General features: G+C 32.3%; 2 protein-coding genes and 1 long non-coding RNA gene across 9 annotated transcripts; 2 read left to right on the top strand and 1 right to left on the bottom strand.

Moving 5' to 3' along the window:
• Window positions 1–6,522: 6,522 nt before the first annotated feature.
• LOC132718527 (uncharacterized) lies at window positions 6,523–10,243 on the top strand. The gene is made up of 3 exons (XR_009624097.1): window positions 6,523–8,903; window positions 9,302–9,482; window positions 9,784–10,243. It is a non-coding gene; the product is annotated as an uncharacterized LOC132718527 (long non-coding RNA).
• Window positions 10,244–23,734: 13,491 nt separating this feature from the next.
• LOC132718499 (uncharacterized) lies at window positions 23,735–40,206 on the bottom strand. The gene is made up of 13 exons (XM_060702197.1): window positions 40,104–40,206; window positions 37,284–37,375; window positions 33,089–33,153; window positions 32,884–32,975; window positions 32,021–32,114; window positions 31,570–31,720; window positions 30,642–30,903; window positions 29,916–30,066; window positions 28,197–28,427; window positions 27,659–27,764; window positions 27,181–27,279; window positions 24,838–25,017; window positions 23,735–24,141 (listed from the first exon to the last, which is right to left on the bottom strand). The coding sequence occupies exons 1-13, from the start codon at window positions 40,124–40,126 to the stop codon at window positions 24,041–24,043; spliced, it is 1,647 nt and encodes a 548-aa protein (XP_060558180.1). The 5' UTR covers window positions 40,127–40,206; the 3' UTR covers window positions 23,735–24,040.
• An 8-nt stretch (window positions 40,207–40,214) lies between these two features.
• Window positions 40,215–61,143, top strand: LOC132718525 (golgin subfamily A member 5-like). 7 transcript variants are annotated; one of them, XM_060702236.1, is made up of 16 exons: window positions 40,215–40,325; window positions 44,411–44,930; window positions 47,285–47,335; window positions 49,076–49,312; window positions 50,156–50,375; window positions 51,219–51,342; window positions 51,753–51,849; window positions 52,166–52,272; window positions 52,935–53,102; window positions 53,436–53,564; window positions 54,011–54,109; window positions 54,834–54,983; window positions 55,407–55,491; window positions 55,991–56,087; window positions 56,898–56,961; window positions 57,465–61,143. In XM_060702236.1, exons 2-16 carry the CDS (start codon window positions 44,429–44,431, stop codon window positions 57,567–57,569), a joined length of 2,235 nt encoding a protein of 744 aa, XP_060558219.1. In that variant the 5' UTR covers window positions 40,215–40,325; window positions 44,411–44,428; the 3' UTR covers window positions 57,570–61,143. The 7 variants fall into 7 exon arrangements, with proteins under 7 accessions (XP_060558219.1, XP_060558220.1, XP_060558217.1 ...); XM_060702237.1 differs by having other exon boundaries at window positions 40,300–40,449; window positions 55,407–55,482; XM_060702234.1 differs by having other exon boundaries at window positions 40,300–40,449.
• The last annotated feature ends 10,946 nt before the right edge of the window (window positions 61,144–72,089 follow it).

The following is a 72,089-nucleotide window of genomic DNA, read 5'->3' as shown; positions in this document are numbered from 1 at the left end:
AAAATAGCAAAGTTACAGTCAGTTACCGCCAAAACAATGAAAATTTCAATAATTTGACCTTCAAAGACAATGTCATTAATGAGTGAAGATCAAGGTCTTTCGGTATATTTTTAACAGTTATCTTTGAAGATTATTATGTTCAAGTTTGAAGACAATCCATTCAAAAATAACAAAGTTACAGCCAATAATAGCCAAAAAAATGAAAATTTCAATAATTTGACCTTCAAAGTCAAGGTCATTGATGAGTGAAGGTCAAGGTCTGACTGGTTATTTTTAAGGGATATCCTTGAAGATTATTATGTTCAAGTTTGAAGACAATTCATTCAAAAATAACAAAGTTACAGCCAATAACAGCATGAACAAGCAAAAATTGGACTTTTTACCTTGAAGGTCAAGGTCATTTATGGATGAAGGTCAAGGTTAGTGTGGTCTACTGAAAGGTCTTGTCCCAAGGGTTGTTGTGGCCAAGTATGAAGACAATACACCAAGAAATAAAAAAGTTATGATCCAGGTACAAGTTTTCGGACGGCAACGGCAACGCCGACCTGACTATAACAATACCTCTACTTTTTTTTTCAAAAAAAAAAAGTCGAGCTAAAAAAACCAAGGAAATAAAGAACCGTGGTGAGTCAATGGTGATACAGAAGGGAGACTCGAACCTGATCGCCACAGTGGGGAAAGACAAGCGCCTGGTACACCATCTTTCCACACTGAATCAGCCCCAGGACATTCAACCTGCACATAGAAGAGTTGGTTCAACTGTCCTCCAGCTGCGTCAGCCCACCTCAGTGAAAAGCTACAACAAGTTCATGGGTGGCGTATATCAACATGATCAACTTCGTATGAACTACACCGTCATCCTTCATGGACTTTGATTACATACCATATTTATCACTATGTTGTGACATGCATTATTAAATACTTTTCATTTTAGATAAATGTACCCATTCTTGTTGAAAGTAAACAACATAAAAATAGTTACTGACAGGGGCTTGCTCATATTCATATATTTTGTATCTGAAATAATTTGAATGAACATTAAGAAGTAGGAGGTTAGCTAATATGGGAAGGGAGAGGTCAAAATATTTTGATATTCAATTTATTTTGTAATATAATTTTTAATGTGAAAAAAAAATTAAGATATAGATTTAATGCATGCTGTTATGTTGTTATGACATACCGGTAGACAAATGTCAATGTTTCATTTTACAAATATGTGTGTGTATTATGGTATTCTTGAACAGATTTTCTAGAAGATCAAGAAAATTTGCAGCAACACATAAATGCCTGAAGGAAAGAAAGGCCTGATGACTGCTTCTACTTTAAACCTAGGTAATACATTATCATTTAATTTAATTCTTACATAACAATTCCTTGGCTGAACTATTAATTACCATTACATGCATTCTTGTGAAAAATACACTTGTCTTGTTTCATTTACTGTCCTACCTTTATTAAGTATGTTTCTTGCACAGAGATTAATGACTTTAATTCATTTTGTGGCATTATGATATAAGTCATAAATATTTTTATTTGGATGTTAGTTTCCTACAGCCCTTAAGCAGAAAGCATGGACAGTGCTGTGGAAGATTTCATTTTTGGTTCACCAAACTGCATGGCAAAGGAGACTTTTATCTATTTATGGAAATGAAATTTGCCTGCTTGATGCCACATATTGCGTTTGTAAATGTGATGTGACTTTATTCTTCATCTGTGTTAGTAATGATGCAGGATATATCACTGTTGGATGCTTTCTGCTGCCTTATGAAACAGTGAAGAACAGAAGTCAAGGGTTGCATATACTGAGACACTGGAACAAGGATTGGTCTCCAACAGTTTTTATGACTGATTATGATCAGAAGGAGATATCTGCTATAGAGAACACTTTTCCTGGTAATATTTTCAGAATCTCGTTACTTGGTTGAATCCTAATAATTATAATATTTTAATTTGCTTAAATGTTTTGTTTTTTTTTCTTACATTTAACATACATGCCATAACGTCCTGGATGTCCGCAGGCAGTTATTAGTGGTCAAACATCGTGAAAATTACCACTAAATATGAGGTGATGAAATCTACAGGATTCAGCGAATGTTTCAGGTAAACAACATGGCTAATTGTCCTTAGGCCTAAAAAAAAAATTGTTTTGTTCGGGTCACCCGACCCTACCTAATAATATGCGCCGACCCTACTGTTTTTTTCGTGTCCAAAAAAAAAAAAAAAAAAAAATCGATGAAAATACCGTATTATTGAGGTACTCAATGAGCAGGGTGAAGGGCAATTCAGGCGAAAATTTCGCTGTGTATATTTCCATTTCGCTCTCCCCCAATTGATCAAAGAGAAGTCAACATCTTTGCGAGTTTAATACGGGATTTGGCGATAATTATAGATTAATTTTTTCCAGATCATCTAAACACGTGCAAATCTTCCCTAATTGATATACACGCGGTGTTTAACCGAAGTAAAGGCGATGTGCAATGGGTTTTTCACGGCTATCACAAAACTGTTAGTCAATTTCATTTGGATGATTTCAGTCCGTTAACATCAATTAAAAATTGTTATGTCGCTCACGTCATGGCTTGGGGTGAAATGCCCAAACCTAGCAGTAAGAAAAAGTTACTGATTCTGATACACCTAATACACGCGAAAATTTAAGAAAGCCAATTCGCAAAAAGATTTGGTGATATGTGCAAGAGATAGTTAAACATTTCTGGCACAGATGGTTGAGCGAATTCATCATAGAAAGACATGGCACCAGGAAACACGTGACTTGAAAGTGAACAATGTAGTTCTGGTGATTGATGCTGATAAATCCCATGGAGAATGGTCACTTGGAAAAATTGTTGCTTTACATCCAGGTGCTGATAAACATGCACATGTATTAGATGTCCGAATGCATGCATGACAATAGTCATGTGTGAATATGTTGTAAATATAAGAACTATTGCAAGTTCAATCTGTCACTATTTTAGAGATTTTGATTGATAATGATTTGTAAGTAGTTGTATTTTGTAAAAGTAAAAAAAGATGATAGAATGCTTGTTTTGTTACAGATGATGTCTTTGTCCAAGCTGATTGCTGCCAAAATAGCAAAGCCCAACAGTCAACCAGTAAAGGTGACTGTAGTTGAGGTGGGAAGATGCAACAAGTATAAGACGGAAAAGGGGAAAGACAAAGAAATAACAGTGGTGGAGGCATGTGACAGAGAGCATGCCATAAAGTTAAATGTGTACAATCCTGTCAAAGTTGCCCTGTTGAAGGAGGGAGGATGTGTGATGTTGCTAAATTACATCTTCAAACAGGAACCAGACAGTCAACCAGTGAAGGTGACTGTAGTTGAGGTGGGAAGATGCAACAAGTATAAGACGGAAAAGGGGGAAGACAAAGAATTACAGTGGTGGGGGCATGTGACAGAGAGCATGCCATAAAGTTAAATGTGTATGATCCTGTCAAAGTTGCCCTGTTGAAGGAGGGAGGATGTGTGATGTTGCTAAATTACATCTTCAAACAAGAACCAGACAGAGCCATCACGCTGTAAATTTGGCAAACAGCGCCCCTGCAAGTATAAGGCTGCAAATCAGCAAAAACAGTCACAAATTAAATCACTTGTATCCGTTCAAGGAAAAGTCATATACGTAAGTTTTTTGTTTTTTTTAATAGAATCTGTTCAGAAATTTGTTTTATTCTTACTTGAAGTAATAGCACAAGCATTCCTTTTATTTGAACTTACAATATGAATGACTTTATTGAATTTCACAAACATACTTTCCTAATTACATGAAAAGTACATTTGATTTGCTCGACAGCAGACATGCTAAATCGAGAAGCATCTTCTAGTTCCGTTCAATTTGAGCCATTTCTGTTTTTGGAATGCCCTCTATAATGGGCAGACGCTTGAAGACAACATGGCGGAAAAAAAAAAAAACATTATGGCTGATGAAGAGAAGTGATTAATTTTGCGAATTATATTTTTGTACATTATGTTTTTTTATATTTGTTGGTATTGATTAAATGATATTGATATAAGAACAGTCTTACTACTTTGAACAACAATGAACTGGAGAATTACATTCTTAATGTTCACAAACTAATACTAACACATAGCTGTAATTCTGATGTCATCCTACACCAAGATATGAGTGACCAACAGAGTGTGCAGAGGAAGGAAGGTCTTCAATTATCAAATCAACAAATGGGTAAAAAAAAAAAACAACAGAAATTCATAGAATGAAGTAAGGTGGCAATCATGCTCCTATTTTTGTATGTAAAAAATATAATGATATATTTGATGTTAAAGATGTTTTTTTATAAATCTTAAAACACATTTTTGTAAATTTGAAAGTTAACAAGTTTTATGTTTACATTCATTAAATTTTCAAGGGCTTAATTCTTTTTTGTTTGTTTTAATTTGACATTAAGCTGTCAAAAATAAACATGTTTGAAATGTCTGTCAATGTTGGTTCGTTGGTAGACCACATGGTTTCTGCTGATTATCTAAAAAAAATATTTATCACAAAATCTTCATGACTTTCTATTACTATTTTGTAATAATCATCAATAAATATTTGTTTTATATTTTTGTAGATACCAAAAAGTGAGACAACATTTCCATGTATCTGATAGAGAGGAGCCAGCAACAGGGCACAGAGATTATGACCACCTCTACAAAGTTAAACCCATCCTTGACCATGTAACAGTGTCATTGCTATTAAATTACAATGTTGGACGAGAGGTAGCAGTGGACGAGGCCATGATTAGATACACTGGCAAACTTTCATTCCATTAATACATGCCAGCTGAGCCCATAAAAAGGAAGAATCAAGGTATGGATGGCCAGTGACTCCAACTCTTCCAGATTTCAGGTGTATCTTGGGCAGAGTGCAGTTGGTGTTGAACACGGACTTGGATTCAACGTTGTCTCTGGTCTCACTGATAATATTCACGGAACTTACCGCCATGTTTACTTTGACAATTGTTTTACTAGCATTCCCTTATTAGAACATTTGTATGAAAACGGATTGTATGGTTGTGGTACAGTTAGGGTCAATAGGAGAGGCTTCCCTGCTGAACTGAACAAGAGCCACCGCCGGGCGGGGGCAACGCTCGACTTTTTACTTTTTCTAAAACGCAAACATAGAAAGGTTTTGAACATATATTAACGTTTCCTTTTTATAAATTTAGTTGGTCTGTCTTGTCAACATTAGTTTTGTTTATATATTTGGTATATATATGAATAGAAACATTAAGCATATTTCTAAAAATAGCAACAATACGCAATTTCTTAAAATAGCAACATGACGCAATTTCTAAAAATAGAAAAAATGACGCAATTTCTAAAAATAGAAAAAAATGACGCAATTTCTAAAAATAAAAAAATGACGCAATTTCTAAAAATAGCAACAATGATGCAATTTCTAAAAATAGAAAAAATGACGCAATTTCTAAAAATAGAAATAATGACGCAATTTTAGTGACGCAATTTCTAAAAATAGAAATAATGACGCAATTTCTAAAAATAGAAAAAAGGACGCAATTTCTAAAAATAGAAAAAAATGATGCAATTTCTAAAAATAGAAAAAATGACGCAATTTTTAAAAATAGAAAATATATATATATATATATATACATACATATATATATATATATACATGCATATATATATATATATTTATGTATATATATTTATATATATATATGTATATATATATATAATATATATATATATATATATATATATGTACATGCATATTATATATATATATAATATATATACACACACAGACACACACATTTATATATATATATATATATAATACATATACTATACATACACACACACCAATAAATGCACAAATCTGAGAAAATTCAGTAATATAACCTTCAAGGTCAAGGTCTTTAAAGAGCCCAAGCAAATTTGGGTTTGATAAACAACAAGGTCTGGTCCTTATAGTCCAGTCATTCTAGCTCAAAATAGAGCCAAACCTCAAACAAATTGCAACAGAAAATATTTTGAGTGTTTTGAAACCCCAGACCTATATTGTATAACATATCAAAAGTCTAGAAAAATCTAAATTTGGAGAATGTTTTCAAAAATTTGAGATCAAATATATGGGTATCATTGTATTTATTTTTTTAATTTGAACTCAATGTAATACACACATACAATTTTCCAATCAGTTTTATATATAATATGCATAAAAATATAGCTTAATCTATCCATATAGACAATCAAAAAGTTGTTTTTGTTTAAAGAAACACTTTTACCTTTCTAAAAAAATAACTTAAGTGGGTGGGGGTAATATTATATTTTTACATTGTTTGACAGCCAATAATAGAAAATACATATTGGTTTTACAAAAAAATGTCAAATTTCAACGTTTCAATAATTTGACCATTCAAAGTCAAGGTCATTATGAAAATATCTATATTAACATTGTAAGCTAGTCTGACTGGTTATTTTTAAGGGATATCCTTAGAAGATTATTATGTTCAAGTTTGAAGACAATTCATTCAAAAATAACAAAGTTACAGCCAATAACAGCATGAACAAGCAAAAATTGGACTTTTTACCTTGAAGGTCAAGGTCATTTATGGATGAAGGTCAAGGTTAGTGTGGTCTACTAAAAGGTCTTGTCCCAAGGGTTGTTGTGGCCAAGTATGAAGACAATACACCAAGAAATAAAAAAGTTATGATCCAGGTACAAGTTTTCGGACGGCAACGGCAACGCCGACCTGACTATAACAATACCTCTACTTTTTTTTCAAAAAAAAAAAAGTCGAGCTAAAAAAACCAAGGAAATAAAGAACCGTGGTGAGTCAATGGTGATACAGAAGGGAGACTCGAACCTGATCGCCACAGTGGGGAAAGACAAGCGCCTGGTACACCATCTTTCCACACTGAATCAGCCCCAGGACATTCAACCTGCACATAGAAGAGTTGGTTCAACTGTCCTCCAGCTGCGTCAGCCCACCTCAGTGAAAAGCTACAACAAGTTCATGGGTGGTGTATATCAACATGATCAACTTCGTATGAACTACACCGTCATCCTTCATGGACTTTGATTACATACCATATTTATCACTATGTTGTGACATGCATTATTAAATACTTTTCATTTTAGATAAATGTACCCATTCTTGTTGAAAGTAAACAACATAAAAATAGTTACTGACAGGGGCTTGCTCATATTCATATATTTTGTATCTGAAATAATTTGAATGAACATTAAGAAGTAGGAGGTTAGCTAATATGGGAAGGGAGAGGTCAAAATATTTTGATATTCAATTTATTTTGTAATATAATTTTTAATGTGAAAAAAAAATTAAGATATAGATTTAATACATGCTGTTATGTTGTTATGACATACCGGTAGACAAATGTCAATGTTTCATTTTACAAATATGTGTGTGTATTATGGTATTCTTGAACAGATTTTCTAGAAGATCAAGAAAATTTGCAGCAACACATAAATGCCTGAAGGAAAGAAAGGCCTGATGACTGCTTCTACTTTAAACCTAGGTAATACATTATCATTTAATTTAATTCTTACATAACAATTCCTTGGCTGAACTATTAATTACCATTACATGCATTCTTGTGAAAAATACACTTGTCTTGTTTCATTTACTGTCCTACCTTTATTAAGTATGTTTCTTGCACAGAGATTAATGACTTTAATTCATTTTGTGGCATTATGATATAAGTCATAAATATTTTTATTTGGATGTTAGTTTCCTACAGCCCTTAAGCAGAAAGCATGGACAGTGCTGTGGAAGATTTCATTTTTGGTTCACCAAACTGCATGGCAAAGGAGACTTTTATCTATTTATGGAAATGAAATTTGCCTGCTTGATGCCACATATTGCGTTTGTAAATGTGATGTGACTTTATTCTTCATCTGTGTTAGTAACAATGAAGGATATATCACTGTTGGATGCTTTCTGTTGCCTTATGAAACAGTGAAGAACATAAGTCAAGGGTTGCACATACTGAGACACTGGAACCAGGATTGGTCTCCAACAGTTTTTATGACTGATTATGATCAGAAGGAGATATCTGCTATAGAGAACACTTTTCCTGGTAATATTTTCAGAATCTCATTACTTGTTTGAATTCTAATAATTACAATATTTCAATTTGCTTTAATGAACATATAAAATATGGAAACCTTTTATGGTTAACCATTGAAGTAGTGTCAACAGTATATTTTCATGCCAGCGCAGCATCTGTGATGCAGTGTCATGTAGCAATTCACCTGTGTGCATGCCAATGTGTGTTTGTGTTACATAGATTAAACAGTGAACTTAAAAAATCACTTTTGTTTGTAAAAATCCCGGTTTGGTTTCAAACCGGTTTGTTAAACAGTTTGTTTGTTTGGAAGTTCATAAACTTCATGAATACATTTTGCAGGGACAAAGTACGAGTTTGGGAAAGAGGTTGTCGAGGATCTGCATCCTTGGATTTTGTAGACTCTTGTAGATTGGAACAACGTTGATTCTGTCATTTGCAAATAAAGGCAAGTATTAAACATTAAGTAAATTTCTCAGTATTACCATTCCAAATTCCGAACTTTTTGGATAGTCCCACAGGTGTTCCGTTTTCAGAAGTTATTACATACATTTCCTAACGGAATGTTCAATTTTGTATAATAACAAAATATTTTTAATTTTTGATATTTTTAATTTCAAATTAGGTATCTCCCACAAAGTTCAGATGTGAAGGAACTCTAGCTGTCAGATACCTAGCGCTTAAAGATGAGACCGGGTTTGCTAAGGTTGAAGTCTTTGACAAGGCTGCATAGGCTGCCTACAAACTCAATGCCGCAATAGAAGTTACGGCAGTGTACACCAAAACCTGGAAGAATCAACCAAAGTTGAATTTCTCCAAGAGTTCTGATTTTCAGGTAATGTTTATTCATTTCTATTTTGAGAGAATATATATATTTACAAGTTCTTTATATTTTACAAGTTCTTTATATGTCACATTTCTACAATAATTGAGCAAGCTCTCTTTTACTGATTGAACATATAGGATTTCATCATTGATAAAAAAAAAATTTGTCTAACAACAGTCGTTGTGCCTCTATGTCACAGTTTGAAAGGCGAGTCATAGGTATGTTTACAAAATAGGTGTTTAACATTGAGTCTAAGAACAAAACTTAGGACTTCATAATTGAAAGTCATTAAATGTATGTATTTTTCAAATTGTTTTTCTTCATCACATATCCTACATACTGTAATGAAGTACCACTAAAGCATAAAATGAATGGTCAACTGATAATGTTCTCTTCTTGTACAACAGTTTTATACGTTCATCTGATGTACCAGTTGAAGTAACTGATGCTGACAAAGAGCACTTTGCTAAAGATGGAGACTTTTGCATGGAAACAAAAGAGGACATCAAGACATTAGTCTTAAATAGCATATATGAAGTGACATCATATGATGCATGTTCAAATGAAGGTCATGATATTTCTTTTCAGGTAAGATTATGTATGATTAAGATAATGTCCTTTTAAACACTACTTATACAAAATCATCTTCTATCAAAGCTTTTACTTCTCAATGTTTCATGGTAGATGTGTGATGTCACATAATTAAGTGTGTCCTTATGTCTATTATAGTGATAGCTGTTTAATATTCAGATATTAGAAGTACTTATAAAAGAAATGTTTGATAGTCTTATTACAGTAATGTTTATGAGAAGTATTTTAAGTTACTTCAAAATGGGATCTTTGTTCTTTACTAAAATTGTCCACACTATCATGTCACATATCATTTCAGCCTGCCATAAGAAGAAGCTTGTTGATGGGATTTGTCCAACATGTCAAGGTGACATGCATACATGGACTTATAAAGCGAAAGTCTGCATAACGGGGGAAGATCTTTCGAAAGAAGTAGTATTGTTCCAGAACAATCTTGAAAAATTGTTTGGTACAGCCGAGGAAAGATCAGATAATCTATTGATTTGTTTCCGAGCCAGAAACTTTTAACATAGGAGATGAAGTCGGAAGATGGAACGATCTGAAAGCAGCGATAGGGGCAGAAAACAACTGCATTATTGCAAAGTTCCTGTTAAGTGAAGGGGATTTCTCAAAAGTAATTTATATTGATATCATTTTGTCTAATTTGCCAGTAGCGTAATTGTTTTCGTTATTGTGCAACTGCGTAATATTCAATGAACACAAGTCATTAGCAAAACAAAAATCAGATTTCACTCGCTATGAAAGGATGCAAAGAAGGGGTCTGGTGTGGCTAGAAAGGACTATTACTTTGAAACCAAGCTGGATGACATAATGATAGATAGCCATACAAGGGAGCCAGTTTTTACCTTTTCATCAGGTAAATGTAATAAAACAAATCACAAAGGAGTTGATTCTACACAGACTTCGAAAAGGAAAACTTAGGAAAGTGTTGAGGCATCAGAAAGGAAAGTGAGAACAAGTGTGGCCAATAAAGTCCTGCAGTGCCTGGAGGGATATTTAGTAATAGTTTTGTTTGTCAAGAAACTGTCTATGTTTACAACAAATCATTTATCTGTCTAGCAGTATCCACTGAGGTGGCAACTGAAAATTTCTCTAACTTTACTCAAATAAATATCAGAACTGCTGTATGCCTAGAACAAACTGGGACCATTCCATCACTGATGAAGCAAGGAAATTTTGACATAAAGTCAACCTTTGTTTTGTAATCAATAACATTTCATACAGATTGCAATACAAAGACAATATATTAGATATGAAATTATAATTACATATTAAAAAGAGATGGTTCGTTTATCAATAACATCTTATAATAATTAAGAATGTTCATAAACAAGCATATTTTAAAAAAATCACATTATTTTTAGCATAGGAAGAGTCCTTTTCTTTGTTCATGTTGCCTTTAGGAAAGTAAAAACTGAAAATAGAGAGGTTTTGAACAATTTAGCTTTGAGCATTACATAGGGCAATTGGATAACTGTAAATTGGTGGATGGATGCAGGATTGTTGTAGACAAATGTACAGGAAGCTCGATAATGGCCTTTCCTATAGATAGGACAGATGGAAGAACGTCCGGTAAAAGGGGCCATTTCTTTTATTTAATAAAAGGCCATACAGCCCCTTACTCTATTGTTACGTAATGAACTCTGGTGTTCTCTCTTTTTCTGTTTACAATTAGATGGCCCCAATGACAGACACATGGTTATCTGGATGACAATTCTGTTTTCGTTTTTATCTTGTGTTATCCCACAGACAATTTATGAGTTATTTAACTTGCTCATTCCTATATTTAAAATACAGTTGGTTCAAGTGACTATTAAGAAAGAGTAAACAGAATCATTGCCTCAACATTTGGGAATTTTATGATTTGTAAAGCTTATTTAAATGAAAAATTTGTGAAAAACACTTACAGCCAAAGTCTTTCAAGTCTTGTACGTTCTTTCCTACGTAACAAACCCAATGCATGTATAGTGAAAGAGTCGCCATTAACATGTATCGCAAAAAAAACACCAAAGAATCATGTACATGAATGTGGTTTTGTAGTGAAACCCTCTTTCCATTTCTTGGTGCAACCCCAGATGGGAAGGTCTGCCAAAATGGACAGTCTGGTATATTGGAAGTTAAGTGCCCCTATGTTATCAGAGACTGGAACATTTTAGATGCGGTAAGGAACTTTGAAAAAAAAATAACTTGTTTGTTGAGGAGATGAATGGAGACATAATACTGAAGCGCACACATAAGTACTGGTATCAAATACAGGGACAGCTTTTGGAAACAGGGGCTAAATTTTGTGATTTTGTAACTTACAAAGAATGATCTAAATTTTGAAAGAATATATCCAAATAAAACTGACATGAAATCAATATTAAGTGAAATGTCTGCAGTATATGTTGAGTATGCTAGCAAACTCTGAATTTACCAGTGACATTGTCACATTTGAATATTGTTTAAGCAACAAAGTGATGATGATGTTTAATATACACTTAGTCTGGTCAGAAAAATTTGTTTGATGGAAGTTGGGTCATCAGATAGAAAAACTGCCCTTTATGAAACTAGAAAACAGAGGAAACTTTCAACACAATGTAAAGGTAGTTAAAACTCGTTCATTTAACAATTATTTAGTTTTATTATAATGAATTTACGGAATACGGGTTCATCTTCCCAAGAATAACCTATAATAAAACTTTATATATAATATCTCTTATGGAATAGAATAGAATTGATGGATGGGTATTTGGTTTTTAAATCATTTTGTAAGTCTTCCAAAAAGATAGCCTTAAACTGAAATACTACTTGAACAGCGTATATATTCAAATAACAAACCACCAACAATTAATGAAACAAATTCAAATTAAAATGTTAAACTTTTCAGAATCGAAAGGGGGATTGAGGAAATAATCATCGCAATAAGACCAAATGCAATGAGCAGAGAAAAATACCAGTCATACAGGTTTTTGCCATGCGAATTTTGTTTGGGGTTCTATTTTGAAGATTCCTTATGGTTGCAAATTGAACAACCAAATAAACACCTAGTAGCTTCTCTACTATTAAAACCAGAACTGAAAAAGGGATACAACAAAATGTTGATAGTGTAAAAAAGAAAAACATTGTGACACAATATGTAAATTCAAGCAAATGAATTGATTATGAAATAATATATGCAAATTAAGTTAGTAATTTTATTTTATAGATTAGTAAAAAGAAGAAAGAACAGGTGAGACTGACAGATCAATAAGAAATATTCTGGATATTAACACAAATCACTGTCAAATAAAGCAAACAAATCTTACTGGATTATCATACAATATCAATTATAATATGATGGTTTTTGTGAAATGTGATTAACTCTTTAATGAATATTTATAAGAACAACCACTAAAACATTTGAATATTTAACAAAGACATCTCACATAAACATTTAACATCGAAGTTGCACAAATGATATGGTGTTCTAATTTTACCATGAATTATCTTATTAACACATTACAAAAACAGGCACAGTCTGATTCATTCAATCTTTGTATCCAAGACCAAGAATCTAGGTCAATGTTTAAACTGCAAAAAGTTTATCAAAGGATCAATATCCAATTCTAACCGACACTCCAAAACTCACAAGGAAATGATCACTATGTTCATTTGTTTCTCCTGCGACAAAGAATAGACAAAGAGGGACATCTTGAAAAAATCGTTGTAGTAAAATACAACGGTATGGAAATGAAAAGATATAAAACCAAAACTGAGAAAAGAAAAAAAAAAATATTTCTCTCTTTGCTTGTTACAAAATCATGTGGGGACACATTAATAAATGTCCCTGTACAGTTCATTCTCTCATGTCCCAACTTGCTACTGTATATTTATGCCACCCAAAAAAACTAGAACTATCACTAAATGTGATTAATACCCCCACAAGTCTGCTTCGGAAATGAGGATGTTACTAGTAACAGAATACCTTGTAAAAGAATTGAAACATAGAGTTATGGTTGTGGGCAATTAAAGATAATTGTGGTTCATGTATGTTGCATTTCCTTTCAATGTGGTTGGCCATTGATGAAGTTTAATTGAATTACTCTATAATAAGTCCAGAAAGACAAAGAAAAAGAACAAAGGGCAATAACTCTATAAATACTGAAGATAGAGTTATAGTTCTTGTGCACTGCACTTCCTCTTATTGTGCTTGACCATTGTATGAAATTGTTTTGGATTCCAACCAGTACGTTTTAAGTTATGCTCCGGACAAGGAAAATTATCAAACGGCAGTAACTCTGTATTTTGTCAAAATGGAGTTATGGCTCTTGTGCACTGCACTTCCTTTGAATGTCCTTGACAACTGTATGAAGTTGTACTGAATTCCAAACAGTAGTTTTCAAGTTATGCTCTGGACAAGGAAAAGTAACAAAGGGCAATAACTCTGTAATAAGTCAAAATGGAGTTATGGTTCTTGTGCACTGCACTTCCTCTCAATGTGCTGGACCATTGTATGAAGTTGTTTTGAATTCCAACCAGTAGTTTTAAAGTCATGCTCTGGACAAGGAAAAGAAACAAAGGGCAGTAACTCTGTAATAAGTCAAGATGGAGTTATGGTTCTTGTGCACTGCACTTCCTCTCAATGTGCTGGACCATTGTATGAAGTTATAATGAATTCCAACAATTAGTCTTCAAGTTATGGTCCGGACAAAAGAAAGCAATGGAAAAGTAATAAAGGGCAATAACTCTGTAATTACTTTAGATAGAGTTATGGTTCTTATGCACTGCACTTCCTCTCAATGTGCTTGACCATTGTATGTAGTTATATTGAATTCCAACCATTAGTCTTCAAGTTATGGTCCGGACAAAAAAAAAAGCAATGGAAAAGCAACAAAGGGCAATAACTCTGTAATTACTTTAGATAGAGTTATGGTTCTTGTGCACTGCACTTCCCCTTATTGTGTTTGACAATTGTATGAAGTTGTTTTGAATTCCAACCAGTAGTTTTCAAGTTATGCCCCGGACAAGGAAAAGTAACAAAGGGCAATAACTCTGTAATTAGTCAAGATAGAGTTATGTTTCTTACGCACTGCACTTCCTCTCAATGTGCTTGACCATTGTATGTAGTTATATTGAATTCCAACCATTAGTCTTCAAGTTATGCTCCGGACAAGGAAAATTGCAACGGACAAAAAAAAAAAGCAATGGAAAAGCAACAAAGGGCAATAACTCTGTAATTACTTTAGATAGAGTTATGGTTCTTATGCACTGCACTTTCCCTTATTGTGTTTGACAATTGTATGAAGTTGTTTTGAATTCCAACCAGTAGTTTTCAAGTTATGCCCCGGACAAGGAAAAGTAACAAAGGGCAATAACTCTGTAATTAGTCATGATAGAGTTATGGTTCTTGTGCACTGCACTTCCTCTCAATGTGCTTGACCATTGTATGTAGTTATATTGAATTCCAACCATTAGTTTTCAAGTTATGCTCCGGACAAGGAAAATGCAACGGACGTCTGGACCGACCGACCGACCGACCGACCGACCAACCGACCGACCACCGGGTGACTCCTATATACCCCCCCAAACTTCGTTTTTGGGGGTATAATAAATATATGTGTACATGTATGTTTTTAGGCAGAATAATACAAAGACATAAAGTGTGTGCCAGCAATATGGAGCACATATTGGAGAATGATCTGGATCTGTCTAATTTTTATGTTGAAAAAAATGGATGCAGTAACTGGTAAGCAAAATATCACATTTTATCTTTAATTAAAACCCTCATCCTCTCCCAAACCAAAAAAAAAATGTTTGATAGTTGAAATTGCTTAAAGCGCCTCATGGAATTCAATATTAATTACATATTAGACATTTTCGGCTTATATCTACTACATAAAATGTAGAGCTGTAATTGATGGAAAATTTTGTATCGTTATATCAAGAGACAAATATCAACCATATATTGACTTTGACAGTAGATAAAAAAAATAGATTACATTTTAGATATTAATGTTTTATTAGAGGAAAACAATATTATACACACTGATATACATGTTAAAGAGACAGATAATCATCAGTATTTAGAATACTCTTCCTGTCACCCAGTGTCTTGTAAAAATGGTATTCCGTACAGTCAAGGAAAACGTTATCGCCGTATCATTTCTGGTGATAATGTTTTCAACGATTCTTTACAGAATTTACATACATACGAATTTTTGGATAACCCCTCGTACTTCAAAGAAAGAAATTATCCTATCAATGTTATTGATAATGTATTTAGTAAGGTTTCATGTCTAACACAAGATGAGGCCCTGTCCACTAACAACAAAACAAGTGATGGCAGTGTTATTCCCTTCATTGTTGAGTATAACTCAACTTTACCTTATATTAGTAATATCATTAAAAATTATTGGGATTTACTTCAACTTTCAAGTAAATGTTCTGTGCAAAAGCTTCACGAAAGTAAACCTTTGGTAGCATTTAAAAGACCAATAAATCTAAAAGACATTCTCGTTAATTCTAATGTTAGGTCTTATTTTTTTAATAACAAAAATGTGAAATGTCCATCCAAATGTAATAGAAGTATATGTACACATTGCAGCTCCATTATTGAAAGCAATACATTTAGTAGTACACTTCAGCCTCATTAAAACGCTCATGTTGGGGTCCAATGTCTCACCACCGCGTTCTAACGAGGCTCTCATTAGAACGCTCATTGCGAAATTACCGCATTACCCCACCCACCACATATTATATATAACGCTGATATTTTTTTACTTACTGTTCAATGAATATCAACAATTATCTTTTTCTAAAGCCATTCAATGATGTAAACATGTATTATATTCACAATAATACTAATTATATTTAAAAGAAACGAAAAACTTTCGAAAGAAAACTATAAATCATGAATGTAGTGTAAACACTAACAGTTAGCCATTACTGTAATGACGTTTGATTAACTAGGGGACACAACTAAAGCTGGACTGTAAATAACACTGTAATTTACAGTCCAGCTTTAGTTGTGTCCCCTAGTAAATCAGACGCCAATTACTTCCTGTCATGGCCGCTCTATTTACAGTGTAGGATTTTAAATTGATTTTGGGCTTGTGGGTTATTTAATTCAGCGAGGTTTACCTGTCAAAGATATGTGTGTGAATTTTAGTTTATTTATACTCACCACCGGTTGCCAATGTCACAGTTATGATATGAATTTGAGATTTTGGAAACAATTTGACGACAGGTAAAACAACAAAAGAGCAAATAAACACTTACCTAGGCATGTTTTTCACACCTTTGGCGCTCATAAATGTCCTAATAACAATTGTTTATTGTACTTGACAGTCAAATTGAGCAAGCGTTATAGCGCGCTATAAATCTAAGTCTACTTAAAAAAAAAAAATTTTTTTTTTGGAAGTTTTTTTTTTTTTTTTTTTTTTTTTTGGGGAGCCAAGGTCTATGAGCGCTCTACTGAGATTAGCGTTATAGTGAAGAGCGAGTTATCGAGGCTACAGTGTACTAACATTCCTGGTAAGAATTATCATGTAAATAACAATACTGATTGTTCTACGAAAAATGTTATATATCTTGTCACTTGTGATAAATGTAAAGAGCAATATGTTGGTCAAACGAACAACAAGTGTATAAACGCATAAATAGCCATAGGTTTCATATCAACAATTTTTCCGATCCGTTATTTTCAACCAATGTCACTGCACTTCAATAAAACTAATCATCGTATTAAGTATTTTAAATTTATGCCCATAGAGATTGTCTCCGATGATATGGAACGCTTATTACATTTTTTAGAAGCATACTGAATTCATTAAAGCTTAACACATTACCGGTACCCAACAAGGATGAAATCAAAATAGTAAACCTTATACACCATCATTAAAATGTAATCCAGCCAAGAGGTCAACAATTATTCGATAATTTTGCATTTTTCCAGAGACATTATAGGCCAGCAAAAATATTTACACCTGAACTAGATTGCATGGAACTAGTAAATGAAATTATTACATAGTAGCTTCACTACTATTAAAATAGGATTTTAAAAGAATACAACAATTTGTTGATAGTTTAAGAAACAAAAACCATGTGACACAGTATGTAAATTCAAGCAAATGAATTGATTATGAAATAATATATGCAAATTAATTGATTTTATTTTATAGATTAGAAAAAAGAAGAAAGAACATGTAGACTGAAATTCTACAGAATGATCAATAAGAAATATACTGGATATTAACATAAATCAGGGTCAAATAAAGCAAAAAATTTACTGGATTTTAAGAACAACCACAAAAACATTTGAATGTTCAACAAAGACATGTGACATAAACATTTAACATCTAAGTTGCTGTAATGATGTGGTGTTCTACAGATCAATAAGAAATATACTGGATATTAACACAAATCATGGTCAAATAAAGTAAACCAACCTTACTGGATTCTCATCTTAATGAACTAGACTGTATGGAGCTAATTTTGTTCAATCTAGTTGAGTCTTAAAGTAAACAACCAAATAAATACCTAGTTGCTTTGCTACTATTAAAACAGGATTTGAAAAGGATACAACAAAATGTTGATAGTTTAAGAAACTAGAACTCCGCGAGTCGGATGTGTCGCCTTGTGAACAATGTAGTTTAGGGGAAATGGCCAGGACAAAAATGAAATATGAAAAATAACAAAGGGCAATAACTAAAAAAATAATACGTGCAGAGCAGCAGTTTCTGTACACTGCACTTCTTATCAAATTCTATGATGTTTCAAGTCCATAGCTTTCATACTTGAGGAGAAATGACCAGGACATAAATAAAGTAAGAAAATAAACAAAGGGCAATAACTCAAAAATAAGAAATGCAGAGTATCAGTTCTTATGCACTGCACTTCTTTTTAATGAGATCTATCATCCTATGAAGTTTCAAGTCCATAACTTTTATACTTTCGGAGAAATAGCCTGGACAAAAATTAAGTATGAAAATTAACAAAGGGCCATAACTCAAAAATTAAGAAATGCAGAGTACAGATTCTTGTGCACTGCACTTCTTCTTAATGAGATCTATCATCCTATGAAGTTTCAAGTCCATAGCTTTTATACTTAAGGAGAAATGGCCTGGACAAATTTAAAGTATGAAAATAAACAAAGGGCAATAACTCAAAAAATAAGAAATGCAGAGTACCAGTTCTTGTGCACTGCACTTCTTCTTAATGAGACCTATCATCCTATGAAGTTTCAAGTCCATGGCTTTTATACATTAGGAGAAATGGCCCAGACAAAAATAAAGTATGAAAATTAACAAAGGGCAATAACTCAAAAATTAGGAAGTGCAGAGTACTGGTTCTTGTGCACTGCATTTCTTCTTAATGAGATCTATCATCCTATGAAGTTTCAAGTCCATAGCTTTTTTAGTTGAAGAGAAATGGCCCGGACAAAATTAAAGTATAAAAATAAACAAAGGGCAATAACTCCAAAAATAAGAACTGCAGAGTACCGGTCCTTGTGCACTGCACTTCAGGTTATTGAAAGAAGCATGCATACCAAGTTTGAAGTCAATCAGACTTATAGTGACTGAGTTATGCTCCGGACAAGCTTTAGGGGACGCCGACAACGACACAGACGCCGCCGCCGCCGCCACCGCCGACAAAAGTAACCCCTATATGTCACCTTTTCAAGGCGACACAACAAAAACCATGTGACACAGTATGTAAATTCAAGCAATTGAATTGATTATGAATGAATATTATATACATGCAAATTAAGTTGGTAATTTCATTTTATAGATTAGAAAAAAGAAGAAAGAACAGGTGAGACTGACATTCAACAAATCAATAAGAAATATACTGGATATTAACACAAATCAGGCTCAAATAAAGTAAATCAACCTTACTGGATTCTCATCTTAATGAACTAGACTGCATGGAGCTAATAAATGAAAAGACAATGGGTGAACCTATATCCCCCTACATCAATCTCCATTAACATCCTATGACAGCTCCCGGATACTTGATTATCTCCACCTGGATCAATAATGTGACAATATTCAGAAATAACAAAGTCAAAGTTTAACCACATTATTATGACCTCTGGCTAAAGAGGGTAGCAGGAAGAAAGGATAAAAAATAGTACTTGCTCATGAATATTCTTTTACGCGTAAGCGAAGTTTCGAAAATTGTCAAGGTATATCCGAGAATCAATATGGCTGTGCCTACAGGCCTCAGCATCGATTCAACTCCTGAGTTTGATGAAAGTCTAGAAGACTAGATAATGTTCAACGTATTATCTAGAGGCGACTACAAATTTGAAATTTGTTAGCCTTCCATGGACTAAAAACTTCGGTAAAAACAATGGTTTGCATTATTTATCTTTGTTAAGTTTTACCTGATTAACTACGGCCGAAAACATAGAATAAAAACTTTTTAATAAATTTGTTTATTTTGTTCAATCTAGTTGAGTCTAAAAGTTAACAACCAAATAAACACCTAGCAGCTTCACTACTATTAAAACAGGATTTGAAAAGGACACAACAAAATGTTGATAGTTTAAGAAACAAAAACCATGTGACACAGTATGTAAATTCAAGCAAATGAATTAATTATTAAATAATATATGCATGTATTTAATGTTATAGATTAAAAAGAATTTTACATTACCTCAACATAAGGATTTTTTATCTCTTTCACATAACAGAGAAAATCATCCATTAGATGCATACAGTGATTATATCAGGAGGGTGTTGCTGTGTTCAGGAGTTTCAAGACCTATTACTGACATCATCTTGGCATCATGGAGCAGCGGCACAAGATAAGGATACATGTGGCAACATTGGCCACTTTGGCATCATACAAGGAATACAAATTTATTCAAGACCTCTGAGGTTGTAGTTTTAGATTATTTTTTTTATCTGTATAAAATTGGCAAGTCATTCTCTGTGTTAAATGCTCAAGCTATGCAGACACAAAACTACCATTTTTTTTGGTAAAAAATGGTGCAAAGAAATTTCCTCTTATAATTCAATTCATGAAGGATATATTTTTCTGTAAACTTCCAATTTCTAAATGTAAAGTTATTTGGGATGTTACTTTTGTCTTTGTTATATCCATTGTAAAAGATGTCTCAGTTATGACTGCACAAAAATGTGTTTGTATCTTATACATCTCTTAAGAATTATTGCTAGTATCTTAAGTTTATCCACAGTTACAGAAAAAAGTTGGGGGTGATTGGTCTTAGAAACTGCTTATTAGACAATCCACAAAACCAATCACATATTTTTCATTGAGGCAAGAGAATTATTCTTTATCAGTGACGTTCCTCACCTGATTAAAACTACTTGTAATTGCTTTTCAAATTCGTATTCCCATTGTAAAAGCAGAAAAATGTGGAAAGACAATCAGGACATATCATGGATGCACACAGTAAGTTTGTATAAGGACCATGGTTGTGACCTTTATAGATTCTGTCCAAAGCTGACACAAGAACACATTAATAGACTCATTTGGGGCAAAGAAAGTGAAACTGGCTACTTGGGTATTATTGTCAACAGTTGCACATGCATTGGATCTTAAATCTACGACAGAAAAAGTAAAATTCATAAGACATCTAAATAAATTATGAATTCAAGGCATCTTGGTGAGTACAGAGAAGTCAACCATAGTCAGCTTATCTATCTGATACAGGAGTTTTAAGGATACTTTGCTGAGTGGAAAAGAAGTGTTGAAAATGGGCAAGTTAATGGTATGATGTTTAGATACTAGACATTAGATGGACTATATATTACAGTTAATTCTGTTATAGTGCAAAAAAGTATTGCTTAAAGGCAAGGTAAGGATTTTGTTCTTACTGAAAAATTCAATCAAAATCCAATCCAGCAACACTTTGGGAGTCTTTATAATAAGCTTGGGCAGCAATACATACGGTTATATGACTTTAATAATGCCATGGTTAAAATCCATACAGCAGGCAGCCAAGCAATTTTGAGGAAACACAAAACGTAGAATTGAACTTTCTTCATCGAAGAAAAAGTGTTTTTTTTTAAAAAGGGACCTAACTCCAAAATTATAGCAATCAGAATAATACCCCTTGTCTAAACTAAATGTTTGTGGTGGTATAATAATTTTGTTGTACATAGAGAATGTATTTCTGTATAATTCAATTTTTAATTTATAATGCAATGATGTCAATGAAATGTCAGATGAGGAAAGAAGATGTCAATGAAATGTCAGATGAGGAAAGAAAAGAACTATGCCTTAAACTAGTGAGGGAGTATCCATATATAATACTGGAAGTCGTTTAACAGAGCTACACAACATTCAGGAGGATATCAACCAGACCCTGACTAACTTTCTCCAAATAGGTGTCAGTCTGCTAATATCACAGGGAAATGCCTACATGAGAGACAGTGCTGTGGAAAGGAAACCTGACACTCCTTTGCAGATATTCTCATGTTTGACTCTTTCACACATTCTTTCCACATGGGGGGAGTCTGGGAACGCATGATAGGTATAGCCCGCAGGATATTGGATGGACTACTATTGAAAGCAAATATGAAGGACCTAACCCATGAGGTTTTAGTGACCTTCATGGCAGAAGTTATGGCGGTGATGAACTCGAGACCTGTTCACATAATTCTGCAAAGTGCCTACATGTACATATATTATTATATCCAGAATAAAGGCACTTTAAATTTAAGAGTGAGCGATCATGTTCGGTATTTAATCCATTTAACAAAAATAATTCTAAAGTCTTTATCAGGAATAATTAAATAAATCTTAATTCTATTACGATCATACAGAAGAGAAACATTCTGTGGCCACTCTTAAAGGATACTATTAGCTTTTGCTTGGTCATCTGATAAAATTATAATTATATTCATCACAATCAATCTAGATGGTTCAGTGCAGTAGAATTCAATATCCACTTAGAATGAGATCAATGAAATGTCAGATGAAGAGAGAAAAGAACTTTGCCAGAAACTTGTTAGGGAGTATCCATATATAATACTGGAAGTCCTTTAACCAGCTACACGACATTCAGTGCAATGTACATTCTTACAGTTTTGTTTAAATTTCAATAAATTTTGTTCAAGTCCAATGTTTGAGTATTTTGCTACAGCTTATTAATAAGGAATAGAGAAATTGTGTCTAATACTAAGGAAATTGCAGCCATGGTGATGTAAATGTACAATGTCATCGTAAGTAATTTATGATAGCATCATTCTAGATATACAAGATATACAAGATATACAAGATAAATTTGCTGAAGCATTTAGAAGTGGAGACACATGTCTATATTTTTATAAAATACACTAGAATTGTTCAAATTGTTCAAAAACAGTAATCTATTAAATACAGAGCTCGGGACTTAATTGATAGTCTTGAATGATTATTAATTACTTTCATTTATCTGCTCTGAGGGCAGCATTATGAAAATGCACATCATGTTTGCTAGTTGTAGAGATAAAAGTTGAAGCAGATAAAAAAATCAGTAACTTATACTAAAATAATAGGACAATAGGGCTAAAATCATACACTTATTACTAATACAATAGGACTAAAAAAATCACAAACTTATACTAACAGAACTAAAAATTCATAAACTTAAACTAAAACAACAGAACAATCTGAACAGAAAGAACATGCACTTATAATATCACATGTATGAAAATTATACTGTGTACCACTGTTTATGGATGTTTAAGAATATATAAATCCTCATATACATCACTGACTAAAATTCATTCATTTTAAATTGAACTGAGTTGTGAAATTCAACTCTCTTTTTTGTTGTTTATATTCATGCTTGTGGTTTCAGTCAGTATTATTTTCATATATATGACCTAGTTGCATAAACATTTACACATACAAATGGGGAACTTTAACCCTTAACCTGCTGAAATTCTCAAATGGACTTGTCCAACTTCCATTGTTGGAAATGTCCATTTTCAATTTTAGGGGATATCAAAATAATAATTTTCATTTGATCAGTCAACAGTATAAGGGCCTGGTCAGACTGTACTGAAGGTCTGGCTCTATACTAGTGGCAAATACTGACCACCTTCAGTTCCAGCAATGTAAAGGTTAAATCATAATATTCATATAAATTAAATACATCCAACTTAACTCTATGTCGCTTTCAGTCCTGGTGAGCTAACATTTATATAAATTTTAACATTTGAGTAAATCTTTTCTTTTTTTCTTGTGACCACATCAGTGTTAGGGCAACTCAAAACATTCTCTTAAATTGTATACATGAATATTTGGATTTTATAAAATATAACATGGTCTTTCTATGATAAGCTTAAAAAATTTAAACTAAAGATGGATAACATTTCAACAGTAAATCAACATGTTTTCTATATCTAAATTACTTACCCCGTCCATATCAATGTTTTTGTTTAGGACAAAAATGTAAATATCTTACACAAACAGTCTGGCATGTTCATTCTCCCTGGAAGTTTATGTTTTATCTAATCACTGTTTCACTTTTGAACTGCCTACTTATTTGCATTGCTTTCCAATTGGTGTTTGTTAAATGTCCACACATTTTTTAAATCAATTGGTCTATTGTTCTCTTATTGTCACGCAGCTGTCTAGTTGAATGTTTCACACAAACTTAACAATATATCCATAGTTTCTAGTTGTATCACAGGAACCAACGCTACAGGTCTATTCCTAAATCTCCTCTGCATACCTGAATCAAAACATTTAAAATTTTCATTTCCAAGACATTCATTAAAGCTGAAATTGTGATATAACAACCTATTTGTTCCACATTGCTAAGATTTTGTTTAAAATTTCATGTTTAAACTATCAAAATGAAGATAATAAATAAAGGCAGACCAAAAGTACTTGTTTGTGAATTCTAAAATCTTGCCAGTTCAGACAGCTTCTGAAGTTTTCAATCCTAATCTCTGAGAGAATTTGAACACAAACCTAACATAAATCGTGACAGGTGAGCTAAAAAACCACACCAACCTTGTTAAGGTCACATGGCAACTTCCCTTCATTACTTTTTCAGACACAAACAGGCACTTAAGTAGACCTACTAACCTTCTATAGGATTACTAGACAGCTTTCTGACAAGTGAGAAATAATTTGATTCATTACAAGATCAAATTTTTGCTCTGTGTTAATGATTTCACAATGCCAAATTTACCACCCAGACCTTTTGCCTTCAAAGTTACCAAAGAGCACTTCTATTCATCAAATGGCAATCACTAGTTGATCATTTAAAACAATCATGTTCTTTTTTTTATTTAATAGGAAATCATATTTGCAAATCTAAAAGAACATAAATTACTTTTTATAAATCAAAAATTGTCTAGCTCTATTTTTCGTCAGGTATTAATTAAACAATGGATATCAATAAAATTTACATTAACTTTACCTTCATATAAAGTATCATAGTTGAAGACATTTGCTTGATAAAATATTCTCATCATAGATATCTGGCTTTCAGCATCACTGGTCTCTTTAGATATGTCTGTAAACATCCCTCTTGTTTCCTCTAAAACATCTATAACTGATTCAAGATTAATGTCAGCAATATCGTTACCTTCTATTTTATCTGAAACAAGATATATATCAGTATTAATCATTTCTGAATCTTTAAGAAAATAATAGATGTATGGTTCTTGCATAGAAGTTAATTCTTCAAAAGAAAATCAAATTAATATCATTTCATAAAAAATTATGCAAGAGATGTCTTCTCATTAAAGTACAACTTCCCTAAAAACAGGCCAAACTTCGACCAAACAAGATTGCATTTGAGAAAAATGCTATGCCACCGCATTAATACAACACTAAATAGTAGTGTAGGAACAGATTTTTTTTGCTTTCTATACAATTTTGAAGATTGTCATAATGCATAGATCCCTGACCTATCTGATTCCTATTATCAGATTAGTGGTTAAATCTGTTGTTAACTCAATAAAAGATCAGAGTAGGAATATATCAATGCACTCGAGTCTAGTGAATTTGGTGGTGAAGGTCATATTTCACACAGCCTAAATTTCATGACTACATCAAAGGACAACACAGTAAGACACTTTGTCAGAATCTAGGTCAGTTGAAATCAAAATTCACTTTACATCTTAATCCGTGCACATGGTTCAAATTTCATAGCTGTACATCAAAGGACAAGAAAGTAGGTCACATCATCAAAATCTAGGTCACCTGATATCAAAGTTCAATTTTACAACTAAAACTGTGCACATGGTCAAAATTTCATTGCTGTACATCAAAGGATAAGAAAGTAAGTCACTGTCCCCCTGGGCAAGGCAAAATTTTGGACCAAAGGGTTTAATTCAAAACAATCTTGATACAGGTCAACCAACCAATTAAAATTTGAACAATCTTGGTAAAGGTTCCATATAAGGAAAACCTATAGCCCCCAGGGCGGGGCTAATTTTGACACTAGAGGCAAAATTTGAACAACTTTGTTAGAGTACCTATAGATGAAATAATTTAACAAATATTAAAGCTCTAAGCCTTGTACCTTCAGACAATAAGATTTTTTTGATTTTTTACTATATGTATATATTGAAAATCAATGAACCCCGGGATGGGGGCAATTTTGACCCAAGGGCTATAATTTGAACAATCTTGCTAGAAGTTCACTTCACAATGTTTCATGCAAAATATCTAACCTCTAGCATTTGTCAGTTGCTAGAAGAAATTTTTTTAAAGTTTTTACTATAAGTTTTTACTATATACATATAAGGAAAACCAATGACCCTCGGGGCGAGGTCGATTTTGACCCAAGGGCTATAATTTGAATAATCTGGGTAGAAGTCTACCAGACAATGCCTTGTGCAAAATATCTAAGCTTTTGGGTCTTTACAAGAAGGTATTTTAAGTTTTTACTATATGTACATATAGTGAAAATCAATGACCCCCGGGGCGGGGCTGATTTTGGCCCCAGGGCTATTATTTGAACAATCTTGGTAAGGGTCTACCAGACAATGCCTTATGCAAAATATCTAAGCTCTAGGCCTTTTGGGTCTTTACAAGAAGGTATTTTAAGTTTTTACTAAATGCACATATAGTGAAAATCAATGACCCCCGGGGAGGGGCCGATTTTGATCCCAAGGCTATAATATGAACAATCTTGGTAGAGGTCTACCAGACAATGCCTTATGCAAAATATCTAAGCTCTAGGCCTTTTGGGTCTTTACAAGAAGATTTTTTAAATTTATTCTAATAATTCTTTTTGGTTGCCATGGCAACCAGATTTCAGCATGGAATGAAATTCTTTTAACAACTTTGGAAGCCCTTCACCCAAGGATCAATCCTGCCAAGTTTGGTTGAAATTGGACTGGTGGTTTTTCACAAGAAGATTTTTTAAGTTCACTATATAATCTATATAACACACACACACACACACACACACACACAAACAAACACACAGGTGAATCGCTATATGCCACCGCATCGCAGATGCTGCGGTGGCATAAAAAGAACAGTTTAGGCATTAGCAAATAAAGCTCGTATTCTTTGTCCTGTCCTATAATGAGTAGAGTATATCAAAGCTTAACAACTACTTTCTAGCATTATCTATCAAAGAGGGCTCGCAGTTGTTAGTGTATTATGATACTGAAAATCCCTAAAACTACCAATAAGTGTTCCACATTCAAAGTATGGCATTGCTTTCCAACATATTCAACAGGTTATAATTTAATAAAAGCAGCATCATCTTGTTTAAATGCATAACAATTTAACAATGACTTACATAAAGAAATAACCAGAGACAGAGGTATAGCTTCAGAGGATTTGATCATCCTTGCCTTTGATGTGTACATAGATCTTTTACAGTTTGTATTCCTTTCAACTGAAAATAAGTTTTGCAAAATATCTTCAATACCTTAATGTTAACTTTTTCAAAGGAATTAAATGGTGGTGTTCAAATAAATTATAATGATTGTCAGTAATAATATAGTCAAACTTGTGTTCAGGGACCGCACAAGGGAAACACCAAAGGTCAACAAGGACAAATTCTGTCAGACAAATCTTGACATAGATTACATGCTAATTAATGTAAAAAAACTTGCTAATTAATGTCAAAAAACTTTACTTAATTCAAAAAGTTTTTGATTAACTTATTTCATTAATCTTTTACATAATTATATCTATTATATTAATCTAGAAGAGCAACTACTTATAAGTATAAGAATAAAAGCAAACAATTGACATAAAAGAAAACTGTATACCTTGTAATGGTTTAGGTACATCAGTTTTAGCAACAGCTTGCCATTCTATAAGAGCTCCTTTTGGTAATTGTGGAATTACTACATAAACAGGCATACAAGATGGGTCCTGAAATGTTTTTCACATTTTTTTCTCATTCCACAGCTCATTTTTATTAACATTCTTGATAAAATTGTACTGCTTTCAAACAAAGAAAATACATTTTTCTATTTATTTTTTTTAACATGTGGCAACTTTCTAGCTTTACTGCTTAATGAAGACCTCAGGTACCCCCCCCTCCTGCACAAATGGGCTACCAAGTAGAACCACTGATGTTCTGAAAGCTAGCTAGATAGCTTTCTCACAGTGAGAGACAAGATGTTTGAGGTCAATGACCTTCAGCACTTGCCCCTAAAATACATTCTGTTTTAATTTTATTATCCCCCTTGAAATAAAGACTAAAATAAAGACATCTTACCAACATTAAACTAGATTAATTTTGAGTGAAACTGCAGATAGAAACTACAGATGAAAAAATTTTGATTTACAAATTAAGAATACCTTTATCGTGCAGTCCAATTCCTGTGTGGCTATAGGAATATAGTCTGGATGAGTTACATAACATACACATGTAATTATATCATATATTGAGCGACTAGAACACATGGCTGAGAGAACACTGTTCACATGTTGAAGACTTAGTCTAGTCTGAGAGTGTATACCACCATCTATCAGGGCAAGATTAGCTGGTACCATTCCTATCTGACCAGCTACATAGCATACATTGCCTACCTGAAATTCCAAGTTTATATCTTATATAATATTTAAACACAGTTCACAAGGTTCCACTGGTAAACATATGTGGCAGTCAAGTGCATCATTACACCAATATATGCACAGCATACAAAAAAGGAATGCTTTCATGACATATGACATCAGATGTATCATTGATAAACTAAATGACATGAAATATAACTTACCTCAATTTAGTTCAACATGACTGTATCAATTCTCCTTCTATTAGCATATTAAAATTGAAACATATATCAATTTTTCTTGTGTTGTAGTACAATTATTAATTGTTCATTAATCAAATACAGTCGAACTTGCCCATGCGACCACGTGTATTAAGCGACTTTTGTCTTAAACGACCACTTTAAATATCCCCCGATCATTTCCTCTCTATATCTTTAATGTATTAAGCGACTTTTGCTCAACGCGACCAGCGACCGCTAATGAGTCACCCAATTGAGATCAATCTTTTCATTAAACGACCACTTTTTCCTATCAAGTATTTGAGTTTTTAGAAAATGCCACTGCGTAATGTCACAAGTGTCAACGATCAAAACACAACAAATAAACATGTGAAAAACTCTATTTCCCAAACCATTTTAGCGTATGCAAATGAAGTTAAGTATACCCGTGACGTGTATTATCTAATAATATCGGATAAACAATGCAACGCTCCGCCCCTACTGAGATGGTGTATACCATTTGACTGCATTGAACTGACCTTGAACTTGATCAGCAATTAAATTAATAGTAACAGAAAACATCTTAACTAATAGGGTTTTCGTGTTGGAGACAAGGAAAAACAACGGAGGAGTTAAAAAACTTTGGAAAAAATGTCAAACATGTACGTAATTTGTCAATAAATATCAGAAAGTTATTTGTTACATTTGCATCCATTTAGATTATCGGAGCGTACTAATTATTCAACATTTATATAAAAATGAAGTTGAAAAACATTCCCTATTTATAAGAAAGATGTCATTTATAAATTTTGACTTTTATATCATGCTGACTGTCTTAAGAGACCGTTTCATTAAGCGACCGTTTTTGGTGTTTCCCTTGCGTGGTCGCCTAATACACGTTTGACTGTACTGTAATTATTTACTCAAGTAAACTGGCCTCCTTGACTATATTACAGCGCATTTGAACTCAATCTATGCATTATTCTACAACATTCACAAAATAGATATCCTTTTCCATTAAAAGTTTACATTGCACCAACACAAAAGAGATCATGTGACTAATTTCCAGCTTGACCTAGGGGGCCCCTCTGTGCATTATTTCAGGCACCAAGGGCACCTGCGTAGAACCACCGACATTCTATGAGCTAACTGGATTGTTTTCTCACATAAAAGAATCTATATTCCCCAGTGGGTTTAAGACCAAATGCAGTGAGGAACAAGTGATTGGAAGTGAACGACCATAACCACTCAGCCACTGACGCCCCCTTACTTTAATGAGAATATAATGAAAGTACACTATAAATACCTTGGTACACTGACTGTAAGGTCCTATATTCGCAGGTGCCCAGTGTGACAATCCTTGAACATGCATAGTTTCCCTGTTACTATGACAACTGTTTCCATAGCAATCTAACATCATAGCAACGTTGTCAGGTAGTTGTGCCTCAACACAAACTCTTATGAAATTAAAACAATATCAATCATCAGATCAAGTATATCATAAAACTATCGGAACTTTTCCACCAATTCATTTTATCTAATCTTTACCATTTTCCATTAATTTACCAAAGAAATAATTTTTTTTTTTTTTTTACTTGGGTTTTACGTCACATCGACACAGTATAGGTCATTTGGCGACGTTCCAGCTTTACTGGTGGAGGAAGACCTCAGGTGCCCCTCCATCCATTTTTTCAGGCACAAACGGGCACCTGAGTAGAACCACTGACATTCCTTAAACAAGCTGGATAGCTTCCTCACATGAAAGAATCCAAAGTCCCTGTCGGGATTCGAACCCACAGCAGTGAGGGGCAAGTGGTTTAAAGTCAACGACCTTTCTACGTATTTCAGCTTCATATTTAAACATATTGTCTGAGACTACTAGGTAATAAAAGACTTAAATTTGTTTCTTAATAAAGAAGAATGCATTTGAAGTTCATTTGTTATGCCCAAAAATTTATTTAAGATAAAACAAAATATGCCAATGACTCTAAGATAAAGTAAAGATATTCTTAAAAGCCCAAAAATAAAGTACCTAGCTGCTGGATTCAATCCAAAGTACGTTTTATAAACAGCATTTATAGCAGCAAAGTCAGCCATATTTTTCACATAGAGGTGCATCAACACTAGATCTGACATATTTAGAGGTTTTATCAGTTCCTGAAGATTATCCATAGTCTGTCTGGCTAACTGTTCAACATCTTCATCTTTCTGTACAGCCATTAGATTGGTTACCCAGATATGACGCCAGTCTGAGTCGGCACTTTTCATTCTAGTAACTTCAGCTTTCTTTGAACCTAAGGCAAAGTGAGATAAAAATAGATATTGTAAACCAGAATAATTACATCTATCAATGTGTGCATTAATAATGTATACTGAAACAAAAAAGAAACTTTCTCCAAGTTTGAATGCAGATATGTTAGTACAGTTTTTCAATCCTTTTGAAACTCGATTTTTACGTTGAATAAACATATCGGGCTTTTATATGGGGATTAGCTGACCGATTTTGCAAACAAAACGAGTTTTACAAGCTACTACATGTACATTAGTGTGTACATCTAAGTGGTACCCTTGAACAACTGGCACATACTTTGCGAAAGTTTCCTTTTTGGTTCAGTATATTTGATAATGAGCTTCACAACCAAAAACCACTTTTTTTTTTTAAAACCATGTCAAGTGCAAGCAGCAATATAAACAAATTTTAACCAACAGTATAGAACTTCATGCAGTTTGACCGTGCTCTTTACTTTTGATTGGTCAAATTTTGTATTCAGAATGATACAAATTCAAAGCATGGTAGGTAAATTACATAAATTTATCACTGACCAAGTGTAAAGCCCTTCAAAAGCCAATTTAACTATCATCACTTAGAATACAGTTGCTTTTTATATTTTATATCTGCTTGATAACTGCTTAAATTTATGCAAATAAATCAAAACTTCTAAGCTTAATATAGAAATTACCTGTTACTGTGTCTTTAGATTTTTGGCGTTGTAATTTTTCACACTGAACACACCTTAATTCTGATCTGTTTGGAAATAATTCATCTAAAAGAGATCTGCTATGTTTAATTGGAAGGCCTTTTATCAAGTCCAGTTGAGATTGACTTGGATCCTGCAAGTGATGTAAATCATATTACATGTACATACTGTATTTACTCTGCAAATACTGTGTAATTTGAATGAAGTTGGCATCATACTCTTAAATGATTCGGAAACTAGTCTCATTAACAAATATAGCAGTATAATTATTTTACAACTAGCTGTCAAAGTCATAGTTTTATGGTGTACACTGGAAATAATATTTTCTACTTAAATCAATGAAGAAAAGAGGATTTTGCCCCTGCCCAGTGCCCAGAGAACACAATTATTTAACATATAAAACAAAAATGTTTTTCGAAGAAGTAAACTATACCATTTTTTTGTCTTCAAGGTGAGCTTTTTTCAGATTGAGGTAGCCAACAGGAGCAAATGCATCATCTGAATGTATAACCATTTCCATCTCATCTCTGTAAACAAAACATATTGTACCGTTATTATATTCATGAAAACAAATCTCTATGGTAACTCAAAAACTAATAATATGGAAAAAATTTCAACAACTTGTCTCACTTAAAATAAGTAGTCTAGATCACTCCAAACCGTCTAAATGCATGTTATGAGTGATGATGATAAATTACATGTACCTATACCAAAACAAAGTCTACAATGTACTGCTTTCAGCTTAAATGTAGTAATTTACAATAAAATCTCTTATTACAGTGTATTTTTCACTTTTAGAGGAATGAAGGCGGGGCCCCTGGAGAGAGGATAATTACGTCAAAGAGGAGATAAAAGGAATTCAGAAACAGAAAAGACAGTCCATTTTATGACAAAATTGAGATACAATATCATTATTTTTTAAACTGCAATGGCTTTCTCTCATTATAATTATAAGATAGTTAGTTTTTTACTCCTGGATGGGATTTTTTTCAGACAACGGGGGAAATATACTTTTTGGGGAGGGGGCAGACCTTTGGTTTAAAATTGGTCTGAGAAAAATCACTTCAAGTTAAAACATACATTGGTCAGTTTAAAATCCAAAATCTGGTCCAGTCCATTCCATGAACTACAGAGAGATAAAGGTTGACAAGATAAAGAGAAAAGCTTTGTTTCTTACAAACATAAAAGGATTTGTTTGATAAGTTTGATTTTATAATAAATATTGGTAGTTTAATATTACTCAGCAAATATTTATTATTCCCAATAATATAGCAAATTCTCTAAAGAAACACTTACATAACAATTTTCTTCTTAAATATTGGACAATCCAATGTAAAAGTTTCGTACTCCCCACCTTCTCCACAAACATTCAGCTCAAACTCTGCATTCTGAAAAAGAAAACATGAGAATCATTGGACATGTTTAGCCTATACAATAATAATTTTTCACATCTCTGACTGACACTTTGTGAATCAATTATTTATAAGTGGTTCATAATTACCTTTTTATGCAAATAATCCCTCATTTCTGACAAGGTTTTACCAAGATGATGTTTTGGCTGCAACCCTAAAATGAAATTACAAAAATAATAATAATACAGCATAAAACAAAACTTTAAAACATACCAAAACTTTTCATAAGCCATCTGGTTAGCTCAATAGGTAAAGTGTTGGACTGTAAATCAGGCGACACAGGTCTGATTCCTTTATGGCGCAGGTCACTTTTGTTGTGACTGATCATGAAATCCTTTCAACGGTCATTGGCATTGTACCTCTGCTGTGACATGTACAGAAGTTATCAGTTCCTTGCAAAAGTGAAGGCAACAAGAACTGGCAAACAACTTTTCCAAGAACGATGTGATTGCTTTACTGTGCTCTGGTAAATTGTGGCTCCCTGTCGAGATCCAGAGGGTAAACTACCAACATACAAAATTTTGCTTCTGTAACTGAAAATTTATCTAAAAACTGCAACCTAAGATTTGCTAAGACTTGCTACTGACACTGAATTTGCGAATTTAAACTTGAAATTTTAAGTTTAAAAACCCCCCCCCCCCACTCATTTTACTCGGTCCATCCTAATGTATTAGAAAAACTAAAAAAATCCCAATATATAATGTACAAGCAAATTCACAATAGTTGAAAAGAAATAAGATTAAATATAAGCACAAACCTTTGGAGCAACCTGATCGACAGGGGGAAAATTACTTTTAATTTCATTTCCCCAAATAATTCTGCTTGATATCCCCAAGATACGCTAAGGGAAACAAAACCAAGACCTGAATTGAAAAATATATTAAAATTTTTGGGAAAAAACACTTTTAAAATTTAAAATATATTTTTTCAAAAAGATGGCCTATGTCCACAGCTTTTTTAAAAATCTATCCTACCCATGAATAAAAATATGTAAAATTATTTGCAAATATAAAACCCCAATTTGGAATGTAATTTTTTCCAATTATTCTGAAAAAACAAAGGAAGTTTCAATAAAACAGTGATTTTAATAATTTTCGGTTCAATTTTTTATGCAAAAAAACTGCAAATTCATTATCCAAAGCTTTAATAACTGTATTGCTTTGTTGTAATTGTTTATCTGTACATAGGGTTTATAATTTTAATTTTTGTATTGTTTGTATCACATCCATTGTGAAATTACTGAAAGGCATTGAAAAAAATTCATACATTTTTCACCAAATCATTGATAATTTACAGGAGGGGTTCATTTCAATAAAAAAATCATTAAAACTTAACTTTTCACACGAACACGTTGAAATTTGAGTATTGCACCCAACGAAAACAGGGCTTCCAATAAATTTTTCTTCCTAAAAAAAAAAACACACTCGGGGCCCGTAAAGGGGTTAAATTTCCCTAAATTTCCTTTTCATAAAAATGCTTTTGAATTTTAAATTTCCCAAAATTTAAGTGTTGAAAATTTATTTTTTTTTGTTCAATGAACGGTCTTTTTTTTTTTTTTTTCTCTTTTTTTTTCAAAACTTAAAAATTTTCAAAAAAATTATAGAAAAGACATGACCAAAATTTGTCATTTTTAAAATAAACAACTTTTATCATGTTCTACTTTAAACCAAAATGAATTTTTCCAACTTCATTTTTTTTTTTTCTGAAAGAACATCAAAAAAAATGAATTTAAATTTTAATTTTAGCAAAATACCTTTAAATTTTTTAAAAGTTCAACAACTTCCAACCATTTTTTCCTTTTGGTAAAAATTCTTTTGTTGATTGGATGCACTTTACCCCGGTAAAGGGGTAAACCCTTGCCTCCGTTTACGGGCTATGCATGGGGGCCTCAATGATAATAAGCAATTCCTTCATCGTAAAAAAAATCGACATTACAAGGTCATAGTTGAAATAAAAGACAAGTTAAGTCATTATCAGAGACATTTGGCCAAAAGATAATGATTGTAATATGTACACATAACTGGGTCATCTGTCATCCAAGTTTTTAGTTTTTGCATCAACATGTACTGGATTAAATTCACAATGTATAAGATTATCAGTAAATGCAATGGATTATCAGACAATTTAGTGAAAACATTATCCAAGCCAAAAAACCTTTTTATGCCATAACTGTCACGAGTTACTGAAAATTCATCCTCCAGTTAATTTGGAAAATAAGCTGCATCTCAAAAGGGGAGACAATGCAAAATAATAAGTTTCTGGTTTGAAAGGCGTGTTTTAAGTTAAAGTCATAAGCAGATAACAAGAATACAGTCATAAATTTGTTCCCAGTGCCACCTCTAGTCAGATTACCAGCCCCAATCCCAATGGCAAATATGCTTATTTTTTCCAAATCTTTAAAAGAAAATATTCCTAATCAAACTGAAATATTATTCCAAAGGTGCCTGAAATGTTCCAACAGGAATCAAATATTTTTCTCATGCAATTTTATGATGCATGATTTTTCTAACTGGGTTCAGTACTTTTTCCAAATAAAAAGCATAAAAGAAATGTGCGTCGCCAGGATCCCCCCACATCAGAAAAAATTTTTAAAAAATTTTCCAGTTTTTCCCCGTCTGATTTTGAGGGTTTTTATGCCCCCCTTTTAGAAATTTGGGGGTTCATTTAAATTATAAGGTCATGAAAAAATTTTAACAAAAATGTAAAAAAAAAACGGTAACATTTTAAAAGTTTTTTTTACAATTTTGTATTTTTTTCGTGAAAAAATTGGGGCAATTTTTGTATTTTGGATTTTTTTTCTCCATAAAACGCGATTTTTTAAAATTATTTTGTGTTAAAATTTTTTCATAGAAAAAAAAGTCGTACTATATTGAAATTTTCGTTCATATCGCCTTCTATTTTCATAGTGCTTTCAAGTCCCCCTATGACGGAATTCAAGGGCCAAATAAAAACTTGGACAACCAAAATATGTTAGGTTCATTCCTTAGCTGTTTTACAGAATTAGAAACATTCCTGTCGCTACCCCCTTCGAAGTTTCTAATTTCAGTGAACAGCACAAGATCAACACAACATTATACCAGATACATATAACTTCATTTTCGAGCAGACAGTTTTTCTTCGCGCAAATAGTGCGACAACAAAATAATAATTTTTTGTCTGGGCGCTTTCAATATATGCAGGCAGTACGTATAAATCAAGCGGTTTTAACTAGTTAAGGTAAATTTGCCGGACCACGGGAACCCGGGTAAAATTTCATTTCTCATTAAAATTTAAATTGGAGCCCACGGTAAACTTCCATACATTTTATACTGAATTGACGGTTTAAGCTGTAACGACTTTTGTTTTGAATCAGCGGACGGTGAAATTCTTGCGTCACAAAATACGCACTAACTAAATTTCATTGCGTCATGGCTGAAAATAGTGCGCCAAAAACGCGCTCTGGCAGAAACACTGGATATCATAATATTTGGTTCCTAATTTGTTTGCACAACCTATTTTTTTTTATTCACTTCAACTATTCAATGTTAACACAAAACATTCTCACACAAAGTTCAAGGCCATTAAAGTATTAAGTGTTAACCTTTTGCAAATTGCATATTGCATATTTGTAGCCAAGATAATGACTGCATAAATTTCCACAAAAGTAAATGTGTGGGAACTGAAAATTTCAATTTTTTTCCAGGCATTCAACTTTCTCCAAAATCATTGAACCATGAACAAATTTAAACTTAGCCTGTTTATTCCAAAGATGTATCTTAATGTCAAATTTGAGTTGAAAATGTATAACTGTCGGAAAATATTGAACAGAAAATAAAAATTTCTTACTTTTTCAAAGTTCAAGAGGGATAACTCTATCAGAAATCATCAAACCATGACCAAATTCAGACTTTACCAGCATATTCCTTTGACATATCCATATATTAAATTTGAGTTGAATATGTACTTCTGTTTGGTAGATAATGAACGGAAACTAAAAATTTCCTCTTTTTTTTTCAAAGTTAAAGGGGCATAACTCAGCCAAAATCCATTGAACCATTCAACTTGACCTGCAAATTACTTTGATATATCCATATGTCAAATTTGAGTTGAATGTGTACTTGTTGGTGACATAACTCTGTCAAAAATCATCAAACCATGACCAAATTCAAACTTGACCTGCATTTTCTTATGATATAATAATGAACAGAAACTGATGATGATGATGGAAGGAAGGAATGACAGAATGACCGAACTGGGTAAGTCTATATGCCCCAGCCATTTTATGTTGGGGGCATAAAAATATACCTTTGTCTTTTGGCTTTAGATTGGCAAGTGCAACAATGCTGTGGCCTTCAGAAATACACTGTATCATGTTGTAGCAACTGTCCTTCCCTCCACTGAAAATATGAAGTACAATTTTATAAAAATATGGATTCATATAAAAAGTCCCTTATAAGATTGTGATACTTCATTATAAATATCTAGTTGATAGAATTTAGAAATGCAAACCTATCATAATGCAAGAATTGCCAAAGTCACTTAGGTGAGGAAAAACTATATATTTAAGGTAGAGCTGTCATTGATTCAGTAAAGTTTGCTGGTGAGACCTAACTAATGGCAAAGGGTGTGGCTCTAAAAAGATGCTGCTGCCTCCCAGAAGGTGCCTTTTAACTATTGTCTTCCTTTGTTCTGCAATGGAGAAAATCTCCACGACAGTAGACGGCTTAAGAAGACCTTCGTTGCGGCTCTATGCTCAGCAATGTTGAGAAGCGATTAAACTAGGTCCTCCATAGCAGCTCTACGACCAGTGACCATAGTCTGGGACATATGGCATAATCGTCCCCCAGTATAAATAAACTTATAACACAAACAATTGATTCTGTGTAAAGCATATTGATGATACATGAATATCGAATGACACATATCAGCCATACACCGATATAAATATCAATACATACTCTTTGTTTCTTGTATATAATTCACTTTCATACCTGTTGAATGATTTTAGTAAAATACATGTTCTGTGATTCATACGAATATGTTCTGTCCTGTTTATAAATGTCCTTTGCATGATTTTTTTCTAACCATTTTTGTCATCATTGCTATGAAATGTGTCCATTATGTAACAACAGCTTGGTGTTAGACATGGCCACCTGCTTTTGTATGTTTTGGGTGAATTTTCAAAATTTTTAGACAATTAAATAATCAAAATTATTGATTTTTTTTCAAATGCGTATCAATTAATGATCAATAGAAAAATATCAAAGATACATCGATATCGTCTCTATTGATGACAGCTCTAAATTAAGATATATATTTTCAAGTATTACAAACCACACATTATGTGTACTTGTCAAATCTTCATTTGATATCTTGTCCTAAATGTAGACTAGTTATCCTTCAAAAATAAAAAAGTAACAGCCACTTACAGCAAACATTAAGCAAAAAATTCAATAATTTAACTCTCAAAGTCAAGGTCATTTATAAGTTAAGGTCACCCTCAATTTTTTTAATTTGTTTTAGGTCTTGTCAAAATGTTTGCTGTATCCAAATATGATACCAGTCCAGTCATATATATTAACTATATTTACATCATACTGCTTTAAAATCTTTGCGATTACTTTAACACCGTTCTAGCCAATTACAACAAAAATCAAGGAAAATTAAAACATTTAAACTTGATGGATAAGGTCATATATAAGCAAAAGGTCAAGTTCAATCTAGTTTACTTTCAGGTCTTGTTCAAAGGGTTGTTGTGACCGAGTATGAAGACAAAGCATTAAGAATTAAGTTTGCAGACAGCAACAGTCACAGCAACAAGACACCATAACTAAGGGATACAGACTGACCAATTACTTTTTGGTAACTTCTTGGGCCCCTTACATGTACCTTCAAAATCTAGGGGCCCAGCCAAAAAAAGTTTGGAGCCCAACTAAACAATATTTCTTTGTCATTCTTTCTTTTCAAATAACAATACTTTTATTCATTAATCAATGTATCCTTTAAGAAATTGTTTTTGTAATAGCTGAAACTATGCAACATATTAAGTTTCATTGGCACTGCTATATTTTTTCTCGACTTTGACGTTTGGGCAAATATTGGTCTGGATCCCTGCAAACCATAGCAAAAGCTCAATTTTTTTCTGAAAAGCTAAAGTCTAAGTAGCTATATTTTTTGAAAGGATAAAATTTTCAATTTCAATTGAATTTAACATGCATGGTACATAGCAAAGGCTATATATAGGGACAGCTTTCTGATATAAGTCAGATGCTAAGTCATTGTACTAGTGAAAAAGTGCACAGGGCATTTAGGGGGAAAATACTAGCATTTTTAGGGGAAAATATTCTTATTTTGGGCTGGGGGAAACAGCCTTTATTCGGCTGTAAAATGTAGGAAAAAAAATCACTGACTGAGAAGTCGGTTAAATAATCGTTCATTTTTCTGTTTTAAAGGTGTCATTCGGTATTTCATGCACAGTTTCTACTTTCACTCGGACAACTCAACGATTATTATTAATCTGAAAAGTTGCCATTGTTCGTTATCAGAATTCGCCTCCTATTATTGTTGAGTTACATTGAAAATGGCGGCGCCCAACTAGAACTAGAAAAAAATTTCATTGGTAGGTATAGAATTCTATATATTCTTTACTTGGTTTTTATTTGATTTTCTTTTACATATGCACGTGTAGTCTATAGCTAGGCAAGCCAAAGCCTGTGCCCGCTTCGCGGTCCCGTCCTTTGACTTCCCCATCCATTGGCATTGGGCCGAAAATACTCGGGGCTAAATAACCACAAATCTCAGGTGCAAGACATCATAGGTGTTTGGCGCGTTGATTGGTCACTACCCCCCTGGCCAGCCCCCACCCCATCAACTCTACAGCCCTCCTACCTCTCAAAAACATGTTTCAAATGAAAAATACTACTTTTTACATGGTTTTGAGAGGTAGGAGGGTTGTAGAGTGGGTGGGTTTTGAGAGGTAGGAGGGTTGTAGAGTGGATGAAGGGGGGGGGGGGGTAGTGACCAATGAACGTGCCGAACACCTATGCATGGCATGGCATTGCCTCAATAAAATTGTTAAGAATCTTGGTGGACATTTCCTATTTGGAATCTGGAAACTGAACAAACCTTATTAATGCGACTGTTTTCATATTTCAGGCGGTCTACGTGCAATCCAAAACCAAAATTGGACAGATAATTTCTCATGCCTAATACGCGCGCTCAAGTGAAGCCGGAACTGGAAATAACTATCAGACATGCGCAAAAAAGATACGTCCACACGTCACGAGCGAATTCCATGTCATTAGATGCTTATTCAATTGAGAACAAATTTACGCAAGCGTTTGTTGAGTAAGACTTAAATATTGTTGTTTACATATATTTGTTCATACATTAAATTCCACGCCTATACATCTAGTAAAGAGTTATCTTTTTATATTTCATAAAAATTGTGCTAATTTCGGTCGTAGTAGAAGTAAGTAACCAAAATTGTCTTCAATTTATCTATTTTTTTCTGTCAGTGAACATATATCCGGATAGAGCTATTTTGGCCGTTGGTCAGTGTAGTTCTTCCCATGGATCATTAATCAAAGGTTCCCGGGTCTATTCACAAAAGACATCCAATGTCTTTTGTGAATAGACCCGGGGCCCTTTGATTAATGAAATATAGTGCGCGAATGCCATAATTTGTGAATATAGACCTCTTTTATTAAGTTTTAAAGTATTAAGCTGTTTAATAGGGAATGAATTTAATATGAAATTAGGCAGTGTTGCATCCATTTTTTATGAAGATCGCGTATTTTAATGAAGTCAGTGCGCGCCAAGTCGCGCATCTAACTATCTTTTCAACTTAATTCAGTTTATCTTCATCGTATCTTAAACGCTTCAGCCATGTTTGTTTTCACTCGTGGTTATGACTAAAATTCGTACTAAATCGCGTGTAGCAGCCGACTAAGTCATCTCGGGTGTGTTTTGTAGTATTCGTCAATATTTTATTTTTTCTACTTCCGTTTTTGAGCGGACGATAGCTGTCAAAAATGCCTGAATGTAAAATAAATGAATTCTATTCGGTATGTCATATTGTAACTGTAAGGTAAATGTATGCCCCCCAAATTTTTTTCAAATCCCCAACATTTTTCGATTGAGTGGGGGACAATCCCCCATAATTTTGAAATTCTAGATGCAACACTGATTAGGCAAAGCCTATGAAAGGGGAAGTCAATTATTAATTTTTCCGTTTTAAAGGTGTATTCAAAATTAATGCCTGTTCCTTTTTCACTCTGAATACCACGATTTTTTATCAAAAAGTTGCGTTGTCGTTAAAATATCCCGCTTTATATTAAATACGATTAATTACAGGGACGGCCCTCCAGTTAACCCTAATAATTTTAAAATATCTTGTTGCCCCTGAAAAAAGGTACATGACGAAAATTTTAGGCGCTAAGCGTAAATCCCATTCGAAAGGGAACACTTACAAATACATATAGTTTTTCTTTTTATACCCGTTTTTGGAAAATTTAAAAATTTTATTTTAAGGAAAAAATATTTTTTAATTAAATTTAAAATTTATTTTTAAAGGTAAAATTTTTTGTCCCAACGACGTTTAAATTCAATTGACAAAACCCAGGGAATTTTTCATTTTTAAAAAAAAGGGGTATTTGTAATTATTATTATGGTAACATAATAAATTCAATTTCAAAATAAAATGAAGTCGATGTACAAAATATTGCCGAGATTTTGATATTGCCATATTCATAGAATATTTAAATTTCCTTCATCATTGATAAATATTATTTTTTGTAAATCTGTTTTCAAACGTCGGTGCAGTGAAGTAGACAGTTATAAAAGTACTCTTGTGTGGCTGTCTCGATTCCGGGCTTTTTAATGTCACTCGTATATTTTAATTATTCTTTTCATTTGAATGCATGTAGAAAGATATTTCTGATATTTTTTAATGTAACGCTAGAAAAACAATAAAAATCTTTACAGTTTGAGTCAGAATCATTGCAAAATAAAAGTAACTTTTGAATATTTTTTACACATCGTTTAAATTTCTTTTGAAGATTAATTACTTTTGAAGGGGGTTAATTACCAGGTAACAAGTGATAATTGAAAACTTTATTTTCAAACTTTCATTACCAGGTTACATGTGATAATTGCAACACTCAGTCTACTAAAAACAAATAGAATTTTGAATGTATATTTGTATGTGCACAGTCTTTAATTACAGTCCATGGTATGTGTGATAAGAAAATGATTCTTAAGAGGATATATATAAATACAATGTAAATCTATTTTCTTTATTAACAATTATAAATGAAATATAAAATATACAACTAAATTTGTATAAGCCCTTTCTTTGAAAATAATAAAGATAAACATATGACAAAATAAATCATTTGACGTGAATTGTATAGGCTAACTATGAAAAAAATCTGTTTCAAAATAAACACTTTTTTTTATAAAACAGCTGTTCTGTATGCCAATAAAAATTTCTTCCTTGCCAATCTAATGAATTCATCTATATATGAACGCTTATCTAGAATGATCTGAAAATATATTTAATACACTAATTAGTAGAAAACTTACTATATTTATACAGTTAATAAAATAAAAAATGTACAAATCATTTGGAAATAATTCACAGAAATAAAAACAAATTTCAAACATGAATTTCTTTAAAAGTTTTTAAGCAATCAAGAATTATTTTTTTTGCATTGCACCCATTAAACCATGTACAAAAGAATTATCTTAATATGAATCGCGGTAATAATTTGTGCTTGAAGTAGAAGGGCGTCAAAGTGTAGAGAGTATGCCTAAACAATAGGCGAATATTTTTTAATTAGGTACTTTTTTAACTTAGCGTTGCATCGTTCTATCGGCATATTTTCATATATTAATACTTTAGTGGCACACAATAATACTGTATCAATACATTCATATGTGTATAATTTTTCACAAAGCTGCAATAACACCACATACTCTTGTGAAAATCTGTCATATTTCGCATTCCGCGCGTTCCGCCATCTCTCATTCTGTCCACCTTTATCCGATGTGCGATTCCGCGCATGCGCGCGACGAGACTTTAAGGTAAACGAAAGTGTCCGATCCTTGTAATATAAATCCGTGTTGAATTACATTGAAAATGGCGCCGCCCGACTAGAACTGACACTGACAATTTCATTGATGGGTATAGAATTCTATGTTTTCTTTAATTGTTTTTTATTTGATTTTCTTTTAAATATACACATGTAGTCTATAGCTGGGCAAGCCAAAGCCCGGGCCCGCTTCGCGGACCCGGCCTTTGACTTCCCCGTAATAATTTATTTTAGTTGAATGTATGCTATTTGAGTTTTTCACATCAGAATCTAGGCCTATAAATATGACTTCGCTTTGAGATATTTTTGCTTCTGGGCAAAGCAACGTTGTAAAGGATTTCGGACAACAACCATCGAGTAGGCCCTATGCGCTTCTATATCTTTTATTTTCATACATCAGCATATAACAAAGGGATTCGCTGAAACAAATAAAATACATGTAGGTAGGTTTTTTGTGTACTGGTTAAACTGTACATCTCTTAAAAAACTCCTATATTATTAAAGTATGATGATCATGTAGATATTCAAATTGAATATTCAGAATATTTGATAATCAAGAAGGGCAGAAACAAAATTGAAATGTAGGGTATAGAACTCCATCAGGTACTGCATCCTAGCCCATTCTGGTGTAATAAGAAAATGTGTTCCTTTACACACTGAACGCCACCAATCAACTGTTTCCGCCATTAAAGTGAAAGTGGAAGTGTTGCTTTTTGAATTTGGATAGAATTATTTTAAAAAAATTAAGAAAATGTTAGAAATATTTTCATTTCAAATAAATTTCTGTCATTGAAAGGAGAATCCAAAGCTACCTGTATGTGTTGCAAATACTTCTTTATTTTACCCCATATTTACTTCATATTCTGACAAGTGAAGACAGCCGTCTGCTAAACTGTAGTGACATGCTGAAACTGATGTGAAGTCATATTCTGGTGAAAAAATTCTACTGAAGCCAAAAAGGGACATCAATTTACATACCACAGTATCATAGTGCTCTCTGTTTAAGCTCCCATTCAAAACATGGCTGACTGACCATACAATGTAGATGTTTCTAATTTATTGATATTGCCATATTAATTCATTGATTTATTCTATGAGTGACCTGTGTATTTTAAAGTCAAGATGCAACAGTTTAACACAATTTAATAAAATAGTTAATACAAATTCTTTTTATTTGTACCATTTGTTGAAAATAATAAGAACAATGGTACCATAGTTGACCATCCTATCTGAATTTTACAGCCCTGCTATACAATAACAGAACTTTTATCAGAAATTTTAAAGTTACCGGCAATGGCAGCATTCATAATCATATAGAATTTTTCTTCTCTTTTTAAGGTTGGAGTAACATAAAAGATGGCTTGGCTCTCGGGCCTAACTGGAAAAGCAGAAAATTTCCTTAATAGCCTGGACCAAACTGCTGCCAAAGTGCTTCATGAAAATGAAGAAGAAGGACACTCACCAAATCTATCAAGAAAATCAGTCAAAACTGAACAAGCAGTGCCTCAGTCGTCTGGCTGGGCCCCTTTCATAAGTCCAGAAAAATCACTACCATCCCAAAGTGCTACAAAATCATTTGACAATAAGTTAAGAGAGTTACCACAAGATGCAAGTTTAAGTACAAAGCCAAAATCAGAATCAGTTACCACAAAGAAAAAAACTGATAAAGATGAAGCATTGTTTGAGTTTTTGAATAGCCCAGAACCAACTGAGAGAAGAAAAATCACACCCGCCAATAGCACAAGGCATTCCCGACAATCTAGTGCCTCCTCAGTCATTTCAAATAAAGGCGGGAAAAATGACACACCTGGATCATCATCTGGTAGTGGGTCATCAATGGTGCATGTAGAAATGCCGGGTAAGTTTACTTTTGTTTTCTTATATTATTTACATCTATTGAAATGTCAGGTATATGCTAAGTAATTTTAGCCAGTTCTCATTTGCATTGGGAAGAGCAATTCTAGATTTCAAAATTGTTTCCCGATGAAGAAGTTTTTTTTCTTGTTTGGTTTATTCATTTATGAAACATGAACAGTAATAGTTTTAAAGGAGCAAGTTTACTTACTCAATACTGATTTGCTTACAGTCTCCAATTTATGAACGATAAACATATTTTTCTTATAAATATTTTAGTGAGTATTTCTTGTAGCTAGTTCTTGTGCTATTTTATTGTTGTAAGTTTTATGTTTGTAAATTTGTCACTCAAGCTTTTAATTTAAGATTCATAATTACTAAGAAATGAGGTATAAAAATATGGAAAAATACGAGAAAAAGATGGACATTAGTGTTTCAGTACACACTAACACCAGAAAATACAAAAATGTAGTACTACATTCAAGTGTACATAGCCTCGAGTGAAAAACAGCTAGACGGGTTCATGAGTGAAATATAATTTAATCTTGAATTTTAAACAGTTTTTATGCCCCCATTACTTTGGAGGGGATGGGGGAGTATATAGATTTGTCCTTGTCCGTCTGGCCTGCTTTCATGCAGCCCATCCATTGACTGTCAAAAACAGTGGAATGTATGAGGCATCAGTGTCCTATAAACTCATTTCTAGTTTTATGTACATGTATGTATTTAATGAGTTTTCATGGTTTTAATTCATTTTTACCACTTTCTAACATCATGTGCTTCTTGGTGTTAACATTTTGTAACATCTCAGTTTTTGTATTCAATGATTTTCCTAAAAGATTTTATTATGCCCCCGAAGGGAGGCATAATATAATCGCACTGTCTGTCTGTCCATCTGTCCCACTTCATTCGTGTTCGTACTGTAACTTTGTCATACAGTGAGGGATTTTGAAATAACTTGGCACAAATGTCTACCACATCAAGACGATGTGTCGCGTTGAAGAACCCCGTCCCTACCTCAAAGGTCAAGTACACACTATCATTTTGAAGTTTCACATTATCACAATTAGAGTAAATAGGAACACACATTTGTGTCCAGGCTGTAACTTTGTCATGCATCGACTGATTTTAAAATAACTAGGCATAAATGTCTACAACATCAAGACGATGTGTCGCGTCCAATAATCACGTCCCTACCTCAAAGGTCAAGGTCACACTACCATTTTGAAGTTCACTTTATCACAATTAGAGTTTATAGGTACACACATTGGTGTCCAGGCTGTAACTTTGTCATGCATCAAAGGATTTTAAAATAACTAGGCATAAATGTCTACCACATCAAGTCAACATGTTGCGACAAAGACCCATGTCCCTACCTTCAAGGTCAAGGTCACACTTATAATTTGAAGGTACTCATTCTCTCAAGAAGAGTTTAAAGATACATGTATTCATGTCCGAACTGTAACTTTGTCATGCATGTAAGGATTTTAAAATAACTTGGCACAAATGTCTACCACATCAAGACAATGTGTCGCGGCTAAGGCTCATGTCTGTCTGTCTGTGTCCCTACTTACACAACAATCATGTCCAGACTGTAACTATATCATGCATTGAGGGATTTTGAAATAATTTGGCACAAAATGTCTATCTCATAACAACATTTTGTCGCGTCCAGGAACCACGTCCCTTCTTCAAAGGTCAAGGTCACACTTATATTTTGAAGGTTCATGCTATCACAATTAGAGGTTACAGGTACAATAATACAAAGAACAATATTCAGCAATTAGTTACTTTCATTCTCTTTTCTTTTCATAATACCTGCATGCTTAAGAAACCTTTTTGGGGGCAATCATCACTTGGGTGACAACTCTTGTTAATTTTAACATAGACCCCCAAAGTTTTTTCCATTGTTTGATATAAACTTATGCATTTTTACTACAAAGAAAGTGTATTTCTGCTGAAAGAACTTGAAATTCATAAATTTTATGATATATGTTTAATTGTTTATTACACTAATAAGACTTGGTTCTGCTGTAGTGAAATCATATTTTGATATGTCCACAGTATTAATAATCTGTTGGTAAAACATGTTACAAAATGATACAATGTTTGCATGTAGAGGTAAATGTAGGGATTTGCTGAAACATTACTAATAATATCAGAGGCCAATATTATACCTATTGAATCGTGACCTTTAAAGATGACAGATCAAAGCTTTTACTCCATAAAACCATGACTGTACAGTGTGAATGTTTAACATTTACACAAACTTAATTGATTGTCAAATGTTGAAAATGCAGAAATAAGAAGGAAAGATTTGATATTCTATATATAAGTGTATATTTATGTATATAATAGATATAGAAGATAAACTAGAAGAACAAACTACTAACATGCAAACTGTCTGTAGTAAGTTTACAATTTTTTGTACCCTTCTTTTGTCATCTAACTTGCTATTAAATGTTACATTCTACAAGAGATGAAAAATTTTAATAAATACTCTGTTTCTTTTTTCTCAACATTTTTAATATCCAAATAAATGTTTTACTTTTAAATGAGTGAATTAATTCCTTTCTAGTATCCATAAAATTGGCCATGCATCCATAATGCAGAGTTGTGAAAATAACACAGAAATTGTTGTAAAACATATAGTTTGTCTGTTTACTTAGCATGTTGCCAGATTTAGCCGCGTTGCTGTTGCACAATTCCTGTATTAGTTTCACATTCTTGCATTTAAGGATATACATATCATGGATTGATTAATTTAATAGATCTACATGTATTTAAAGATTGTTTAAAGATTTTTTTTTTAAAAAGTCAAAATATTACAGAGAGCTTTCTCAAGTTCTTGATTTATGCAACTTTTTTTCTTTAACATACAGAAGGGTTAAGTTGTAAATTTGTTTGTTTTTGCACTTTTACATGTATACTCCCCTCTCCCCCCTCCCCCCCCCCCCCCCCCCAACTACAAGTGAGGTGAAAGTTTTTTATCATAGCAGTTTGTATGTTTGTATATCCAAAGACATGATCGTTTCCATATGATACCTGTAGAATGGTTACATGTGGCCAATAGATTTCTCGAAATTCAATAATTTTAGCCAAGGTCTTTTTGTGCAATAATTTAGAAACGCACTTGTTTTAAAATACTTTCTTGCTGTTTGCCACCTTCCCATAAATTAGCTGAACCATTCTTATATAACTGCCAGTGCTATCATATTTACCTATGTGCTTATGACTATGTTGGTGTCAGCATATCAGTGCAATTTTATATCTTATAACTATTGCCGATAACAGTATAAGGCCAATAAATCTAGCATGAATTTGTCTGACATAATTAATGCATTTTGTGAATTTAAGATATTCCTGAAAAATGTTTTCATCAGTTTGCACAACTGCTTATTAATAAGTTTTTCATTTGAAACTTTGCATAAATTGTTTTCAGACTTTTTCGGAGTCATAATTGTAACTGATAGGTTAACTCTAGTATGGATTTGGACTGACTTAAAGCTCTTTGTGTATATAGCAAATTCCTTGTTACTGTTAAGCAAACAAACTGTTTAGGGTATTCTTTTGAAATTTCATGCTTGTCTTGAAGGACAAAACAATAGTTGTAGGTCTTTATATCCAACATTTGGATTGAATCATACTCAAAGTGACATTCATATTTGTGACCATTGGTTGAGGTTTTGAAGCATGATTAACCTTCACAAGCACTGAAGGTATTCACCTAAAACCTCATCTTTTAAATTGGACTGTACTGAAAAATTATTCAATATTATTGCCAAGAACCTAATGTATTTCTTTTTTTTGCTAAATGGAAAACTGTATTTATTGTTATGTGTCAAGATATAAATTATAATACATGTATGCTGAAGAAAGTATATATTGTAAAATTATATGCTGAAAATATAATGTGTTGTAAACTTACTGGCTGAAAAATAAGAATATCTTGTAAGATTTATAGGCTGAAAAAAGAATCTTTTGTGAAATTATTATTTGTTATATATATTCTTTGAATTGGTATATACCTATATTGGTATTGAATATGTCAAATTAAAATTGAATCATTTTATTTGATTTGTCTAAAACTAACATTGACACTTTATAATATAATATGATATAATATAGTGTAATATAATAATAATATAGGTACAGGTAATGATAGCAGAGGAAGTCCCACTGATATGGACATGGCTGCTCTAGAAGATGCCATGCAAGACCAGTCACCTAGCAACAGTGTCCATAGCAACCAGGATATAGAATCCAGGGATAATCCTATGACATCATCATCACTAGATCTGGAGAATAGACTTCTCAAGAATGAGATATCATCATTAAATCAAGAAATGACATCTCTTGTACAGAGAGCAAAGGACTCAGAATCAGGTTACATAACTCTTACATTATTTGATGATCAGTTAAAATATACCAAAACAACACATATTTCTTTAATCTTTACTAGTTTCGACTGTTGTCTTCAACATTTGATGATATAAAAGAAAGATAACTTTTCTTTTGTGTTTTAAGTCATGCTGGCAAATGTTACTGTCAAGAAGTTACTTTGCTACTTATATGCTCCTTTCAGTATTTATATATATTTCTGATAGTTTTGGGTATTTGAGTATAACAAATAAATTCTTTAAACCATGTTGGTTAAGTGAAATGAGCAAATATCTGAGCAAATGTGGTAAAAAAATGAAACACTCTTCTAGTTTTTAATGAAGATTAATTAGATTAGGAAAGATTATTGCACATTGTACATAAATAAATTGATTTTGATGGTTGGCCAGCATCAGAATAAATACTTAATTCTAGTTGAGTTTAAAGAAAAATTAGCATTTCTGATATCATTCTAAGAGACATTTTAAATGTAAGATCTGTTTGAAAAATACTGCAGTTTTGTTCATGTGGAGGGAAATTATAGAGCAACATAAGGAATTAATTGTTTATGTGACATGCCTTTCATTTTATGTATATTTTTCCGCCAATATTTCTTTGAGAACATATTTACCACAGCTGACTTTCAACAAGAATTAATCAATGAATGATTTAACCAGTGCAAGCTGTTTACCTGTCTTTTACCTGACACATCTATGAAAAAAATTAATGTTGTTTACATTAAAAAGAATAAAGAAACAGATAACCTGTGAAAAGTCTTTGTTAAATCAGCAAAAGTCATTTTATATGAACAAAAATGAGAAAATGATCTTCTTCTACCATTATTTTCAGATTTGGCCAAGTTACGTGAGAAATTAAAGGATCAGTCTAGAAATGTATCAAAGTCTGACCAGTCAGTGAGGGAGTTACAGAATAGGGAACAGGATTTGTTGGAGGCCATAGGGGCCAAGGATTCTCAACTAGGGGTGTTGAGAATCAGGCTAGAAGAGGCTGATAGGGAGCTACAGAACAGACAGAAACACCTGGAGAGTTTAAAATCGGACAAAGAAAGGTATTGAAGATTTGTGTTCTTTGGGGTGTTATAAGTGATATTTAGAGGATATTAATTCATATATATGTCATTTATTGCTTTGTTGTCAAGTTTAGAAAGTTTTTTTCAGTGTTCTTTATTGAAGCAGAGATTACTGCTTTGTTAAACGAATGTTGACTAAAACCTGGGCAGACCATGTGGACAGTTCGTTTAACAGTAGTTTGATATTGCATCTACATTTTGTAGTTCTCTGATATGTTTTCATATTGGTTACATTTTTACAAGGAAATTTTTAAATAATATGTAACCTCCTGGGGGTTAGACAGACAGAAAAGGTTTCAAAAAAATAAAACAAAACATAAATGTTTAATAAATTTGTTTGGCAAAACTTGAAGCGTACCTGGCAGATGTATGTGAATGCTTTTTGTTGATAATTTTTTTCCAGGAAATTTCATAGTGTATTAGTATCTATTCAATTATTGTATTAAACACAATACAACATTTAAAGTGTTGTAAATATCATGTAGATATTATAAAATGCATTTATTGACTTTTTATCATTTATCTATGGTATATTAGTTTAAAATGTTCTACTCAGGTGCCCATTCATGCCTGAAATAATACATGGAGGGGTCCTGTGGTCTTCCTCCACCAGTAAAGCTGGAAAGTCACGGTATGACCTATACCGTGTTGGTGCAACATTAAACCCAACTAAAAAGAAAATTAATAATAATTTGAAAAGTAACCATTTTTACCAGGATTACCTTGAATTTTTTTTAAAGAAAAAGTGTTTTGCTCTGCATCAGCCAGCAGCTTTTATCTGAAATATTTTATTTTAACATTTTTTTGTTGATATATGTACAGAATATTGCGGGATCATACAGATTCCAGTGGTATACATGGTCAAGCTTTAGATTCATTAAGACAAAAACTATCAGAGGTAGAGGCTACATTAGAGAGAGAACAAGAAGCTAACAAAATATCAAGGGTAAAAAGTTTGAATTTTGGTTATATTTGATTTTTTTTAACAGTATCTACTGCATACTGTAACTCCTAAATTGATACTGTTCAGACCTGAATCAAATGAGCACTGGTAGGTATGACTAAATAAGTCATTACTAAGTATTTGGCTTTGGAAAGGAAGATTCCTATGCTTATATTTTTTGCCATGAAAGAGTAAGAACTTTTATTGCTTTATTTGAGATTGGTGTGTGTTATCAATTTTCATAAATATAGTGCCTGATCATAGAAAATAATGAAATTGTTCTTCTTTCCACACTAGAAGTAAGCAAATCCATTGGTATGTTATTGACACTAGATAAAAATTTTTATCAGAGTGCTTTTAAGATTTTAGTATCATTGTTAAATGACTGATAGAGATATTAATGTGTGTTCCAGCAAGAGGCGGCAGACAGACAGACAAGAATGGAGGAGGAGCAGAGAAGTTTTACAGAAGCTCTTGCTTCAGCTGAGAAAAAATATAGTGATGAAAAAGGCTGGTGTTAAAATTACTTAGCTATTTCATATTAACAGTATATTTGAATTTCAAAAATACAGGATTTTTTATATTGTTTTGTTGTAGACATCTCATGGTTTATCTTTTCCATTCTAAAAATCAGTCTCAAGAAGGATTTAAACTGTAATAACCAGCATTCAGGCCCACTCAGAATCATATATGAGTCATTTAGTTATATTGAATCTGTGACAAAGATACTTGTATGTTAAAAAGTGATATTTGTGAGGAAAAGGTGATTTATTAAGACATATAGATAGATCTGAATGCTTGTTTATATGATACAATTATATTTCAGCCAGGGTAACAGAATTAAACAACCAACTGAAATCTATGAGAAATAGCTTAGAGTCTGCTAAACAGGAACTCTCAGAGTATAAAGAAAAAGCAACAAGGATATTACAGGTGATAAAATGAAAAAAATATATATATGTTTTTATCTATAAGTTCATGATTATCATATGTAATTGGTTAAAACTGCAAATTTATTCAAGAGAGAAATCATGATTTTGTTCTGTCTAAAAATTTTATTATTCCTTAAGTAGAAGAAAGTTAGATTTAGGCATGAATTTACCTCATGAATTTGTATAATGAACTTGTCCTGCTATGATTTTGGAATAGTCCATTACTTGTTTAGGGATAACAGTATTACAGTACTTAGATTCTCCAGCCAGCAAAAACATGAATAGTATTTAATAATTGGTGACTTAGTCATTTTTACCTCTTACATTCTGATTCACATGTAACAAAATGAATTTAATTGGTTTTGAAAATATCATCGTAAAAAGTATATTTTGTACTAAATTGGAAACTATAGTAATGTTTGTAGCTCAGTTTCTTTAAGATACTTCAACAGTTGTCATGTCATGTCCATGTATATAAGAAAATAATAAACATATTTAAAATGAGAGAGTTCTATATATTAAAATTTTCAAAGTCCTCTTTAATGTTTATACAGTTAAACAATTTTTTCTGAATTGTTCTGAAAAGAAATGAAAGTGATTGTACAATTTTGATTGATGTGTTAACTTCCTACCTTTGCCTGAGCTTGATAATTGTAATTTTAGTCTAAGGAACGATTGATTGCCAGTTTACGTGAGGGATCAGGAGCATCGGGCGAGGCAGCTGGTGTGTCAAGTCTGGAGTATGACACAGTAAAACAGGAGAGAGACATGTTTAAGGAGGAAATACAACAAGCTAGAATGACTGTAGAGAATCTCAAAGTGGAACTAGCTGTAAATATCTTGTCTATTTTTATTGTACTCTCAAATTTGTTAGGTATCCTATAATATTTACCAGCATCCCATGTTATAAATGTGAATGGTTTGATAGCTGTTTTTATGTTAGATCATGAAAATGAATTAGAACCAAGCATTCCTTCAGGAGACATTTTTTCAAATCATTGTTACAAAAATATAGCTTGACCGAAAAAGTAAATAATTTTGTAATGAAGTGAAACTCAAAATATGTTTTTAGCATTTTTATGACATATGAGGTTTTAACTCAGCTTATTTGAACTGTTTGAGTGTTCAGAAATGGTTGTTTAATTTTTGTTTTAACTAATTCAGGATGTTGAGTCGCAGATGCAGCAGGAGAATGATACGGCCCAGGATACAATACGATCATTGGAGGACAATATAGGTGAGGAAAAACAGAGGAGGGAAGACTCTGAGCAGGAGTTACTTAAACAGAAACGGGTAGGTATTAGATTATATTGTTCTACATAAGACATTCAATTCTATATGATTAAATCCTGCAAGAAAGTTTAATTGCATATTTGAATATTGAAACATAATGGATGGAGTATAAAATTGTCAATGAATTACAAATGCACACCAGTCTTATTTGAAAGCATGGTTCTATGTATTCAAGAAATTAATTTTGATTAGCTCAACTTTGAGCTCAGTTCAAGAAGAGGTCTATTTCACAAAACAAAAAATTTGACTACCTGGCTGAACAGAGATTTCTAGAATTTTTGGAATGCTAATACTTGTTAATTACTGAAGCATTTTAATTAGATTTCATTTATTTATAAATGTATAACTGTACATACTTGGTATTTCCATATTTGATTGTGTTATTTATAGATTGTGTTAGATATAGATTGTGTTGTTTAAAGATATGTTATTTTTGATGACTACAGGAGCTGCAATATGCCATTGAGGAATTACATAAACAAAAGACATCATTCCAGAGTCGAATGAAAGACAGGGAATCTGAAATAGAGCGACTGAGAAATCAGGTAATGACAGTATTAAAACATCACTAGGGTTAAACCAGAATGTATAGGCTATCATAAAGGCTACCACAGGAATTAGAAATGTAATCTTTTGAAAGCTTATCTCGTGATACACCTCATATGGTTCTGTAAATAATGAGCATCATATGTACATTACATATATATCTAATGATTTGACTGTCTTTTGAGACAACATTTGCAAATTTAAATATCTTTTTTTAAGGTTTTATTTTTTTTAAAAACCACCATTGAATAGCTGTTTGACAGAAACAACCTGTCTGAATTGTAATTTTGAAATACTACATGCATGTGACAGGTATATGAAAATTGTTGTATCCAGTATAGTTTAAATATTTGTGGTTCTACAGAGGTTAACATCTTCAGTGATCTTGAGCAATGTGATTATTCCTAGCATTTTTGTAGTTATATGTATTCAATCAATTATACAACAAGGAACCAGTTATATCTGTTTTATGAGCATTTTTAATTGAAAATTTTTATGATAGAACAATTTATAAAATTGAGACTAGACATATAACAGTATACTGAGGTAATACAGTAAACTCTACTTATAAAAATATCGCTTGTTATAGAACTGTAAACGTTGCTACAGTCCTGACTCTTGTTTCCCAATTGGTTGCCTCTCGGATATAACAATATAAATTTGGAGGTCCCCTGAATTTCATTATTTTAATCAATATAAAGTACACATACAAATTTTCAACAGTTGGCTACAAAGTCCATGAGTTCAACATCAGAATCTGAGCTGGAATCTCGAGTGAGAGAATTAACAGAAAGTTTGATACAGAAACAGACCATGGTGGAGGCATTAAGCACAGAGAAAAACTCACTAGGATTACAGCTAGAGAGACTTGGGGTATGTTTGCTGTTTAACTCTTTTGAATGATGGTCTGGTCATGCTTGTAATTGCTTGATTTATACAATCAAATATCAAAATGCAGCACATTAGAAATGAACACTTAGGAATAGCTATCCAAAATACCAAAGCATCAAAGAACACCAAAGGGCTGTCTCCTTAATTTTATAATTGGTTTTATAGTTTCATTTCCATATAACTGACTGTTGTTTAGTCTGAGTTTTTGTTTTGTTTTTGAAATAGTTCTTGATAAAAAGAAACTTGATCTGATATAAAGAAAAATGGATAGGACATACAGATATAGGTAGAACATTGTTTTAGAGATAGTGTAAACTAATATTCTGATGTATTTAATGAAATGTTATTATAGGTGATTTGCAGAAACAAAATAACAATATCAATGTTTATTGTTGTTTATTTCAGCAACAGTATAAGGATATTCAGGCTTCAGCTGTAAGGACCAACACCACTGTGATACCTGTACATGATGATGATGAAGGTAGAAAATGCACGTATTTAAAACAGTTTTTGTAAAACATATATTATTGATAATTTCTATGTTGTTCAAGTTGTTGTTTTATATTTTAAATTTGAAAGACAAATCATTTTCAATTCCATTAAACTTTTTTCTTTAATAGTGAGGATGTAATGTAAATCAGCATTACAAAAATGAAATATTATAAATCATTACTTTACAGTTACCTGCATGGTTCATTGACATTCATATCCCAAAATTGACTTCTATGTTTCCAAGTTCAAAATGTAAAAAAAATATTCCCTAATACCATGACATTGTTATAAATGTTAAGCCTCTGCTTACTCTTTTTTTGAGAATTTATTTTTTCATTACATATTCATTAGTCATGTTCCAAGGGAATGTATTTTGTGTTTGCCATTTTGTGTTCAGATTTAATATTATGAATTAAAAGTACATTTTCACTCTTAAAACTTGGGGACAATTCTAGTACAAGTGTTGGTATATAATAGAGATTTGATGTTGTTTTCAGTACGGCAAAGATTGCCACAATTTATGAGAGAGGTACCCACTGATACTGAGGTGACACGAAAAATGAAGAGAGCTGTGAATTCCATTGATAAATTCAGGTAACTTATTCTCTTTTATCATAAAATTGTTTAAATGTAAATTTACCAGTAAAATGACCTGTTTAAAAGAATAAGATAATGAAGAAATTGTGGAAGTTATTTATATTTTCTTTTAAGATTCATGTTAAAATTATTACAGAAGAGATAAATACATTTCTTGTAAAGTTAAATATAGAAAGACTGGATAAATTTTATTTTATTTAAAGAAAGTATTCAATTAATTAATTTTTAAGTGATTTATTTTAGTAATTCTTGACTATGTTTTAGTATAAAGATATAATGTTTCTTCTGTATAAGATGGTCAGAAATGTTGATTTTGAATTACTTAATTATCACAGCTATGTCTCATCAGCTGTCTTGTACCTGAAATAATGGGGCCTATTGTAACGTTTTAAGGCACAAAAACCCTGTCAATGATTAGCTAGCTCACCACCAAGAGTGGTTTGTGTCCTAAAATATGGGGAACATATATAGGAAACATTCCCTTATGTTAATTCAACAACTTAAGTTTTTGCATATTATTATGCTTATTATCAGTATTATTACGTTCTACCAACATTGTTACAATATTAGTCTTCCTCCACCAATAAACCTTAAAAATGTCATGTAACCTTTACAATATTGGTGTGACTAAGAATCTAATCATGGAACTTTGTATGAGGATGTTTTAATCAAGTTTTTCGAGGTAAAAACTGTAAAAATTACCTATTTTAAAATGATTCATGTCACTCTATCTTTGAATATGCTTCATCTGATTGTTTACAAATACAATTTTATTTTTTGGATTGATACATATTGTCTATCTTTCAGTATACGTCTGGGTGTATTCTTCAGGAGATATCCTATTGCGAGAGTTTTTGTGATCGTTTATATGGTAATAGTCTTTTTTTCTTACATCTCTTTTAAAATCTTATTTGAAAACATTTGTCACCTTAATAAATAAGCAAGCTTCTTAAGTGCATTTCAAGTTATTGACATGTAAAAAATAGCTTGGCACCATAAATTTCACTTTAATTTTTAATAATAATCTTTTGTTACGACCTCAGAGGTTTTAAGTTTTTCATGTCTTTTTGTTGTTGTTTTTTCATTCTGTTTTTTTAATGTTTACTTAATAATATCAAGGGCCTTGTGTTATTTTCATCAATCATGAAAGCTTAGAATTCACCAAAGTCAGCTGTACTTTTCACTGTCAGTCTGCAAAATTTTACAGTATAAGTTTTACAAATAATGGCATATTGGTGATTTCAGTTCAAAAAATGTGTTAATATATCATATTGGTTAATCTTTTCACAACTGACTTGTAGTAATTTGAGTTATAATTTTTAGGTATTTTAAAAAATCATCAGATTTCTAAGAAAACAAATATTATAATTGCAGGCCTTATTACACCTATGGGTGATGATTGTACTGCTAACATATCAACCAGAGATCCACGGAGCTGGAGCAGACGCCATAAAATTACCCGAAGCTCCTGACAAGTGATGGAAATGTTATACAAACACATGTACATACAGACCTCTGCATACATATATAATATAAATGTTCCGTGCAATGACAAAACCAACATAGTGCGTTTGCGACCAGCATTGATCCAGACCAGCCTGCGCATCCGCACAGTCTGATCAGGATCCATGCTGTTCGCTATCAGTTTCTCTACTTGTTATAGGGTTTGTAAGCGAACACCATGGATCTTGATCAGACTGAGCGGATGGGCAGGCTGGTCTGGATCCATGCTGGTCGCATACACACTATGTTGGTTTTGTCATGTTGCGGTTCAAATATGTGGGACATTGCTTATTATTGCACATACCTGTAAATATTAAAGCAGTCCTGTAGTTGAAAGAGTGTGTAAAATTAACATGAAAAAGTGATATCTAACAATGTGATGATATTGAAAATATCTTACTGTATATAAAACATAAATTAATTTATGCATATTACTGTGTTATTTATAGAAATGAAAAATTATGTTTAAGGAAATATAACCATAGCTTTTGGTTCAAGTAGAGTATATATAATACATACATCACATATGCATATACATTACAATAATATATAAAACAGTTGGATATTTCACCATTATTTAGGAATGATATTTGGTGATGAATAGTGAAGGGGCAAACCATTGTGTCCTTGAGCAAGAAACATTACACTAATCACTTAGTGTTGCTTGGTTCAGGCTTATAGCTTCCTTTATAAACTAAAATAATTCTGTATGAATTAAAGCAGAATAACAAAGCATTATATGGAAAAAAATTTGTGAAAGGAAAAGTAAAGTTTAGTATGACATATGGCTAAAAGTAAATGCAGTACTACTGAGCATTATAAAGTCTTACACAAGTATGCATGCCATTGTTTACAAGGTTCAGGTTTATTTGAAGCGTAAGAATAAAGTGTTTTTTTGTATATTTGAAGTAATGGTCAACCTTTTTCATTATGGATTAAGAGTTAATTCAAAATTATTTTGAAAGGTGGTTACTTGTCATGCAAAAAGAATTAGAATTTTAAGACGTTTTTGTCAATTACTGACAGTGTTTTTGGTGATTTTTAATAAGAAATTCTGTTAAATTTAAGATTTCCATATAGCATAAGGTGTATTTTCATGATAGATTATGTTTAAACTTGCATTATTTTAAAGGTCTTTATAATCATGTATGTATGTTATATTTAAAATTGGGGCACAATGTTCATTTTTACTATGCATCACCTTTAAGCACACTATATTATAAAGAGTGAAAGATTATAGCAGTCTATTTTTTGTCTTAAAAAACCTCATTTTGAGGTGCTAATTATTTCTCAGAAACTAGCCCTTGTACATCAATCAGCTCCTGTATTTAATATCTGCTTAAAACACATGTCCATTCTTAAATAGTAATACATGTAATGTCTGAAACACATGAGATTAAATAAGGTTGTATAAACTTTGTATTTTTAAATGTATTGTTTAATTGAATGGTAAATACTTGTGTCCTATCACTTATTTACTGGTGAAAGTTATTCTACATTTGTCATGTGTGCTTGCTATCACAAACATCTGTAACTTTTTCACTTTACATAGGTATGAGACCAGTATAGATCATTTTATATGTGAGCCGCATCACGACAAAACCAACATAGTGCGTTTGTGACCAGCATGGATCCAGACCAGCCTGCGCATCCGCACAGTCTGATCAGGATCGATGCTGTTCGCTTACAAACTCTATAACAAGTAGAGAAACTGATAGCGAACAGCATGGATTGTGATCAGACTGCACGGATGCGCAGGCTGGTCTGGATCCATGCTGGTCGCAAACGCATTATGTTTGTTTTGTCATGGCGCGGCTCAATTATGTATTATACAGAAATATTTCTTCACAGTTTGAGAATTTATCTTACATCCAATCTCAACATCTAGATTGGTATGATTTTGTTTCAGATTTTGAATTGATCAATCAAATGTCTTACAAACACACTTGTTTCCAAATTACTCACCTCCACCTGGACATGTACAGTGTTTAATTTTTTATGCATTATAAATTATGTATTGTTTGTATATAAATATATATTAAAGATTGCTGGCAATATAAAGAAGTTGCTAGAACAAATGCAGTTACTGTTGAAATATTTTTTTACTCAAGAATCTTGTTGAAATGTAGATATAAATACAAGTTATGAACTATTTCAATGTCAGGAATTCTTCATTTGTTGTGGTAAATGTTACAATTTTCTTCCCAAACAGAAATGATATTTAAATTTGGTTTGTGAGAATTGAAAATGTGTAAATATATGTATGAATGATGTCTTACAAACATTGTTTTAAGTGGTATAAAAGTTTCCTCCCAGTTCAAGACATGGCTAATATGATTTCCATTAATCATATGCCATCAAAGCAGTGATTCAGTTGAATATAAAGAAAAATAAACTATAAATATAAACAATACTTACCATAGCAGAGACTTATTGAAAATAATAAAATTCTGCAATCATAAATATCAGTAAAATTAAATATGTTGGGTTTAGAATTTTAGTTTGAGACTTTAATTCAAAAACAATTGTCAAATTAGGTGATTCGTGCTGCATTTTTGTTGTTTGATGGTGTTTATTTAAAGAGAACTTTTCTGAGGAAACAGGATTATTCATTTGTTAGCATTTTAGAGTAAACAAAATGCTCTGTTTGTTGTAATTACAAATGTGCCATGAAGACTGGAAGTTAAGATGATATATATCATCAAGGTTCGTCAAAAATTGGAATAACAATTCTCTGTGGACATTGCTACAGATGTATTAATACAGCAATTTTGTTGTTCATTCAGTTTTAATTAGATTTTTGTTCATTTAGTTTTAAGTAGAAATAAGAACTTATAATTGAAGTTTATAAATTGCACTTGTTACAAAAAACAAAATATTAGTGAAAAGAATAAATTTCATGGAACACATACTCAATATGTAGCCATCTGTTATCATTTTGATTTAGAACATTTTTTTTGTTGAAACTGCTTGTGTGAGATTTTCAACTTCATTGATTAATGTTCTTGGAAAAATAGCAAGGTTAACCATTAATGTTAAACATAAATCATGTGATATAAGAAACTTTATATCTTTATCAGAAAAAAATATTCTTGTATGGAATAACTCTTAAAGATATGCTCCATAATTTCATCCTTCAAATAATAACAAAAATCTGTCGGTATTTATATCCGTTTTCTAGAACTTATTGATCTGTGAAGAAATTTAATTTTCGTTTATATGTTTGTTTTTATAAAGATAACCTAATACCCAAGATTTATTTGTTCATTTTGCCAGAGAAATGCTCTTCTGTCATTTCCATGCAAAGTGATTTGCATTTAAAATTGTGTATGATTGCCAATTATATCATAAATATATTTTGCAAAACGGTATGCATGTGTAAGAAAGGTACATTAATTACTTGGTTTTGTCAAATGTCCTTCCAATAGGAATGAAAAAACACACTTATGTATATACATGCCTATATATATATTGTTATTTATGTAAATATTGCTTGTTACAGATGAAACCTGGTTTATTTAATATATAAATAAAAAGAAGGGAGATAATATTTTTCAGTTTTCTTGTTCCTTCCTCTTGGTATGACTAAAACATTATAGCAATGATACAAGGCTAAATGATTACGGTCCCCTACGAAGAAGAGAGGACAAATTACCTTGCAGCATGATGTTGGTTGGCCATCCGATCTGTCGGTGAGTCCCACAATGTTACTGATCAATAACTTAAGAATGCATGAGCCCATTACACTAAAACTTCAAAGGTGTGTTGGTCTTGGGAAGATGATGACCCCTATGTATTTTGTGATCAAGGGTTTAAAGGTCATGGTCACATTGACCTTGTATGTTGGAAGAACTCGACGACCCATAAGGCCTTGGCCCTCAAGCATCACAGGTGCTTTTGGTCTAGGCCAGTAGGTGACCCTTATAGAATTTTGGGTTACAGTGTTGAAGTCCAGTCACATTGACCTTGTATGTCAAAATGATTTCTGACCAATAAGTTAAAAACCAGTGGGCCCTTGGCTCTCAAACATCACAGGCGCTTTTGGTCTAGGACAGTTGATGACCCCTATTGATTTTGGAGTCGCAGTGTCAAATTTTAAGGTCACATTGACCTTGTGTGTCAAAATGGTTTCTGACAAGTAAGGTAAAAAACAACGGGCTCTTGACCTTCAACTTTCATAGAAGCATTTGTCTTGGGACACTAGATAATCCCTTATGATTTTTGGGTCAATGGCTCTTTGGTCAAGGTCTCATTGCCCTTGTATCTCAGCAATATTACATTAAACTCCTGCATGCTGACAAGGAGGACATGTATGTTCTACAAACATCTGTTTTATCCTGTGTTGTAGGATGTTTCAATTTTCTTATGTGGGAGATAACTTGAAATGTACAGGATTGGCAAGTTATCTGAAAGATAATTATACCCCAAAAAACAAAGTTTGGGGGGGGGGGGGTATATAGGAGTCACCAGGTGGTCGGTCGGTCCAGACATCCGTCCGGAGCATAACTTGAAGACTGATGGTTGGAATTCAATATAACTTCATACAATTGTCAAACACAATAAGGGGAAGTGCAGTGCACAAGAACCATAACTCTATCTTAAGTAATTACAGAGTTATTGCCCTTTGTTACTTTTCCATTGCTTTCTTTTGTCCAGACCATAACTTGAAGACTAATTGTTGGAATTCAATATAACTACATACAATGGTCAAGCACATTGAGAGGAAGTGCAGTGCACAAGAACCATAACTCTATCTTGACAAATTACAGAGTTATTGCCCTTTGTTACTTTTCCTTGTCCCGGGCATAACTTGAAAAGTACTGGTTGGAATTCAAAAAAACTTCCTACAATTGTCAAACACAATAAGGGGAAGTGCAGTGCACAAGAACCATAACTCTATCTAAAGTAATTACAGAGTTATTGCCCTTTGCTACTTTTCCATTTCTTTCTTTTGTCTGGACCATAACTTGAAGACTTATTGTTGGAATTCATTATAACTTCATACAATGGTCAAGGACATTAAAAGGAAGTGCAGTGCACAAGAACCATAACTCCATCTTGACTTATTACAGAGTTATTGCCTTTGTACTTTTCCTTGTCCAGAGCATAACTTGAAAACTACTGTTTGGAATTCAATACAACTTCATACAGTTGTCAAGGACATTAAAAGGAAGTGCAGTGCACAAGAGCCATAACTTCATTTTGACAAAATACTGTTACTGAGTTACTGCCTTTGATACTTTTCCTTGTCCGGAGCATAACTTAAAACATACTGGTTGGAATTCATAACAACTTCATACAATGGTCAAGCACAATAAGAGGAAGTGCAGTGCACAAGAACTATAACTCCATCTTCAGTATTTATAGAGTTATTGCCCTTTGTTCCTTTTCCTTGTCTTTCTGGACTTATTACAGAGTAATTCAATAAAACTTCATCAATGGCCAACCACATTGAAAGGAAATGCAACATACAAGAACCACAACTATCTTTAATTGCCCACAACCATAACTCTATATTTCAATTCTTTTACAAGGTATTCTGTTACTAGTAACATCCTCATTTCCGAAGCAGTCTTGTGGGGGTATCAATCACATTTAGTGATAGTTCTAGTTTAATTAAGAAATATAATAAAGCAGTATTATGAATATAGTAGCTTTATTCACTAAAGGTTACAGATTGTATACAATCAACATTACATGCATGTATTAACACAAGTCAATTGTAACACATATCTGTCTATATCTAGTTAAAGTTCTGAATTTTCAGTACATTTAACTCACATATGTACATGTATAAATACTTAATGCGTGTACCATGTTCAAACAATGCTAACGACACAAAGTAGACACAACGAATATGGGTATGACAAAAAAAGGAGCTTCTTTATATTGAAATATCATTTTTAACATACCTGTACTTTCAATTGTAATTGTTGTCTTTTGTAGATATATATAACATTTCTGATCATATGTACTTTATATTTTCATCTCACATCAATGTTGAACTTTACAATAGTCGTATATTGAAGAGTACACAGGTAAAATGTAAATGACCTAGTACTAATAATTTTCCATTGCAATTCAACAGTATTTATGGACAATTAATGATCTAACCTCAACTTGTAGACAGAAAAACATGACAGTCGTAAGAAATAATTTGACAAAAAATATGCATAAGTTTTGAATCAAAATTAATAAAACAACTGATTTTATTCAAGAACCAAACACTAAGAACAAAAATAAGCTACCCCGTTAACTAACCAATTCCTTGTGAGTGCGCGCGTTTGTATGCGCGTGTGTGTGCTTTCGATCGTTGAATTTTTTCTCAATCACCAACTTAAGTTCAAATTGTGATGAATAACATGGATGCTTATTGGTCGTACTGTTATTGATGAAAATCTAGGAAAAAAACTTTGCCAGATTGTTAGTCCTTTGATCTAAGAACCAAAGAACAACAAAAAAAAACACTATACAACATTGAACAAATATATGTTTTTGATATTATGTCCTGTAGAAACATTACACATTATAAAGCTATGCAAGTATATAGTAGATGTAAAAAAATCGTGTATATGTCTTTCATCTTGAAGGTGTCCATGTATGTTACTTTTGTTTAATTATACAACTTTTGCGGAACACATCCCTTTGAGAGACCAAGATTTAATTGTTCCAGAATGGTGTTACTCAAGTCGGGTTAGATTTCTGGTGACAATGGCCAAGGTGTCTGAGGTATACGGTTTGCGAGGAAATTACACTCGCCATATATTTCACCATGACAGATGTATCCTTCATTTCTCATAATTTCACCTTTTAAAATTGGAAGTTTAAACGACTTTTGATGACTGTAAAACGTTGTTTCCAAATTCTGACAATAATCCCCTTTTCCTTCTATTCCATTGAACAAAACGACGTTTCCAACAAGCTTGACCTCAAAGTGCTGTAAGTCAGGTTTACATACACTTACAGTCATCATAAATTGATTACAATCCATTTCAAACCTCAATTGTAAAGATATTTCATTTATATTAATGGAACAATTGTGAATTATGTCATATTCATATATTGTCTCTGGCTTCATCTTTATGTACTCACTTGTCCCCTCCCAACCTTCAAAATTACAAAGTTCCAATCTTTCTTCCTTTTGAAGTTTTGCATGATAGTATTTGTACAAAGTAATCATTTTCCTCTGTTCACAAAGTAACTTTTTAACTTTCTCATCTTTTTCCAGCAGTTTTGTTTCCATCTCACTAATAATATTCCTTTGGATTTCCATAAGAGGTATTGGATTCCCTTTGTTCGCTTCTTCAAGTTCAGCTAGAGACTTGTTAACTGCCAGTTTCATACATTTTTCTGATAAAGTTTTCAAAAAATAGAGACATGCCAAGTTGTATAATTTAAAAATCTTCTCTACGGACGTTATTTCATTGACGGCTATAAGAAAACAATCTTCACATTTAGATTTAAGATCAACCACCTGGTACTCCTCTGCCAAACCGATTATTTGGAATGCATTGTCAATGGTAACCTCTTTCCTTACAGTTGGATATATACATTTTAGAAACTCCTCCATGTCTGCTGATAGTTTTCCAGGTAATTCCATTTCACTTTGATCTTTTTCTTTAAAATCTGCCTGGAACATTCTTTCAAATACGGGTGAGGTAAAAGCCAAAATATTTTTCGCCACATAAAATCTTTTGCCTTCAACAATGAAACAGAAATCCTCCTTCCATGTTTTGACTGTAAAATCGTGTTCTGATCGTCTACTTTCATCTCCTAAATCTGCCATTATTATTTTTATTTACTAGATAAAAGAAGATTCTGACGGTGTATAAGGTATATATTATTGTTTATACAGAGAACGTTTATACAGAGAAGAATTTAGTGAAAGATATTACTCAAACAGTTACATGATCAAACGCAAACCTTTGGTGGAAACCAAATGACTTTATCAAGTTATTTAAAAAATGTCGCCGTTTTAGTACAGACAAAACATGTCTAAGACAGTACTTATAATGATGTACGCAAATTTTGAATGTAATTGCTGAGTATTTAGTGTACAATTAGCCGCCTTTTTGAAGCTACTGTTCATATAAGAGATTTGTTTTCTTTCATGACTCACAATGACCTTCGTTAGATTGACATTAATGGTTGCCTTGTTTGATGATCATCATAATTCCATTTAAATGTAAATTGATTCCTCGTGCAGTTTAAGATGAATACAATATTGTTGAGGGACTAGTCCAAAATCATTAATTTTTATTTATAGCACACGTATTCCGCTTATTCCTCTGGTGATAATTATTATACAGCATTCTAACGTATAAAGTAAATATCCATCACCAGTTTACTGTGTATGACATAAATATCAATATTTTTGACACTGTTGACAATTCAGTATTACAGTCAAATATACACATGCTATCATTTTACAATGAATGATTTAAATAGCAATGATTTGTATTTCACAAATATAACAAAATAAGATTTCCTGTCATATCAAAACCAAACTTCACAACTATTGAGATCTGAATTGCAAAGAACAAAATAATCCTGAAATATTATGTATCAAATTACAAATATTTTACAATATTTCATTATGTGCTTTTACAGCCCGCTAAGATTATTTTGAACAAATATCAAGTTAAATATTTTACGACAAAGGAATCATAATGTTATCAGATATTTTAATAAACTGTATCCAAGTATTGATTTTATTAACCTGTCGATTGCATACCGATTAAAAGTCAATGCAAACAAAATGTTAATGAGATGTACGCACTAAGATGTGATTTTATCTAAGTTATAAAATATAGCGCAATATGGTAAACTACGGGTTTATAATTCGTAATGCCCTACGTGTTGTTAGATGGAGACCACATACGTAGGTCCATGTTTTATTCTTATATTTTCAACATTATTGATTTGTTTGTTTTTTATGTTGTTAGTTTTGTTTAATATGTTTTGCACTTATTTTGGTAAAGTGCATGCTCTTTTTAAATATCATTGTTAAAAAAATTAGTATTTAAAATTCACTCAGATTAAAATCAATAAATGTCATTTCAATAATATATAACACATTACAAATTGTTAGACAGTTATGCAAGCACTTGGCCTTTTCCAGTAAAATTTACTGCAAAGGTAAGGAAAGAATAGATCTAAAATTAGCGGCAATAGTATGGATCGAACCACAGACTCCCATACATTAAGATATCATTAAATTGACTGTGCTGATGCAGACATGACGACGAATACATTTAGGTAGTGTGACTTTTCAAAACATCAGTTTTATACTCCATATTAAGTCTCGTAAAATACACGGACAGAACCAAAATGCTGATGAATATTTAAATGAGTGCTATCATGTATTCATAACTGTTAATGTCAATAAAATCAGACTATACAAAAAACATAAACATTTCAGTGTTATGAATAAATCTAAAAGCCATACCTATCATGATAATGGTAATAGAAGACAGTATTGCAAAACAAATGATATGTATATGTACTAATAAAAGTTTAGCAAGCAAGGGTTCACATTGAAAGAGAAAACTATCTTATTAAATAAAAAAGATACATGTAAGTTTTAAGATCACATCTGTTGTGCATGTACTAACTTAATTAAGGTCTATTAAACTTCGAAATGCTTCTACTTTTTATTTTTATTTCATTTTGCATAAATATTTTGTTACAGTTTTCAAAAAGTTACACGTTAGGAACTATCTGTACCTTTTTTTGCTCTTGCATAACTATTTGCACAATTATATAGAATATAAAATTTCTGAGGCATAATGTGCCTATATATTAGATCTAGATATAAATATATATACAAAACTTTCAAACCTAATATTGACTAACACTCATTTGGTACACATGCAAAATAGGCTGTTTTAAAAAAGTTACCTAGCAAAAGCCGACAGGAAATTTTTGATGCTACTGCATGATCATAACGACTAAAATTTTATAGAAAACATTCATAGCTAAGCGCAGAGTGAAACTACATATAGGACGTACATCATAATAATTTAGAAACTTCATTCAAAATCGAATGTTGAAGAATTTTGCAGTCTTTTTTTATTTCTTTATTTTGCTTTTTTTACTATGTTTAAAACTCATCGTTTTTCATAGTTCATATAAACTGAAATATAAAACATATTAACATTATGTAACTTGGTTGAAATTGGTCAAAATTGCGGGACATCAAGGACAGCAACTAAAACAATAAAAATATATCAAGATACCTGAATAATCGACCCTATTACAATATTTTTTTGTGAGAGCATATATAGTTGGTATGCACCATTGCCTACTGGACCTCTACCAAAGTGAATCATGGCCGTGGGTCAAAACTCAAAAGAGCCTCTCCCTGGAGCCAAATTTGTACATTAACTTGTATAAGAAACTAGCTTTAAAGGTGTATGCTACAGTTTTCATATAGACATAAAGGCAGAATGAAAACTGTTTAATAAACTTCACTTAATTTTTGCATTATCTTAGAATATGATTACAGAACAAATCTATTTAAATATCTCTATAAACAACGATTTGTAAAAGAACGTTCAATGCATCTAATGAAGACTGCGGGTGCATACAAAACCTCTGTGGATCCTTTTTGGTACCAACCACTTTTATATCTACCCCTAAGTACATGTAACTGAATCTTATGGAAATTGGTTTTGAAAATTAGAATAATTGTTTGGCCATCACCTCCACTGCAAGGCAAAATATTGTAATACCATTAAGAAACTTGATAGCTCGACTTGTCTTATAATACTGTAGGCTATTCTGCTCAGCCGACGGCCCACTTCACATCTTAGCAATGTTTTAACTGCAGTCATCAATGTAGAACATTGTACTTTAAAATTTGTCCCGTTTTCGACTTCTGATTCAACAATTCAGTACTATGAATAGCAAGCTTTCTTGTAGACAAACATGTTGATTTCTTACTAACTGGGGTTTCCATAGCCAGGTGAATTATCCCTTACCATTCACAACTTACTTCCAGTTATCTATGAGGTAACATGAATACAAAGAATGCTTAATTAGAATAGAAGCCGGTAATTAAGTGCGAATTGCAATGCGAAAATTAATTTCTTTGTTCACTTATCAATATTTAAATTTGACTAAATAGGCCTAAATATAGGGCAGAATTCACATATAAAAAGTAATGGCTCTTGATTTTTTTTCAAAAAATGGAAATGTAGAGATACATGTATTAGTAAAATAAAAGATGATTTTAACACTGAAACAAAACGATTTAAAGATTTTGACCCGTTGAAAATTATTTTTAACATTCCCGATACAGAAATATTTAACTTTGACAAATTAATGTCATCAATACCGCAAACTACAACACACACACTAACAAAATTTTAACACCTTCAGAAATAAGCACTTTTCATATCATAGAAAAACAAACTCGTCCAATGTCAGTAAAAAGTTAAAAACAGATTCACAAGCAAATGAGAGTATGTAAAACTAAAAAAAAATCGCAAAAAAAAAGGATTTTCCTAAAAAGAATTTCAATGGCAAAATATTTACTCAAACGTTTTTTGTATACTGCAAAGATAATATAATATAAATTTACATAGGAACATTGCAACATTTCGTGGAAATTAACCGAATCTAGTGTTTGTTATTTTTGCTGTATGGATATTGAAAGTATAGGACATCTGTATTGTAACTGTCAAAACGGTAGATTAGATAAATAGATAGATATTTTTTAGTCCTCCAATTGAAGAGCAAAATATATCATTGAGTAAACTATTCGAATGGCTAAATGTAATAGGAATAAATGTAACGTATGATATTTTACATCTTATTTTTTTACTCTTAGGATAAGAATATTAGTTATAAAGATTGTTGACAGGTTATATGACCCTATATAAACGGCTATTTGTAAATATAACCCGAGCCGCTAGGCGAGGGTTATATTGCAAACAGCCGTTTATATACGGCCATATAACCTGTCAACAATCTTTATAACGAATTTATAATACAGCAAGCATCATTTTTTAAAGAAAAAAGTAAGATTTCTTCATGAGTCGACAGCAGCCGTGTATATAAAACTATATAAACGTCACGATTATCCAATGAAAAGTGACGTTACAAACGTGCAGTATTATAAAACATCTTATATTTTCCTATTCTCAAAATATTACGTATATACCAGTAAATTAAAGAAACAATCGCCAGACATAATTATCTTTAATAGGAAATTGTTAAACAAATTAAAAATTGAAAGATTTGTAGCATTACAGAACGATACATTAGAAGACTTTGAAAATTGCTGCATAAATCGAATAGAATATTTTTTAAAATCTAAAAAATATTAAGGAAAATACTACCAAAGCAATTTATTTACCCCCCCCCCCCCATCCCTGTCTGGTGTATGTTATATAAGTGAGCTTCTTAACTTCATTCAATGTCTTAAATCTTCTAATTTTCCTGACCTAAAATCATAAACATATACATTATTTACTATCTACTTTTCAACGTAAATGCTATAGTAACCATGTTTGCATCTTTCAACAATAAACTGACCTTAAAGATGCCTAGAAATGCTATCAATTTTATTTTCTAAATCTTTTTATTTTTGGTATTGTATTACAGTTTCAAAAAAAGTGAAAGTAAATAAAAAAATTACATGAATAAATATAAATAAATGAATAAACGAATAAAATACTTATTAGCCATATTCATGAACCCGATCCTGCTACTTTTGCTCTGTTGGCAATTCGTGTAATGGAAGTCAAAATACTAAATGTACCTTGTTTACATTTTGCTGCCTTTATGACTCATTACTGCACGTTCATCGCTACTTTCATCAGTTGTTAAACATGTTCTCAAACCAATATTTAAACATTATGAAACACATAAATTTGACAAATCTAAAGAATTAAAAATTATGCATTCTGAGGCATAATAAGTATAAAATACTAAATCACTAAAATTGTAGAAATTGCTGAAATGCTACAGAAGCAAAAGATGGCTCAGGTACTTTGGATACGAGTTACTTTTTTGGAAACTATAAAAATGAATATACAGTTGTAATGAAATAGAGTAAAATAACTTATGAGGCATTATGGGCCTTTAATTAGTGAGAAAATACAATTAATGTAAGGAGAGTCCTCGTTTTATTAACGAACATACTTTATCAAGCTGGGCAAAACGTGAATTCGAATGATTTTATAAACCATACCCGTATGTATTTTTGACTTGCAACCGCAAGCCATTTCATTTGGAAAACTTGTTCCGGTTAGGTGGTTTCCTGCATACATCTGTTGGTGCATAATTGAACAGGAAACCAGCTGCAATCGTGCCAATCGCAACTTTTCGGCCTTTTCCGTCACTCTTCGGATTAATGATAATAGCCGATTGCAATCGTGACAATTCGGGCGATTCCGTCATACTGCGGAATCAGACGAAGTAATATTACGGAAATCTAAGCTATTTTAGTTACTTCGGTAATCCCAGTTTGTTTATATAAATAGGATTTCTATTTTTACTTGATTTATCGGTTTAAACCGTAATAAATTATAAACGAAATTGTTCCGTTTCAATTGTTTTTTAAGACGCAAAAGTTAGTTTCTTTTATAATTGTTTTTTGTCTGTATTAGTTTTATACAATAGAGAATTGTGACTGTAGTAGTATTCCGTCTTCAAAGGGTGGTCCTGCTTACCAAATCACGCATGATCGAGTTATATTTAGATCTACTGAACGCAATTCAACTTCTTGGTGAGGTAATCTAAAAATAGCCCATGCATATCATTAACCTTGCCACGTGCTGATCTACAGATAGCGCATCGTCTATTTGTGAGCGTGTAACATAGTTGATACATGCTTATTAATTGGTACCACGTAACGAAGTATTTTAGTGCATTTACTTGTCTATAAAGCAAAGGAATGATTTCGCTGCGAAAAAGGGGAAATGAAATGTGCACACTTGTTTTCCTTCAGTATCACGTTAGTATTTTTACGATTGATCATTTTCTTTATTAGTTTTATACAATAGAGAATAGATTTCAAATCGTTTTGACAAAAAATATTCTGTTTTCCAAAAAAAACAAAAAAACAACTAAATAAACCCTTTATGATATACATGTACCGTAATTCAAAAAAAATGTGATAATAAATTGAAACCAAAAAAAAAATAACAATTTTAAAGGGTTGGGATGAAGGCACAACTGTGCAAGCCTTTCCTTTTAAAAAGAAACTTTATTATATTTGATGTAGAATGAGATACCCATCAAATGATGTGTCCTATGCACTGTATCTCCTAAAACATAATCGCAACAATATTTAGATGAGAGAGGTAGCCTATTGGAATATATCTCCTGGATTCGGGTCACCTCCATGTTTCATCATTAGACACAACTGCTGGTTAGTTTCGGGAACTAACATCAAGAGTGGTTCTAGCTTTATACGCATTTCATGTTTTTTTTATTTTAACTGAATTCAGGTTTCAAGTTTCAAGTTTGTTGTAGACATTGCTAATA

This window comes from Ruditapes philippinarum, unplaced genomic scaffold, assembly GCF_026571515.1.
Source record: "Ruditapes philippinarum isolate M1 unplaced genomic scaffold, ASM2657151v2 ctg386_1_1_1_1, whole genome shotgun sequence".
Lineage (NCBI taxonomy): Eukaryota > Metazoa > Mollusca > Bivalvia > Venerida > Veneridae > Ruditapes > Ruditapes philippinarum.
Note: the sequence above shows the minus strand (reverse complement) of the source record. Positions and strands in the feature narration are given on the sequence as shown.

Bases quoted from the DNA above. Each gene is read 5' to 3' on its own strand.
- LOC132718525 (XM_060702236.1), top strand. From the start codon at position 44,429: ATGGCTTGGCTCTCGGGCCTAACTGGAAAAGCAGAAAATTTCCTTAAT. The intron at 44,931-47,284 runs GTAAGTTTACTT...TGTATATAATAG, and splicing joins GGTGCATGTAGAAATGCCGG to ATATAGAAGATAAACTAGAA. The intron at 56,088-56,897 runs GTAACTTATTCT...TCTATCTTTCAG, and splicing joins AATTCCATTGATAAATTCAG to TATACGTCTGGGTGTATTCT.
- LOC132718499 (XM_060702197.1), bottom strand. From the start codon at position 40,126: ATGAAAACAGTCGCATTAATAAG. The intron at 31,721-32,020 runs GTATAGTTTACT...CATCACTTGCAG, and splicing joins ACCTTGAAGACAAAAAAATG to GATCCAAGTCAATCTCAACT. The intron at 24,142-24,837 runs GTAAAGTTAATG...GTTTTGATTCAG, and splicing joins CTATGATACTTTATATGAAG to GTATGCAGAGGAGATTTAGG.